The sequence below is a fragment of the Hevea brasiliensis genome, chromosome 14, assembly GCF_030052815.1.
Source record: "Hevea brasiliensis isolate MT/VB/25A 57/8 chromosome 14, ASM3005281v1, whole genome shotgun sequence".
Lineage (NCBI taxonomy): Eukaryota > Viridiplantae > Streptophyta > Magnoliopsida > Malpighiales > Euphorbiaceae > Hevea > Hevea brasiliensis.
Window position 1 is genome coordinate 89,481,394 of NC_079506.1, and position 71,819 is coordinate 89,553,212.

Below are 71,819 nucleotides of genomic sequence, written 5' to 3' on the forward strand. Positions count from 1 at the left end.
TTCTCTATCCATGGTACCCATGTAAGGAACACCTAAAGAACCTTCTGCTATGTTCTTCTTTGCTCTTCCACTGTTATCTCCTGTATAGCTAATCTCAATCTGTCGGGCTCGATCAACTACCACATAAAAAGACTGATTAGACATCATGGCCAGGTTTGCATGCCTCCTGTCCAGCCCCTTTAGGAACCTCTTTACCTTCATATTTTCTATAGCCACTGCTGTAGAGGCATACCTACTCAGTTCTAGAAATTCTGTAGCATATTCATCTATAGATCTGCCATTCTGCCTTAAGGCCTCAAAGGCCCACTGATTTTGATCTCTGAAACTTTCTGGCACAAACATGTTGATAAACAATTCCATAAACTGAGTCTAAGACAAACCTTCAATCCGAGATAATATGTAGTCATTCATCGATTGCCTAGGCACAGGCCCCATGACATGCTGCAGACACTCTATAGACTCATATTCACACACAATTATACAAAGTAGAAACTAGAAGCAAAGATGACAATGCAAGGACTAATATGGACCATATTCTCCGCATGTGACTCATATTAGACTCTTCCCAATACTTTAGACATATATTCCCTATGAATCTGGAGCCTAAGCTCTGATACCACATTTGTCACGATCTAACCTATGGGCCAGACTGACACTAGGACCTCGGCCAACCTAAAGCCCTGAGGCCCGTACTAAGCTTAACTATTCCTCAACCCAACTCTAAGGCCCATTTGGGCCCAATTTCAAGAATTCAATAGGACAGAGTCCGGCCATAAAATGGACTATTCAACGGGGAGTTTTTGACTCGCCCGACCTGTAAACACAATACATAATAAATTGGGGAGCTCAGCTCACCCTCCTCATAATCAAAATGTCATAACTCAAATGGGAGCTCAGCTCCCTCATCCAATCCCATCATGCATATAGTTAATAATTTTACAAGTCCAATATAACTTTTATAATACAGGCCCAAAATAAAAATAAGTACTTCTAACACATGCGAAGTCTAAAATTTAACTCAATTGTACAAAATACATTAAATAATATTAATGGACCTGCGAAGAAGAAGAGCAGGTTAGCTATAACAAATAATCCTCCTGTAGCCTGAAAAAATAGATGAACAGGAGTGAGCGTTCGACTCAGAGAGTAAAATACCAATTTTAATCATAATCTCTATAGCTATCTAAAGCTAATGCACCCTGTGGAGTGATATGCAGCATCCTCATAATTTTCATACAATTCATATCATAATAGCAAAAAGGCAATTTGGAGCACTCACACACCCAACACTGTCAAACAATACATATATGGGAGCCGATCCCCTATACAGCCCTCTTAATCCAACCTCTGCTTGCGAGTGTCTCTCAAGCCGTGTCTATCCCGAAGGACCAGTTCCCAGCGAGTGTCTCTCAAGCCGTGTCTACCCGTCCTGTCCATATCCAATACCATACCACAATCACATCACGCACACACACTGCTCGAAATTACCACAAACAATATCTATGGCACTTCAACAATTATGAATGTAATATAAAATGTACTTAGTGTTTAACTACATAGATACATATTTATAAGTGATGCATGGGCATGCTTAAACATATAATAATATCAAAATTACAATTAAAATTAATATTTTACTCACAGACTTAAACCAAGGTCACTGTGACGCTTAGGAGGAGGAAGGCTGTCCCGGCTCACCTAACAAATTTCATTGCAATTATTTAGTATATTTGACTCAATACAAGTCTGAAAAGAACCAAAGACACCCTAAGTCGTGCCGAAAATTCGGCAGAGTCTCCCCTATACCTAGGACCTACCAACTTTCAAAAGGCTTCAAAATATACTTCTATATCTGCAAATCACACAATCACATCACAAGGCCCCTCTTGGGCCCACTCAAACAGTCAACAACCATAATTTAAAAAATTACCATTTAGTCCCTATAATTAACTCTTTTGCAAAAACTACCCAAATGAGCTCTAAAAATTCTAAAACTTTGCTCCGCGGTCCTTAGCAATATTAATAAGCTAATGCAAAATGAATTATAATTTTCTAAACTACCACGAATATTCTATGGATTTTTAATCCAATTCAAGCACTAGATAATTAAGAAAAAATAAGGTTTGGGTTTACCTATACCGATTTTGACCTTGGGAACGCGCTCGGGACGTCTGACAATGGTGGGGTAGCCAAAATCTCGACCCAATTCTAAAACTTTTTCGGCAGCATGTCTGCCTAGGCCGAAATTTACAAACTCAGGCAACCGTTGAATTTCCGCGAATTGAAGGTACCTACACAAAGCTCACAACACGGGGGGTTAGTACATAATTTTTACGGAATTTTCTAAGCTCATTTAGTGCTCGAAAAAATAGTATGAAGTTTCGCGAGACCCATCAAAAAACGGTGTCAAAAAATTTTGAAATTTGTATTGCCGCAAAACTCTCGACGAGTGGAGCACTTCGGTACTGTCGATTTTCTCATGTGGTTCACGGTTTGCGAGAAATTTAGCCCAAAAGTCGAAATGGGTTAAAACTTCTCGGACAAAAATTAGGCAAACCGTTCAATGGATTTTTGGTGTTCTTGGTGTCTATGAAAAGCTCTCGAGGTGTCGATGGGTTTTAACACAAAACCCGATTTGGATCGTGGCGGATCGACCGAATCGACCGGGAAGATTTAAACGATGCGCGACGCTGGGGACTTCGCGACTTTTTCGATTGCTCGAGCACCGTGGCGGGGAGGTGGCCTAGAGGTGCGCCGGCGTGTGGGGGAGGCTGGGGGGGTAGCTGGCCGGCGATGGGTGGAGGAAAGAGAGAGAAAACGAAGAGATAAAGAGGACTATCAGGAACGCGCAGAAGAGAAGAAGAAAATGGAAGTGGGCCAGTTCGATTCGATCAGTTTGATCAGGTCCGGTTCGATTCGGTCGGTCCGATTGATGATACAAAAATTTAAATTTTTTACTCTACTTTGGGACCTAAAATAAGGCCCAAAAATTTCGAAAAAATTCTAGAAAACTCAAAAAAATTCGTAGAGTCCAAATATATTTTTAGTTTTGCCACGTGGTCTTTAAATTAATTTTTAAAAAATCATCAAAATTTTATATTTTTAGAAAATTGAACCCAATTTCTAAAATCTAAAAAATTTTAAATAATTTCTTAAAATTTAAATAAAATAAAATATTAATATTTACCTACAAAATAATAAATTTAAAAATTATGGGTGTTACATGTTTCTTCCTTTGAAAAAGGTAGGAAATTAAAATGAAAAACTCCTCCTTGGCAACCTGCAAGCCCACTTGCTTGCAGATCCAGCCCTTCAAAAACACAATTGAGATAGAATATATAAAAGAGGGAGCAAAAAATAACAACTTGCCTAAGTTTGTAATAAAAGTTGAGTTTTTAATTAACTCAAGTTGCTCCATCACCTTTTGATTCCTCTATCACCCAAAAAATAATCACTGTTTTAATGTGGCTTAATACTTCATTTCACTTTGTATTTATTAAAGGTGTTTAATTTTATTATTTTTAACTTTTTATCAGAATTAGTTTAAAATTTTCAATTTAAATTTAATTTAGTCCAAAAAATAAAGAAATTACACCTCTTAATTCTTTGAGCTAAATAAGAGATAAAAAATTTAGTCAAAAATAAAGAAATTGAATTTATTATTTTTTTAAATAAAGAAATCTAGAAAATTAACTCAGAAATTTTAACTTTTTAAACTAAATATTGAGCTTAAATTAAAATTTCTAAATTAACTCAGATGAAAAAATTAAAAATAAACTAAATAGAACATCTTAATAAATACATAAGTGAAATTAAACACTTAGCCATTTTAATATTAAAAATGCTAATGCAGAAAAATTCCCACCTACCTATGAGGTTTTGAATTATTCTGATTTCTTTCTTATTAATTAATTTTTTACTTATTTTAATATTAATATATCTTTCCAAGACAAACCTCCATGTATATTAAAATTTCAATGCCGACTACTATACGACAGCTATATAAGATAACTGAATTATCTAATTATCCACCTAAAGGATCGACCAAGAATTGAAAAAGAACCTTACTCGAGTGTGTATATATATATATATATATATATATATATATATATATATATATATATATATATATATATATATATATATATCTTAATCACCAAGAATTTAAAAAAACCTTACTCTTACTAACTCTATGTTTATTTTAATTGCCACTAGCTGGTTTAGTTGATCATACCATTTACATATGATAATTGATCACCACTATTTTATTATTCTTTTGTATCCGTTTGTCGTCAAGAATAGCATATTATCAATATTAATTAATTATGACAGTTTCAAAATCACAATCGATACTTGGGATTTGAAATCGAAACCTCACAGAGACAATTTCAGTATTATTGAATTAAAACTCATTAGTTATAATATTTTTTTTTGTAAGTGGGTACTATTAAGAAAACACTGAATATAATCATCAACTAGTGAAAAATTAGGGATGGTAAAATTATAAACAATAAGGGCAAGGGAGAGGAAGGGGAAAATACAAGAAAAAAAAAAGATGAATCTAGAATAATATGTGCATAAATGAAGCCATAAAATTAACAGCCCTCTCCCTTGAACAAAAACAACAAGAGAAAAAGAAAAAGGGAAAGAAGCACAAAGGTATAGAACATGATGCTAAATTGGTAGCAATCTCGAAGGAAAATTATCAAAGTTGACAAGACATTAAAATATACTATAAGCACCTTCAAGAGCCAATATATATTTATATGTAGATCTACGAAATTTCCAATTCGGGCATTGGCAATCCACGAACGATATGATCAAATCCAAACCCAATTCGAAAACCAAAAAAATTATGAAAAAAAAATCAAGAAGATGATGATGATGATGATGATGATTGTTGTTGGGCATTCTTGGCCATGTTCTCAGCAATCCGAGCCAAAGATTCCAAGTTGCACCTTACAATTGTATCAACAAAAACACATGTATCCTCCTTAGTATTTCCTGCGGGTATATCAACTACGTATGATTCGATAACAACCGTACCATTTGAACCATTTCCACCTGGAGAAGAGTGGAGGGTGGTGACTGACCGGTAATTGTTTAGCCGGTGGTCACCGCCAATCATGCTAAAGCTCAAGACATGGCGTTCATCATCAAGAATCTCGAGTCTCTCGGTGCTTGACTCAGCAGGAAGTCCAGACACCACATGAACCTCCCGGAGAGTGCCTACATCCCCATCGCCGTTGATGAGATGGCAGCTCTTGACAAAGTGTTTATAAGCTTGAGGGTTATCAAAACGGCGGACCACCGACCAGACGGTGGAGACAGGTGCATTGATAGTCTTGACGATGGCGGAGCAGCACTGGTTTGGTCCCATGGTACGAGAATGGTAGCAATAAACGTAGTCAGGAACGGAAGAAGAAGTATCCCAAATGAAAGGAACCCGCCAAGTGTTGACGGTGGTTTGAGACTGCTTGTGGCAAGGGAGGGCGGAGGTTGTGGCGGTGGTTCTTGGGAGTTGCAGGGAAGCTGCAGCAGGCATATTAATTAGTGGGGGGTGTTCTTTTCGGTTGGTTTCTTGAGGATTGTTTTAGGGTTATAACAAGAATCATGCATAAGAAAAGGCGAGGTATAAAAGTGTATATAGAGAGAAAGAGAAGGAAAAGAAAAGAAAGTTTTAATTTTCCTTTATGTCCACTTGGATTAAATTGATGTTTTCTTGGAGATTTAAGAGATCAGAGAGAGAATTTTGGGGTGGTGATCTTATCATATGCATCATAAAGCAAGTGGATCATCAAGTTGCAAGTTGTTTGGACTTAGTTTAGGTAGATTATCCCATTATTCCGTTAAAAACCACAAGAATGCCACTTTTTCGTTTGTCATTTTCAAAGGTTTCCCAACTTCTCAATGACATGTATATATTTTTGCTTATGGAAATTAAGGAATCAACATCTCATTGGCAGTTGTAACCCAATAAAACAAAGGGTATTTTTCAATCTATTTGCTTCTCAATTTCCTTTTCCTATGTACATTGCATACTTTATTTCCTTTTCCTAATATAGGTTTAATTTTCTTCTTTCTAACATCACAAAATTGAAAGTTCTTTTAAGTAATTTGAAGGAACAAATTTACTCTTTATTTTTTTTTCATAAGTATTTTAATTTCATAATTTTTTTTATTATGATGAGATGATATTAAGTTCATCATTTTTGTTTGATTAAAGGTAGACCATTCACGCCGGCCATCGAAATTAAGAAATTTATCAATGAGAAATATACATACTTATTGATTTAACTTTAATATTTAAACTCTAATTAACAAAATTTGGCACAAAATCTAGTTATTAACTAAATTAATCATTAAAATTATTTCATAATTCATATTAATTACAAAAATAAAAATAAACCCAACAAAATCTTTACAAACTCTATGTTAATTAGACTTTGAAATTTATGGGCATTGGCAATTAATAATTCTTCTTCAATTGTGCATTGTATATGCATATGCTGGAAAATTCTTACTAAATTTATTTATCATAGATTTAAAATATAAATATATAAAATTTATGTATTTAAAAGATAAGTCTTATCATATATTCTGTATCTTGAATTCATAATAGATCAAATTTAAGCAAAAAAAATCTATATATACTTTAGAGTGAATCAATACAACAAAATCACATTATCAAAAAGTGAAACTATTTCATGACAAGCTATTATAAAGTGTAATCACATTTTAATGGTCTAATCCATGAACCATGGCTTTTAATTTTGATGGGATTTTTTATATATTGGAATCAATGTACTTAAGATTACACTTTAAATCGAAATCTTGATAAATAGCATCCCCATTGGCAAGCAATTAAAATAAGATTCTTTTTCTTTGGCAGCCATTGTGTAAAAATAATGATGATTTTGTTAATTAAGGGTTAAATTTCTTCTCTTTTACAGTAAGAAAAGAAAAGAATTCAAAACTTATAGGTTATAATTTGCACTTTCAGTTTATGCAGCCCCCAGAAAAGACAGAGTTAATTGAGTCTATGGGCTACAAACCATGCAGCAATCTTTTCTTTTTCTTTTTTTATAATTTTTACCATATTAATATATAGAAGAATATTTAAATAAAAAATCCTTATTTTTTATACACTTTAATTAATATTTTATTTATTTTGATAATCTAATCAAAATCTCTTTTTTTTTTCTCTCTATTTTTGTAGACTTAATGCTCAATTTCATATATTTATTGGAATGTTAAATTTAATTTATTTTTAATTTTTTTTAAATTAACTCAAAAAATTTAATTTAGACTCAATTTTGCTCAAAAATTTAAAAAATAAAGAAATTGATATTCTTAATTTTGGGTAAAATGAAAAAAATCAAGAAATTCTTAATTTTTGATTTAAATTAAAAAATCAAGAAATTTAGCTAAACTGCAGTTACAATTGCTGTACTCTTAGTCAATGTTTGCTAACAATTGGAGGATGTTGAAAGTTTACTGGTCCTATATATGGTCAGATAACACCCCTCTACCAACCAATTATATATGGCTAATTCTAAGACCAACACACACCATATAATATAATATCAATATATATAACTGAAATTAATTTAGGTTATGAAATTAAATAATTAATTATAAAGTTAATTTTGAATATAATTTCCAAGGGAAAGTTCAGATGAATTGCAGGCAGGAAGAACTCAATTCTTATAGCCCACTTGACTGAAGAAATTTTATTCTTTAATGCACAACTAGCAGTTGCATTTACGTATATATAGTCATCATGGTCGTCACCCATGACAAAAATTCTTCACCTTCATGTTCATTTAATTATCTCAAAGGTTAATTTAAATTCAATGCAAGTTACCTCTTTTTAGACTTCAAAAGCTACCCAATACTAATTACTTCCTTATTTCATACCCTGAGGAAAATAAATTAACTCTTGCTTGCAATCAAGTAGCAATATTAAGATCATTTAATTATTTTGATTTATTTTCTTGTATAAAAATTATATAAATTCCATATATCAAATGGCTTTTATAAAATAAAATTTTTATATTAATTAAGTTTTAATTTTACTGATAAGAATTCTAAAATTTTTTATCCTAAATATAGGATAAAACGATGTGAAAAAGTGCACCTTTAAAATCATTTGAAAAGAAATTTTAATTTTAATATGCAAAAGCTGACCTAAAAATACTTCTGATTATAATTGATTCACAGTGTGGTAAAAGATTTTTAATTCAAACTTTAATGTAAAATGATGATTTTATTTTGCAATATCAATTTTCTAATAAAATTATAAATTTTTACATATAAATAAATAAATAATATATTTAATTTAATAAATATGAAATAATTTAAATTAATTAATAATGTTAAATCTAGTATTTATTTGGATGCTAAATATCTAAATGAAATTTAACAATCAAGTGATTTCTACATTATCATATGTTAATTTTTTTTTATTTATTTTTAATTATGACTTAAATTCAAGAATTCACGATTGTCAAAATGACTCTTAACATTTTATTGGTTCTCATATGTCAAAATTTGACAAAACTTGAAGTTGCTTTCTTTCATTATCTTCTTACAATTTTAGTCTTGGCCATGGGATTGGGAGGGTATTATAATAATTTGAAGCAACAAGTTGATGCTTTTGAATATTTGAAAGAGAAACTTTAATCACCTTTCTTTTCCCCAACTTGGGGGTAATGCCATTTAGTTTACTCCTACAACTTTTGACATGATTCCATTTCTGTTTTTAACCTTTAATTTTTGTTGTCCTTTCCTCCATTTCTGCATTCCCAACAACTTCCATCAACTTGAACTATTTTTAATAAAAGAAAAGGAAAAGAAGATTACCTTTTGCTTGAAGAGGAAGACCTATCAGTTTACTGGTCATATAATGAAACCCTCCAATTTGGCGTTAGCTTTATAGCTCCAAGCAATGAAATTTCGAGTTTAAGTATAAAAAAATAAATAAATAAAAATTAACACTTGTCAAGCACTATTACTTTTCTTAAAGTGATTCCATCTTCTACTTGCCCCTTCCTTCTCTATATATAATAAAAAATCTAGCGTCCTTTTCTATATATAATAAAAAATTTAGCGTTTAAAGACATATAACTCATCTGATAAACTCAAGTTCGAATCTCACTCTCCCAATCCCCCTAATGAAAAAGAAAGTACAAATATTGTTTTTGTGGGTGGAAAATTTGGTTCTTCCATCCCTTGAATTATTGGTAAATGGTAATATTTAGATGTGCAAAAGCTTCTCTTTTTGTCTTTTTTTTTTTTTTAGTTTCTTTTTTCAGTGGAGTTAGCTAATCTTTGATGATTCCTGTCATCTGCTAGGTCTTTACTAGCATAAGTTAAAACCCAGATTTATTTCCTAATTGAAAAGACAATTTCACTGATTTCAAAATGATGAGAATTCTAATTTTGAGGAATCACAACATTCAACTTTGGAAAAGTTCATTGTTATATTTCTTCAGTTAAAAAACAACATTCAACTTTGGAAAAGTTCTATGAAACAAGAGAAAGAGTCATTTTGTTGTGAAATTTTATAAATTAATAAGGCTTTCAAGGGACCAAATCAAACCCAAAAGAAACTCAATTTGTTGTATAATTATCACCTAAATATTAAGTCCCCCTAAGCAACCGCTTACAACTCTTCAATTTATATGAACAAATATATACTCAGTGTCTCCTCTGAAGTCAAAATTCAATCATCTCATGACTAGTGCAAATTTATCTGCAATTAGTACTTCAGCATCATAGACAATTTCCACAAAGCAACTAGCTAGACTTTTAAATATAGGTGTTTTGCCTCTGCAGGCCAAAAATCCAGCTAAATTAACCTTCTCCATACAAGAAACAACTGATAGGGAGAAAAACTATTACTTATATATATATATATATATATATATATATATATATATATATATATATGTTTGCCAACTTGCATGGTTGTTTAGTTCATGCAGAAGCTTCTGTGAAAATATATAAATAAAAATAAAAATTTTCAATCAATATATTTAATTTGAGCTTTATCCAACAAGTAGCTTATTATGTATCTAGCTAATGCTACAATGATTGAGGTCATCTTTGAAAGCCCCAATAAGTTTATACAATTTGATTATGGCATTCCTGTTTTCAAACTCTAGCCCATTGTTTTGGGTATCCAACAACATTAGTAATCTCTCTCCCAAAAGATGCATTGTTGGTGGCAAATGCCTTTTTGATAATAAACTCAACTCAACTCAACTCAACTAAGCCTTTATCCCAAAAATTTGAGCATTTTTGACAATATTCAGAAAAAAAAAAATCCTAAGAAATTATATATGCAATGAAATGGGCAACTCCTACTGATGCACACATTTTTGTGCAGCCTATAGTAGTTTCTCACCAGGACAGACTGAGCACATGAAAGCAGCGCTGCAGCATATAAAGGATTAGGGCGTGTGGCAAATTGGAATTTATCATATAAAAGCATGACTTACTGAGCATCCCTCCTTATAATTGCATACATCCCATAAATCCCTATTTCTAATTATTTAAAGCACTGAGCCTTAACATGGTGGTATTGGAATTGTTTTCAGACTGACATAAAGTAATATAAAAAAAATAAAAAATAAATTAAAAAAAAACACTTTTGAAATTCATAATATTAACCATTTTGTCTCCAAAGGCACCAAATCTGATTTTTCTTGATTTTAGTCTCAAAAGAAAATAAAATTCCATCTAGTAATCTGTATGGAAAACAAATAGAAGACTTTCTGCTTATTAAAAAGGAAAATTTCCTATTTAGTTCTTATATTATTATGAAATTAATGAATTGATCCTTGTATTTTGAGAAAGTTAGTTTATAAGTTTTAATTCCATTATACACTTTCATCCTTTTTTCTATTTTTTCCTTTTTTCTTTTTTTTTTTTCAACTTTTGCCATTAATGATAAACATCTTCGTCCTTAAGCTTTTACCATTATAAACTTTTTATCTCTAAGTTTTTACTATTATTAACATGTTTATCACTAGTTGACCACATTTTACTCCCTTATGATTAAATTAACAAAAATGGACAGAGATATCAAATAGTTAATGGAATTAATTATGAAAGTGAATCATGTATTTTTCTAAAATACGAAGACTAAATCATTAATTTTAACATAATTGAGAGACCTAATAGTAATTTAACCTACCAAAAAAATTGAAGACTTAACTCGATTCTTATTGAACACATAGAGAGTAGATAAACTCCATAATAAGATCATAGCACTTCTTTACCTATTCATTGGCCCGTTAAGCCTTGGATAACATAATGGAGGTAGGAGCTCTCCCTCATTTCCATCTCAACTCCAGTAAGATTTAAAACTTAGATCATCAATTTCCCTTGCCTATCCCACAACCCTGACCATGATAATAGCATTAACAAATATATCGTCATAAGGTGAATAATTAAATAAGTCATAAGCCCTTTACCACTAAACCATTATAATCTAAAGGAAAATTGCTACTTAGCCTAATAATTTTTTAGCAATAAAAGGATGGTGGAGGATGATTTGGAATGGGAGAGAGGAATATTTAGAGTCCATTCAAAATGGACAGAGATTGATTGATGTAATTCAATTTTCTATCCATTGTCTCAACTCAATGGTCTTTTTAAGTAAATTAGAACACAAATGCAAGTGTTACTTCAGTTGTATATGGCACACTGTATTTCAAAACCACATGGTTTGTGCACTCTAGTTGCCTTCCATTAGCCACTGACAATCAGATTTTGTTATCACTTATCATCAGAAAATAAAGCAAGATTAGAACCCCAAGGCATCACAACCTTGTTGATAAAGCAACAATGCATATGCTGATGACAATGGCAATACCAATCCATTCCTTAAAAGAATAATTCTGAACAGAATTAATTCCTCAATTATCTTGCAGGAAGTTAAACATTGACTAATATCTTGAGGCTTCAAACATAAAAGAACTATATTTTCCTCTAAAATACAGTTCTACAAGATACCAGAGAATGAATTTGGAAAACCACATATTTTACATTTCAAGCTAAAATCTCATTTGCTTCTGTACCCAATAAATGAGTATATGATATAGGCATGTTTGAGAAAGATGATTTGAACGAGTTTTTCCCCTGAAAGTAGGCAAATTATGATGAATGATAACTAAAGAGCATTGGAAAAGAAAGATAAAATAAGGAGAAATAAAGTAGTTTATTCACCTACATTTAAGTTTTTATTTTGCTGAGAAAGGAAATTTCTAGGACAACTGAAGAGAGCTTACTCCAAAGATTATGGCTTGGTTCAGCATATCCTTATGCAGTTTAGCTCCATTGCCGCAATTATTGAAATCTTCCAATGTCCAGCAAACCAAAGCTCTTTTATGTCCTGAACAACAAAAAAAAAAAAGAAGTGAAAATTAAAAATAACTAGGAAAAATGAAAAGGAAAAAGAGAATTGCAATAAAACAGCACAGTTCCTTACACTTTACATTATTATAGCAAAGCTAGCCTCTGTTCATCCTGTCGAAGCCTTCTCATTCTTCATTATCATATGGAATGACTTAACACGGTCCTCCTCCACCATCTCTCTTAGGACATCATCTTCAATCTTTTCTGCTTGCCAGCGAGAAGGATCCTCCACAAATGCTTCACTGAATATCATACTAGACACCCATTCTTTCCATGTTGTTCTCCTATACTTGTCTTCTTCAAGAGTGCCGGTTGCCAGGAGCTGATACACATAGACCACCTTTTGTTGACCTGGCCGGAAGGCCCTTGCAATAGCCTGCTTTGTCTTCGAAGGATTCCACTCTGAGTCCAATAGAATTACCCGTGACGCCGCTGTCAAGCTAATGCCTTCAGCACAAGCTGTAATTGATGCAAGAAGCACTCTTGAAGCACCACCAGGTTCCTCAAACTTATCCATCACTCTTCCTCTTTCAAAAAGCTCTAGATCCCCTGTCAGGACCATAATTTCTCTACCCTTCTGCCACCTAAAGACATTCTCAAACAATTCAACAAATAAATTAATAGGTGCAATGTTGTGGCAAAAGATCAGAACCTTCTCCTTCTTGACTATACGATACACAAGATTCAAGACAAACATCACTTTGGATGCCTTTTTGAAATCAAACTTCATCCTCTCCAGCTGCACCAATTCTGCCCAAGTAAAAAATCTGTTAACACAATTAGAAGTTTTGACCAGCCAAGGATGTATTGATGCAAGTGTTATCAAAAGCTCTAATTCCAGTGGATATCCAGGGTATGTAGCCATAATTTTGTGGAGCTTCACCAAAATCTCATTTTGTATATCTGTTGAATTCATCAATATGGTGTATATCTGTAAACCAGGAAGTCCATCAGAAGGTCCACCTTCATACACGTCGATAAACCCACTTGTGATGTTCCTCAGCATATTTATGCCCTGCATTCTTTCTTCACTCACATTTGAATCAATCTTCCTTGCGATGTTATCTAAGAAGAATTTTCTTGCTCGGGCTTCTAACAAATGGCGTGCTTTCTCCTCTCCTTTCTTTTTTCTCTTGAACTTTGGGTCTAACTCCTTCAAAACTTCTCTTATGAACTTTGGTCTTGCCAGGCAAAGGGTATTGAAATATTCACAGAAATTATTCTGAAACAAAGTACCTGAAAGCAGTATCCTAAGATCAGTTTGGACTTTCATCAAAACCTTCCTTAACCTTGATTTGGTACTCCTGGGGTTGTGCCCTTCATCTAGTACTAAGAGTCCTGGACTTTCACGCAACACTTTAGCCATATATTTTCTGTGAGCAAACTTTGAGTCTTCTCGCATTAATGTCAGAAATGAGGTATAACCCATGACAAGAACACTTGGTTGTGCATGCCACTTTTGAATTTTCTCCAAGCAATCTAAAACATGCATAACATCTTGACTGGGTTTTGGACCTCCTCGAAATGTCACTATATTCTGCCTAAAGAGAGTATATGTTCTGCGACCATGAATTAGATGAACTGGTATAGGAATTTGCCACTTAATAAATTCTTTATACCAAGTATAGAGTGTTGTTTTTGGAGCAAGGACCAAAGGCCGTTTTCCTGGAAACAGCTTCAAGTAACTAGATAGGAATGCAATAATGAGAAAAGTTTTTCCAGCTCCAGGTGTATGAGAAACAACACATCCACCTATCTTCTTGGATCGTTTTTCAATTTGTGCTGGAATTAAAGACCCGGCAATATTTTTCCACAAGAACTCAAAAGCTTTTTTCTGGTGCAAGTGCAATTTCATCCTAAGCTCAGGTATTAAGGCCCACACATTATCATTCTCTTCTGATAAAGAAATTTCTTCTTTGGAAATGCAATTACTGAAAAGATTTAAGCCCTCTTCTTCACATGGATTCAGCTGTGAATCTTCTTCATTGGATGGCTTATTTTCAGCAGTCCAGCCTACATGTTCAACCTAAGGAGGAAACAAAAAAGATGCCTATCAGATAGCTATTTGAAGCTTAGATACAGCATAGTAAAATGTTTGAAGTTGAATGCAGAAAATCTGGAATCTATCTTGAAAAAGGTCTCCACTACCAGCTATGGTCAAAGACCAGCCAATATGAATAGCCAAGGCTCCAAAGCAAATTTTGTGGAAGTTACAGCAACACATTCTGCTGGATTTCTTAGTAAAATAACAACCATTGAAAATAAGAGTTATGTTTCCCCCATGCATAGTCAGTAAAAAAAAAGAAAGATAAATGAAATTATCAGGTCTTCGATTCAGGGCCCAAGAAGGAAAGATAGTAAAAGTACTTCTATTGATGGTTTAACTTACAAATGGTGCAGAAAAGTGTCTTATTTCAGTGCTCACGAAGCCACATGTACGGCAATAAATCCCAATTTCTTCATCCAGTCTGAATTCATGCTGGCAATATTCAGTTGATTTTTGCTTGGTCTCAGTGGGAACTCGAACCTGAGAATCCTTACACCAAGCTGAATTAGAGATAAAGAAGAAAAGTACCATACATATGGATGTACCTACATAAATATATGCACAAATGTAGAGTTAGGTAGGGTGAGGGACAGGGAATCAGCAAATGAGAGAGAGGCAACACATGAATATGTATCTGAGATATAAAATAATGAAATAATGATAAAATTTAATAAAATTATACCTCATTCTCTTCAAGAAGATAAGCTGATGCCAAAGATAGTTCCATTTCTCTCCACAACATTTCAGTTTCAGATTCTTCTTCCTCCTCTTCAGTTGCTGATGGTTCTATTCTCTCACTTTGGACTGTGCGACTTCTTGCTTTAAATTCTTCCCACTGGTCGATGACATGTGTTTCCTCCTTTGACATGATTGTTGAATCAATATTCTTCATGTATGATTTGATTAGTTTACTGTATGCACCTGCACTTAAGGTTGTCCTCTTATACGTCAGTGGCTCACCAGAATCACCCCTCCTAGAATGAATAGGACGGTGCCTCCCATACTGAACTTTGTATATAGGTGGTCTTCCTTTCCGTCTTCTTTCAAACACCATATCTTCTATTTCAAAAGAATTCTTCCTTCTCATGGAAGAGGAACCTTTTGTGCTGTAATAACTGACTGAGATCTCGTTGGTTTCTCGCAAATAATTTTCAGGACTCTTGGCAGGGGAATCAAGTTGTTCAAAGGGTACTGGATCACTCTCACTGGGCACAGGAACAATAGCAAGTTCAATTTGATGTTCTCTTTGCTTAACCATACTGGATTTAGCCTCTCTTGATTTATTCTTGAATCGGGAAATAGGAGTGTTCTCCAAAGGTTCTACTCCAGAAAAAACTCCCATTTCTCCCCCAGTTTTCTCTGCAGAAGAACTTGCATTTGGACCAAACAGAAATGATAGTGGCAAGAACATTTCATCTTCCTTCAATTTTTCTGGCTTGTATGGCATGGTTCGAACCCAGCCAACATCTTCCTCAGGAGAAATATCACAGCCAAGGAAACGGTCAGGTTTGACATTTCGACGCTTGGATCGCCGCAAGTTCATAACATTATAAGTTGGTGATGGTTCATCTGAATCAGCTCCATCCATGTCAGGAGCAGGAGAAGGCTCATTGGCATCATCAGGAGCGAATTGGAGCACAACCGGTGTTAAAATATCATTATCTACTTTGAAATTTACAGAATTCAAATAATTATTAGATTTTATTGAGTCACAATCACCATCACAACCCAAAATTTCATAGACAATTTTATTTTGAACTGCTCTCACATCAAATGCAATTTGCTTCAAAACAGATGCCACAACTAGCCAACTAATGTCAGAGGAAAACTTCCCTATAAACAATTTAGTTCTTTGCACACAAGAGCAATCTTCAGAGGAATCCCAACGGTAGTACCGACCTTCACAAGGATTTTTCTGAAGCTTTTGAAGGATGCAAATTTGGTCTATTCCTACTACTTCAATATCTTTGCTGAGTGTTCCTTTCTCTGATCCAAGAGGACCTTGGTTAACATAGCGTTTAACAAAAAACTGACATTCACATTGAGATTCATGAGGCTTCCTTTCGATAGAATTTATTTTAGCATCAGCCCACACCTGTCAATAAAGGGAATCTGGAAATCAACTCAAAATGTAGCAGCTGCAACTTTTGAAGATAAGCGAAAGTTGCAAAATTAAATGTGCAGAACTTTCACATAGCAACATTAGTAACGTTTTTTTGCTAGGTATAGAATCAATGTTCTTATGTTCATTAGGCAATGGCACTTCTGTTGAAGCATGTTTAAGTCGGAAAGTACTGCATTGTGGTTAAATCATTTGATGAGTAAGGTAAAGAGATAAATAGTTATCAGTCATCCATTCAACAATGACAAAGTTTTCAGTTATGGAGCACTAGGACAAGGTAATTTATGATACCAAAATGTTTTTACCTCTAAATTTTCCTCATTTTGAGGAGATGGAAGCACACAAACATCAACACCAGGCCTCAAAAAGCAGGTGCAATCAGACATCATTGCTTGCCTTGACTTTACACGAATGTTTGAGACAGGACCCTTATCTTCAATCACATGATAATTATCGGCAAAGTGAATGGTCATGGCCCCATCTCTAATCTCTATGAGCTCCACATTCTGCCATTTGCCACAGTACAAGGCCTCAAAAGCTGTGAGATAGAATATCAATGAGATTGAATTAGACCTATTTTAATGACAGAATAATCATATAGCATTGATCATAAAAATGTTTCAGGCATTCCAGAACCTTATCAAAATGAGACTATTCACCTTTTCAACAAACTAAAATCAGAATATGCCTTATAATCAAAAGCACCAGAAATGGTTTCTGCGCAGTTTCCTAATGGTAACACAATACTAAATCATTTTAAAATTCAAGATTGTGTAGATTAATGCTTCATTATCAATCAGCAATACATGATGATTAATGCTCAATGAATTTTTGACCTCACCAAACATCATTGAACTGTAGAATCACCAAACACAACTTTTTTTTTTCTATAAGACTTCAAAGTGCCAAGTAGTTTTCAGCATATAAACTCCAACATTGAACTGAAAGTGAATTTTATCAGCACTTATAAATTTTGCAGTCTTTAAGTTAAGACTAGCAAAATGCCAAACACACCTAAAACTTTTCTTTCAACTTGCACATTCAGAACTACAAATGCATATGCAAACATTTGATCTCACTTCAAAGAAAATTATATAAAGATAAAAAGAAAAACCATAAAAGGAAGTAAGGAGGAGACTATGCTTACGGTGTTTATTAATCGGATGGTTGGATTCATGTAAGTGCTTTCTCTTCATTGTTGACTAGCTAGCAGGCTCAGAAATAACGGACATATAAGGTCACTCACCGCTTCACTGACTGCACAATTAGACATTTTCAATTTTGAGTCATGCAATCCAAAAATAAAGTTCTGTTCTTTTTTCATATAGATCCTGCTAATTGCGGGACAAGAATAACAAAAGAAAGTGGATTTTCTTTATTTTTTTTTTTCATGATATTCAGGAATGTATAATCCCAGAAAATATGCTAACAGTGACCTTCCACATTAACAATATTCCAAACCATGATTATATACATAAAACAATGTAGCTTAATGTTATGGTATGGATTCACTTTTACACCTCTGATTTTCTTTTTTTTCCACCAACCAGAGAATGGAAGAAAAATAAAAAGGAGATGTGATTCATTATCAATAACGATGAGGTCCTCCTGTATAGATCCTTAAAACAGGAAAAGAAAATGACTTTTAGTGCTAACCATAGGCCATGATATGTAGTTAACTTTCAAAATCATCCTATCTTTCTGTTTGGCAGCTATTCACTAGAAACTGTAGTCCATAGCTATGATGTTTACTTTTTTTTTTACCCAGATGAGAAATGAAATTATTAGTAAAAGAGTGAGAGTCCTCATCGCATCATGAATTGCTGTTAAGGCACTAAATTTTCACATGCAAATCCAACCACCATTAGATTATTTTCTTTAAAAAAAAGGGGGAAAAAACTCACTTCAAATGGCAAAAAGATCTTCCCTTCCATAGACCCACCAGAAAGCCAACACTAATCAAACCATAAAAGCAAAATAAAAATATATCAAAACTGAATCTAAGAAAGGAAACCGCAAGAAACTGTCTTGTAAATGCCCAAGAAATGCATGGCATAAAAGGGAAAACTAACCAAAATAAATAAAAAGGAAAAAAAAAGTGTCAAAGCAAATTTACCTGAAAAAAATTTCTGTGGATTTTATAAAAAGCAGAATTCAGGTGATCCTGATGAAAAAAGAGCCAAATTCCGGCTAGATTACCATCGAGAGCTAGGGTCACTGAGTACTGAAATGTAGCAGAGAACATGGAGAAATGAGCACGCACTCAAAAAGAGAGAAAGAGAGAGATTAAGAAAGAGACAGCATAGCGGAGAATTCTATAAGCGGTCTGAGAATCTCGGGGTTCGTGCTGTTGCATGAGTTAAGAGTAAATTCATGGCTACTGTTGTTTAGTTTGGCTTATTGGTCATCGCAGTTTGACAGTTTAATAAGCAGTCCCACAGTCAAGGGCAACAAGTGTAAATAAGTTGGGATGGAAAGGGTAGATTAGGCATGAGATTTTATGGTTAATGGCTGTGATTATGTTTCTGGTTCATGCTGCCACAGAAATGCAAAATTTGAATTTATAATTCAAATATTAAAAAAATATATTTAAAATTTTAAATTAAATTTAATATATTTTAATTATAAAATCTTTAAAAATATTTTTTTTTAAAAAAAATATCAAACAGACTCTCCTTGATATTTACACCCTATTTAAATAAATTATTAAAAATAATAATAAAAAAATTATTTTTTTTATTTTTCATCACTTATTTTCTTTACTTGTATTTAAATAAATAAAAAATAAAAAATAAAAAATAAATTATTTTGATTCTTTAACTTTTTATTTTTTCTTAATTAAAAAAAATAAAATAAATTTTCCTCTCTCCTCATTTTCCTTCTTTTATCTAAACAAAAGAAATACCTTTTTAATTTTATTTTTCTCTTATTATTTTTCTTCTTCTCCCTTTTTTATCTATCCAAATAAGATGTTAAATGAGTTAATCAAGTTTTCAAAGATGTATTCTCTATTTAAAATTATGATTAAGAGATTAAAAGGTTGTTTTTTACAAAAATTGTATTTTAAATGCTGCTGACATAATAATTCAAATATTTTATAATTAAAATATATTAAATTTAATTTTTAATTATTTTTAATATTAAGCAATAAATTGTATCTTTTTATAAATAAAAAAAATTACATTTTATTTATACTACAATTTAATTTTTTATTTTTTTTCTTGTCAATCATTCTATTTTAAAAGCCACACACATTTATTTTACATTGAGTAAAAATAATTTTATGAAAAATATATTTATTATATTTTTAGGAGGAGAACTTAAATTAAAATTTTAAAGAAATTATTAAAAAAATACTATAAATTTGAAATTTTAATTTTTTAAATATCCTAAAATGGATATATTATTTTTTTAAAAAAAATTATTATTTTGACTCTTTGTGTTTTGAGCCAATAAAAAAATTAAAAAGTAAACACACATTTTTGTAGCTGTTAGGGAAATGGAGAAGTGTGCAGTCAGAGCAGTTATGAGCCCCATGTATGTGTTGTCATGAAACTGCTGCCTAAAAATCTATGATTTTGTCATTCTTCAAAATCTAAAGAGGTTAACTTGCTAAGATTTGCTGCATTATCTCTTTTATTTGAAATATATTTGGTAGTTTTAAGTATCACTTTTCAAATTCCTGTTAATAATTATTTTAAAAATATATAAATAAAAATATCTTCTGTAGACTGTAATACTACAGTAGAAAATATTTTGATTTATTAAAAAAATAGTATTTTTGTTGTATAAAAATTAATTATTAAAAAATATTTTTTATTAAAAATATAAAAAAATCTCCCAATATAAATATATTTATTTATGACTTACCTACCCCCAATATTTATAAATTTGATTACATTCTTACTTTATACAATCAAATTTATTTTAATTTTACACTTCAAAATTTATTTTATTTTGGTCAGAAACTAATTTGTTAAGAAGAAAATAAAATGAAATGAATATGACACATTGCCTAATTAATGCATTGGTTAATAATATAATTATTTAATTAGGGTTAAATATTTACAATGTATTGTTGTCATCTTATGTAACATCTCTTCACAAGATTAATTGTACAAATAATCTATTAATTTTATCTCAATTTTATTGAAATTATCTCTAAGACTATTTTTTAACTGTTTTGATTAGAGTCAAAATACAATCTTTCGATGGCATAAGTGTTTAAAGATTGATTGATGAAATATAATATTTTTTAATTTTTAAAATAATATTTAATATTTTAATTATGATAAAAAATAATATTATTATTTTTATATTTAATAATTAACCCAATAATTATTTTATTAAGCACTTTAATTTAAATTATTAAATAAATAATTAATTATTAATAATTAATATCTAATCATTAATAAAATAATTAATAATTATTAAAATAGTTAATTTTTTCTGGGACAACTAATATTAACAAACATCAATCACAATAAAATAAGATGCATAAAGTAAAATTTTTGGGTATTGAGAGGAGAAATTTACATTAATTAGAAATGAATCTTAATTCCTACTTATAAAGTAATTTCACCTTAAACTAATTAATTAATTAAGAGAGAGACCACATGATTAACGCACTTTCTACCACCATTACCAATGATCATGTCTTTGAGTTATTTTCTGCAAATTTAAATTTAATGACTGACTGATTTTTAAATTAATTTTAATTCAATGATGAAAAAGTTTATTTGCACTGAGAGGCCCATTGGACCTGAGAAATGCCACTGCCCATATCACCAAGTCACAAACCATTTAACCTATGATGTGGTTACCCAAATGATCAAAGCCATTGCCCAATGAGAAGGAGAGCCATACAAGGCACAATCAAGGTGCAAATATGCCCCATCCTTTCATAACCCCATGCATCTTTTCGGTTTGCAGATTTGCTGGCAGAGACCTCAGGATGGGAATTGCAGAAACAAAAACAATCCCCACTAGGGAGAGTTTACTACTCAAAATTACTAACAAGTTTACATACACAATTATGCAGAACCCACTAGAACAATTAAAATAACAAAGGAGACCACATATGATTTGAACATGAACATTTAAAAGTCGATTGACATACGATTATCGAGTACTCTTCATATACAAGAAATAATTTGTCTAACAAAACTAAATTCTTCAATATCACAAAAGCTTTGCCCAAGGCATGATAACAACCAGCCCCAACTCTACCTTGAAGTTGGTTCGCGAAAACAAAGACGTTTCAAGGCCAATTTCTCTGATAAAAAAAAACTCCAGAGAATCAGCCATTTGTGGGTCAGGTTTAAAAGAACAAATTCAGTAATGTAGAAAACATGTTAATATAGCAGCAAACCACACCCTAATGCTCCTTGTCATCTGACCTCCTGAATCAACAAGGGTAGTCTCAGACCAAAACAGTACTATTATTTTGTTTGTTATTTCCAAGTGATAATACAGTGTCATCGTCAGGCTGCAAAATGCCCTCTTACTCATGTCTCCTCATCAAAACCTATCTGGCAATCCCAAACTGAAGTATCCTTGATCATCCAATGGAACATTGTTGTCTTCCTGCCTGCCTGGATTCAAGAAATCGAAGTTGTAATCGCCACCTGAAGGCACCTGCTGTATATGCTGATGATCCCCAATGAACCTAGCATCAGGGCTCTGCAACTGGAATGACAAATCAAGCGGCAGCTCATGCAGTAGATGATCATTGTCAGTGAACAACAGTTGATCACTATCAAAATCCAGATTGAGCGGGTTGTTGTCTATGGTCCCCAGTAGTTCATCAACACTAAACATCTCATCAATTTTGAAATTTTGCAAGTAATCCATCCCATCACATCCATTACCCCAGCCATAATCCTTCACACTCAGAGACTCATCTTTTGGGTCTTGTTGGATATCACAGACACCTTTCTGTTTTTGCTCACAAATATTATTCTGTTGAATTTCGTCTTTCTCTGGGATTTTAATCTCCGGCATCCTACCCCTTTCACTCTCTGTAACATCTTCCCGCTCCTCCTTCGCTTCTTGTTTCAGTTTACTCCATGTTGAGACGGATTCCAGCTCCTCCTTTGCTTCTTTTTTCAGTTTAATACATGATGAGACAGATTTAATTACTTCAGGAGGCTGAAGTTTTATTTTTGATTCACCTTCACCATCCCCAATTTTTACAATATGCTCTTTGGTGTCTTCATCTGCACAAACTTCCGAATGATTGGACGTAGTAGTGGAGTCTGAACCTGCAGGAGTTGCTACAGAAGAATAGCCAGATGAGGTTGCAGCCAAGCAGAAATCCTTTGATGAGCTTGTTGAATTTGATAATTCAGGAAAATTCAGCCGGGCAAGAGTACCATACATGGCCCGTGCAGCGTTATCATATGCAAGAGCAGCTTCAGAGGCAGTTGGAAAAGTTCCAAGCCAAAGCCTAGGCCCTCTATTTGGTACCCTAATCTCCGCAACCCATTTACCCCATTTCCTTTGTCTAACACCTCTATAAATACACTGCGAGTTCTCAGGCCCTCCTTTGCCCTTCATACATCCCTTCCTTGAGCCTTTAGCTGGAATTTTACGCACCGGTTTATCATCTCCATTAGTACAAGAATCAAGATATTTATTGTACTCCTTCCATTTTTGAAGAGTCTCAGCAACAGAGCTATTGCCCTCCCGCCTCTTCCTCTTCCTTGTAGAAGCCAAGGGCTTAGAAATTACATTAGAACCTTGATCAAATGTAACCATCTTCCCCAATTTTATACGGTAACTCGTCACAACCACCACCTTCTTTCAATCAACAAACAGAACTAGACAAATATTTATAAACTCCCCAATGAAAGCCAAATATGAGACTTTCAGAATCTGCAAAAACAAGAAAGCAATACTCAGCACCAAAAGCCAGCCACCAGCCACAAGAAAGAAACAGAAATCAAATTCAGAATCTCAATTACGAGTTCACCAGTAATTATCTTGAATCCTAATTGTATCAGGCAAAGACCTTACTTTCTCACCAAGCTTTCCCTTTTTCTTTTTTCCTTTTTTTTTTTTTTCTATGTTCTTCCCATTTTTATTCCATTCGTAATCAGGAGTTTTTTTATACTTGGGTTGCAAGGATTAAAACTCAAAATAAAACAAAATCGAGAAATCCCTGGAACGTAAAATAAAACGCCAAGATCGTGCAATATCTCCCATACCAAATATATCGCACCAAAACCAAAACTTTTCTTCGCCACCAAGAAACCTGAATTCAAGAAACTAAACAGTCATTGTAACCCAGAAATTATTTTACTCTTTAACAAAACACAGAAGAAAACCAAAACAGACCCAAATTTGAATCCCAAAGGTAATTGTATTAGACAAAATATAATAACCCAGAATTATTTTTCGATTCCCCAAAATCTTACAAACTGTTAGCTTCAACTCAACCCAAATTCCAAGAAAGAAAAAGCCCAAAAAGCCAAACCAGTGCTAATATTTCACTAAATCCCAAGAACTCAAAAACAATCAAAAATTAACCAAAACCCATATCCCCGATTCAAGATATGAAAAACCCAATAATTAAAACCAAAAAAAGAAATAAAAAGAAAAAAAAAAAAGAAAAAGAAATCAAAACAACGAACCAACCTGTCAATATCCTCTGCAAACGCAAGTTTCACTTGTGTATAGGTTGATTTCTCCTCCTTATTATGCTATTTTGGTTGCAAGAAAGGCGTTTTCTTTATTGTATTTTTGGTAAGATTGCTATAACAGGGCAACACAACAGAGCATAGAAGTAGCTTCACTAGTCCAGAAACCTTTAGGAACGGAAGAAATAGAGAAATTTATAGCCTTCTCTAGATATTTCTGAAAGATTTTTAAAATATTAATTGATGTCATGACGTGGCGATTTCTTAGCCGTGTAATCGTCACTCGTGGCGTGTCCATGTCTAGATTAAATGACACGTGTCCCCTAACCTTCCCGAGCCACGAGAACCACTCGTTTACCTTTTCCACTTTTTCTTCTCGCCGAAGCAAAATTCTACTTTACTCCCAGTTTCGTGTCAAAAGTCATTTATGCCCCTATATAAAATATAATTCTTTGTGCTTATCTTCTAAGCTCTTACGTTGGTTTTTAGGGATTATCATCCAAAATTCTTACGTCCAAGCTTGGAGGAACTTCGGCCCAATGGCTACAATACAAATTCAAGCCCAACCAGGAAGGGCACGTGGTGACATAATCATTTGACACATGCACACATGTTGAAATGTCACCACGTGCCCACAGCATCAATCGATGTCTCCGTGTTTGGTTTAGCTTATCCAAATCTAAAGCCGTGCATGTGCGAAATGTGTCAGCTGTTCTATAGCAACTGTTACTGTCGTGTCTGTGCTTGACATGTTACTTCAATGATGTCACCCATGACCTCCCTCCCTCTCTTCAAAAAATCATTATTTTGTATATTTTTTAGCTTATGGCTGTAATATTCATTATTATGTAACTGTATAAAAGTAGAAGTTTTTAATAAAAATAATTTTTAAATTAATTATTAATTATAAAAATAATAATATAATTTTATTAAAATATTTTATTAATTTTTGAAAATTATAAAAAATATTTTTTTATAAATTATTTTTTTTAATATTTAAATATTAATATTAATATTATTTCTTCAAATTATTGGTGAAAAGAATCTAAGAATATTTAATAATATTTTTAAATTTATTAAAATTCAATAAATCTTTAAATTAAATTAAAATTCTATATAATTTTCCTCTTTCTTTACCTTGTTTGAATCTGTCATAATAACTGTTATTAGGTAATGTCTAAATAAATTTCATAGGCATCTCAACAACTTTTTAAAGAATTTAAGGGCACATCTATATTTATAAATTATCTATCAATTATTAATTATATAAATTAAATTTAAAATAATAAATTAAATAGCAAATTCAATTGTCACTCGATGAGATTAATTTTCATAGTTTGCTTTCTTTTAATTATTCATTTATATTTTTATTTATTTAAAAAAATAGCAAAATATTTTTTAGAAACAGTCAATTTATGTCTTGTACAGGTATGCATAGAAATTGAATTTCTTGTCGTTTGATATTTGACTATTAGTAGTTTTTATTTATTCTCGAATTTATACACCTAATTAATTATTAATTAATATTTTAGTTAAAATCATTGTGGGTAAATGAAGTTGGTCAAAACCATAGGATCTATTTTGAACCCAAAAACCTAATGAAAACTAAAAAAATTTTAAGTAATATTCAACAAGAGTTCTCCTAACCTCCTTTCCTAACCGCAGGCAAAGAAGGGCAAGAACTATTTTAGCCTTATATTGGTTTCAACCTCCTACTTAGAAAGCTGTTATCATGAGAGTCAAAATGGAATTTTCATGATAAAAATTTCATTTCACAACTCATTCTTTGTTAGAAATTATTGACTACTAATGAACAATCAATAATCCATCAATACAACAGCTCAATACAGTTCTTTATATCGAGGATGGTTCAACATGACACACATAAATTTTCAATATATAAATATCTCCATTGTTCTTGTACCTCGTTCATATCACCTTTCTCCTTCTAGCTTCTTTGTATCTTCTTCCTGTTCTAGAGATATACTATTATCTTCTTCCTCACCAACCAACAGAATTTGTCGATTCCCTGAAAAATACGTTAGTCGGCCCAATATGTACCCTCAGTATGGCAAACCAATCATTGTCGTTGATGGTAACTTTACAACGATTTACCCTACAGTTTGCTTCACACCAGAAAATAAAAAATTGACCCATAGCATATTTTACAAACAAAATCCATTAGACTTTGTGTTTCCTGTGTTGATGCTTCAAATCATCTCGGCATTCTTTTTGTCTCGGTTGATATACTTTGTTCTCAGGCCTTTGAGACAACCCAAAATGGTGTGCAACATCTTGGTAATTAAGCATTTCCCCATATCCTAAACTATCCTTTTTCTTGTCTTTATATGCAATTAATGTTATTAAAACTTCTAATTTATTAATCTTCTCTCATAGGCTGGCATTATCTTGGGACCATCTGTTCTGGGTCGCAATGAGGCATTCTTGGAGACATTTTTTCCAGAAAATGAGATGTTGATTTTTAATATAATTTCAAGGTTGGGAACAGCATACTTAATCTTCCTTATTTCTGTGAAAACCAACACCGATATGTTGCTAAAGTCGACGAGGAAAATTTGGACCCTTGGTGTATCTAGCTACCTTGCCCCTCTACTAGTCAGCGTAATCTTCAGTTTACTGATGAGACAACAATTTAATAATTGTGTCAATGAATCAAAAATGCTTTTTGTGAGTGCTTCATTATCAGTTACTTATTTCCCAGTTGTTGCGCAGTTCATAGAAGAATTAGACCTTCTAACCACTGAGTTTGGCCTACTTACCTTGTCCTCTTCCATGCTTATTCAAATGATGAGCATTTCCACATTCATCATTGGAGTCACTGCAACGAGGGAAACTTACATAATGTCATTTGCATATTTTCTTGGAGTATGTGGAACCGTGGTTGTCGCCGTCTTTATTATAAGGCCAGTAGTACAGGAAATTATCAATAGAACGCCTGAGGGGAAATCAATACATGAATTTTTTGTCATAGCAATTCTTATTGGGACATTAATCATGGCATTTGTTACCGATTACTTATGGATGGACTTTCTTTTAGGAGCTTTCCTTATGGGGTTGATCATACCAGACGGACCACCTCTAGGTTCCATATTAGTGGAAAAATCTGAACTCATGATCAATGAATTTTTTCTGCCTATATTCTTCGTTCATATTGGATATCAAACAGATGTGCATTCATTAAAGAACATACATTCTATAACTGCAATCGCGCTCCTTGTTTTTGTGATTTTTATGTCCAAGATGATGGGGACTTTGTTGGCCTCGATATATCTCAATATAAGATTTCAAGATGCCATTTTTTTGGCCCTTATTTTGAACTTTAAGGGTGTGATGGACTGGGTCAGTTTCCAGAGATTTCTAGTATTGAATGTAAGTATATGTTTTAGAATTTGAATCTGAACGTCCTTTTTTATTAATTAATTATATAAGTTTAATATACATGCTCTAATCAACTTGTTTTACCATGCAGATTTTGGGCAAGCAGTGCTTTACTGTCTTAGTGCTATTCAACCTTGTTTTCATCGCTGCCTTTTACCCTGTTGTAGATATCTTTTATAATCCTCGTTCTAGACTTGCTGGACCATATTCTAAAACAAAATGCACAAGAGCACTCCAATCAACCCCTCAGGAAGCGGAATTACGTGCTATTACATGCATTTATGAAGAAGATAATGTCCCTGGCATGCTTGCTTTACTGGAAGCAGTCAACCAGAAAGCAGCTATTAGTCCTTTATGTGCATATGTGATCCATGTGATTGAGCTTGTTGGTCGAACTACTCCAATATTAATGCCTTACAAGGGTGATGACAAGGATTTAGGACATAATAGTTCGTCGTCGTCGTCCTCTAGGATTATGCATGCTTTTATAAATTACTCCAACAACACGCTCGGTCATGTGACAATACAACCATTCAGTATGGTTGCTCCATTCAAGACCATGCACAACTTTGTCTGCAACCTTGCCGAGGATAGACATGTTCCTTTCATCATTGTTCCTTTCCATGAAAACCAAATACCTACAGATTTCGTTGTACAACAAACCCTAATCCAAGATTTTAATGTTCAGCTTCAAGAACATGCTCCTTGCACTGTTGGAATCTTATTAGACAGAGGATTGCGTTGTCAAATCAAGTTACTAGATAGCTTCACTTGCAAAGTTGCTGTGTTCTTTGTGGGTGGTGTTGATGATCGCGAGGCCTTGGCACTTGCAATAAGGATGTCAGCAAATCCTAATGTGAACATCACCCTGTTGAGAATTAAGTACTCCACAAATGATCACAAGGGCATAAAAATTACTGAAAGCCAGTTGGATGATCTTTTAGTTAATGAATTTGTAGAGAAAAATGTTAACAACAGTCGCGTTGTCATTCGTGAGGAGGTAGTAAATAACAGCTTACAAATGCTAAATGTGATTCATTCTTTAAGGAACAAGCATGACTTTGTTATGGTGGGAAAGAAATCAGGTGCAACTCAATTTGAGCAAGAAATGATGGAATGGGTTAAATATCCAGAGTTGGGTGCTATTGGTGATCTTCTTGCTTCAACTGATTTTTATGACAAAAAGATGTCGGTGTTAGTCCTGCAACATTGTAAGAGTGTTAGATGATGAATTTGGGACTCCTCAATTCGCAATTTTTTTTGTTTATTTATTTATTTATTTTGCAGCCATTGAAATTATGATAGAACCTTGAATGGACAGTAGATTTAAAATTGTAAATTCATATCTAAATTGAATTTCATTCATTCATTCATTCTTTCTTTCTTTCTTTCTTTCTTCCTTTTTAACTCTTAATTTCAACTCTATTTGAGCAAGAAATGATGGAATGGGTTGAATAATTACATTATTACAATTAGTCTTCCCGCCATATATAAATGGAGTGCGAGGGTATCAAACTTGAAATCCTACAATCTTCATTTATTAAATATCAGCAATGGGAATGCAAATATTACGCCTATTAAACTTCCTAACAAGCTAAATAAATAAATTAAAATTCATAAGTTGATAGGAACTTACCAAAAAATAGTCCAAGATGAAAACATATGAACAAATCAAGTTTTGAAAGACATAATTTGAACCAACTTAATCTGATGAGACTGTTACCTACATTGGTTTATTGCATTCAACATAACCCACGAATGATCACCTTTCATGAAGAGAACTATCAGATTCAATGACAGAGCTAGGAGGGTTTGGTGGTGTCATGGCCAGCCTATTACTCACATATTTTTATAAATAAAAAATATTATAGGTAGATATATATAAAGTGTTGTTCATCTGAAAATAAATCGTGGCTTCTGTCATTGATCAAATCCAAACATTAGCCAAAACCACATTTTTCTAGAGCAATGCAAATGTGTTCTATGCTGAAACATGAGTATCCTAAAGAAGCAACAGCAAAGCAATATGGTAGAGTAATAAAGAGAGATTATTAGATGGGTAGAGAGAGGGACCAAAATGGTTCTTTTGGCCGGATCATAGGCATAAATTAGATGGATTTGACCAATATTTGCCTTTTATTTGGATTTTGGGTTTATTTGGCAGTTAAAAACCTTTTGACTATTGACTTTTGACTTTGACTATGTACATCTATCAATAATTTATGATAATGTTTGTTGGAAGCAGGTTGACTAATTCGTTGAGATCCAAATTGAAAGATTACAATTAATTTAATTCATGTAATTTATCATTTTTCTTATTTAGATTTAATTTATTATGATTATTATAAAAAATAATTAATTTTATCATCAATTATTATAATTAACTAAAATCAATTACTGTTAATAATCTATTTTATAATCTATTTATTATTTTATTTTTTTTTAGTAAAATAATTAATTTTTAAAAAATTTAATAATTATTTTATAATTAATTATTAAAATTGATTGGTAATAACAATTGATTTTAAAATCGGTTGCTATTAGCAACCGATTAAGAAATTGATTACTAAATTTTGTTACTAATAGTAACCTATTTTAAAATTAATTATCACAGCAATCGATTTAGAGAATCGATTACTAAATTAAAAGATTATTTTAATTGGCTTTAAAATTAGTAACTGACTTATAATTAATTACAAAAATTAACAATAAATTTACAATTTGTCATTATTTGTAATCAATTTCTTATCGGTTGCTAATAGCAATCGAATTTTACAATCAATTGTAAATTGGTTGCTAAATTTTTTCCCTAAGAAATTTTTGCTTTTTTTTTTTTTCCTTTTTTTGATTTACAACCAATTTGCGAATCGATTGCTAACAATAATCGATTTTTATAACTGATTTTGTAACTGATTTTTCCTTCAAAAAAACTCCTGTTCATTTTTTTATTTTCTTTTTTTTATTTACAATCAATTTGTAAATCGGTTGCTAACAGCAACCGATTTTGCAATCGGTTTTTCTTCTCTAAAAATTTTTGCTTAATTTTTTTATTTTTAATATTTGGAACCAATTTGCGAATCTATTGCTAACAGTAATTGATTTTTGAAACCAATTAAAATTAATTGTTATTAACAACTGATTTTGCAATCGATTTTTTCCGTCAAATAATTTCCACCCATTTTTTTTTATTTTGATTTGCAACCAATTTACAAATCGATTGTTGTTAGCAGTAGATTTTTGTAACTAATTAAAATCGATTACTATTAAAAACCGATTTTATAATCAATTATGAATCTGTTGTAAAATTTTTCCCTAAAAATTTCAGCTCAATTTTTAAAAGAAATTAAAAACCGATAATAAGTTGCTAAAATCAGTTATTAATTTGCTTATATAAACTACCATTCATTTTATTTTCCCACTACTCATTTTTTTCTCTCTTTCTTCCATTTTCTCTCATTTTTCTTCATCTTCTTTTTTATTCTTATTTTTTTTATTTATCATATTTTCTTTTCTAACATATTTACTTTATCATTTTTTCTTTTTCATCTATTTTCTTTATCATTTTTTTTCTCATCTATTTCCTTTTTCATCTTTTTCTTTCTCATATATTTTCTTCTTCTTCATCTTTTTCTTTCTCATCTATTTCTTTTTCATCATCTTTCTCTTTATCATTTACTTTCTTCATCATCTTTTTCTTTCCCATCTTTTTTATTTAATTTATTTTTCTTTTACATAAAATAAAAATTTTTGTACAAATATATTTTTTGTTAGTAAATTATTTGTAGTATTAGTTTTTAGTAATTTTTTTTTATAATATATATATATATATATACATATATATATATATGGTAATTTTAGTAATTTGTCTTGTAAATATGTTTTTGTATTTAATTTTTTGTTAATATTTTTTATAATAGTTATTATTTGTAATTTTTTATAATATTTTTATATTCATTTTTAGTACTAATTTTCATTAATAATTTATTATTTTAGTAATTTTTAAAAATTTTATTTATTTGAATTTTTATTTGAAAATTTAATTTTTTTTATAATTTTTATAAAATTAGCAACTAACTTCTCAGTTGTTAAATTAGTTGCAAATAACAACTAATTTATAAAATGGTTGTAAAATTGTAAAATTAAATGCACTAAATTTTTTGTAACTAATTATGTTTTGATCGCGATTACAATCGATTTCAGTTGCTACTAGTAATCGATAGTTTTTTACTAAAAGTTTTACTTTTAAGTTTAATTAACTTCAGTTGCTATTTACAATCGATTTGATTGTTAGTTGCTATTTGCAACCGATTTAATTGTCGGTTGCTAGCTGTAACCGAGCTTATTGTAACTAACTAAATCGGTAGCTAAATCGATTAGCAATTGATTTAATAGATTAACAATCGATTCGGTCGATTGCTAATCCTATTTTTTTAGTGGATTTAAAATATAAAGTATATAATGAGATTTACTTACTAAATATATAAGTTTTATATATTTGTATTTTAAATTTATAATGACTCAATATAGATAAAAAAAATTTTCTATAATTTACATATTTAAACAGCTGCGAACAATTGATATCACTTAGTGAATGAGAAAAATTAGATATCTCATAATAATCTGTATATATAAATGCTTAATTTTGTCAAATTGATTCTAGCGATAATCACCAAGTACTTTAAATGTATATTTTTATATACTTCTTACAAAAATTTCCAATAGCTAAAGTCCATTTATTTTGGCTGTTTCATAAAAATTATATTTAATTGAATTAACTATAATTAATACCTAAAAATCATGAAAATAGAATAAGAAATTAACTATAAATTATAATTTTATTATTGTTGTATAAGAATATAAATTAAAGTTATAATTTTTAATTTAATTAATAATTTTTTATTTAAATATTGTATGTAAATTTTTAAAATAAAAAATAATATATATATATATATATATTGAAGATTATTACATATTTTTATAATTCATAATATATGGATATATGAACACGTGAATGAATAAAAATATCTTTAAAAATATAAATAATATAAATCTTAATATTGGTAAAATAATATAAATCAAAATAAATTTTTATTATATAATTAATAATTAAATTAAAACATAAAAATAAAAAATAATTATTTTAATTTAATTTGTATATATTTTGATTTAATCATTAATTATATAATAAAGTTTTATTTTTTAATTTATATTAATTATTCTACAAATGAAGATTGAAGGATCACAAGTTTGACGACCTCGCACTCAATTGTAATAATGTGATTATTTAATATTTATTTTAGCTAGTATGGCATAGGGATAATAGCCATTCACAATTTTGGATTTAGGCATTTTACGTATATCATATAGGTTATATAGAAATAGGAACTTTATATAAAATTATTATAATTTTAAAAGATATTTTATTTTTGTCACTAATTCGTGTATGTGTATATTCTATTTCTGACAATATATATATATATATATATATATATATATATATATATATATATATATATATATATATATATATATATATATATATATATATATATATATATATCATGAAGTCAAAACATAAGAATGAGATTTAGAGTCTTGTATATTTATTTTTTTTTTAAATTTATAATATATCGAGTTTAGACAAAAATTATATTTATTTAAAGACAAGGGTAATTTATAATATGAAAATTTTAAAGCTTAAATATAGAAGCGGATGTTCATACTTTCAACTATGGATATGACTCATCCTATCATTTCTTTGTTTAAATAGGATTGAAATTAATTACTCAAATAAAAAAAAAGAAAAAAAATTAAATTTATGTGTGAATTTACATAATCTACTGTCAATTCAAGGTTCTATCATAATTTCAACGGTTGCAAAAGCAAAAATAAAAAAATAAAAAAATAAATTTGAGAATTGAGAGTCTCAAATTAATCATCTAACGCTCTTTTCTTACAATGTTGCAATGCTAACACCGACATCTTTTTGTCACAAAAATCAGGTGAAGCAAGAAGATCACCAATAGCGCCCAACTCTGGATATTTAACCCATTCCATCATTTCCTGCTCAAATTGAGTAGCACCCGATTTCTTTCCCACCATAACAAAGTCATGCTTGTTCTTCAAAGAATGAATCACCTTCAGCATTTGTAAGCTATTGTTTACTACCTCCTCACGAATGACAACTCGATTATTGTTAACATTTTTCTCCAAAAATTCGTTAACCAAAAGATCATCCAACTGGCTCTCAATAATTTTTATGCCCTTGTGATCATTTGTGGAGTACTTAATTCTCAACATGGTGATGTTCACATTAGGATTTGCTGACATCCTTGTTGCAAGTGCTAAGGCCTCGCGATCATCAACACCGCCAACGAAGAACACAGCAACTTTGCAAGAGAAGTTATCTAATAACTTGATTTGACAACGCAATCCTCTGTCTAATAAGATTCCAACGGTGCAAGGAGCATGTTCTTGAAGCTGAACATTAAAATCTTGGATTAGGGTTTGTTGTACAACGTAATCTGTAGGCATTTGTTTTTCATGGAAAGGAACAATAATGAAAGGAACATGTCTATCCTCGGCAAGATTGCAGACAAAGTTGTGCATGGTCCTGAATGGAGCAACCATACTGAATGGTTGTATTGTCACATGACCGAGCGTGTTGTTGGCGTAATTTATAAAAGCATGCATAATCCTAGAGGAGGAAGACGACGAACTATTATGTCCTAAATCCTTGTCATCACTCTTGTAAGGCATTAATATTGGAGCAGTTCGACCAACAAGCTCGATCACATGGATCACATATGCACATAAAGGACTAATAGCTGCTTTCGGGTTAACTGCTTCCAGTAAAGCAAGCATGCCAGGGACATTATCTTCTTCATAAATGCATGTAATAGCACGTAATTCCGCTTCTTGAGGGGTTGATTGGAGTGCTCTTGTGCATTTTGTTTTAGAATATGGTCCAGCGAGTCTAGCACGAGGGTTATAAAAGATATGTATCACAGGGTAAAAGGCAGCAATGAAAACAAGGTTGAATAGCACTAAGACAGTAAAACACTGCTTGCCCAAAATCTGCATATAAAAAACAAGTTAATTAAAGCATGCTTATGAAACTTATATAATTAATTAGTAAAAGAGGACAGTAAGATTCGAATTCTAAAAAATATACTTACATTCAACACTAGAAATCTCTGGAAACTGACCCAGTCCATCACACCCTTAAAGTTCAAAATAAGGGCCAAAAAAATAGCATCTTGAAATCTTATTTTGAGATATATCGAGGCCAACAAAGTCCCCAGCATCTTGGTCATAAAAATCACAGAAATAAGAAGCAATATTGCAGTTACTGAATCTATGTTCTTTAATGAATACACATCTGTTTGATACCCAATATGAACATAGAATATAGGCAGAAAAAATTCATTGATCATGAGTTCAGATTTCTCTACCAATATGGAACCGAGAGGTGGTCCGTCTGGTATGATCAACCCCATAAGGAAAGCTCCTAAAAGAAAGTCCATCCATAAATAATCGGTAACGAATGCCATGATTAATGTCCCAATAAGAATTGCTATGACAAAAAATTCATGTATTGATTTCCCCTCAGGCGTTCTATTGATAATTTCTTGTACCACTGGCCTTATAATAAAGACGGCAACAACCACGGTTCCACATACTCCAAGAAAATATGCAAATGACATCATGTAAGTTTCCCGCGTTGAAGTGACTCCAATGATGAATGTGGAAATGCTCATCATTTGAATAAGCATGGAAGAGGACAAGGTAAGTAGTCCAAACTCAGTAGTTAAAAGGTCTAATTCTTCAATGAACTGCGCAACAACTGGGAAATATGTAACTGATAATGAAGCACTCACAAAAAGCATTTTTGATTCATTAACGCAATTATTAAATTGTTGTCTCATCAGTAAACCGAAGATTACGCTGACTAGTAGAGGGGCAAGGTAGCTAGATACACCAAGAGTCCAGATTTTCCTCGTCGACTTTAGCAACATATCTGTGTTGGTTTTCACAGAAATAAGAAAGATTAAGTATGCTGTCCCCAACCTTGAAATTATATTAAAAATCAACATCTCATTTTCTGGAAAAAATGTCTCCAAGAATGCCTCATTGTGACCTAGAACAGATGGTCCCAAGATAATGCCAGCCTATGAGAGAAAATTAATTAATTAATAGTTTTAATAACATTAATTGCAAATAAACACAACAAAAAAGAAAGCAATTTAGGATATGGGAAATTCTTAATTACCAAGATGTTGCACACCATTTTCGGTTGTCTTAAAGGTCTGAGAACGAAGTATATCAAACGGGACAAGAAGAAAGCCGAGATGATTTGAAGCATCAACACAGGAAATGCAAAATCTAAGGGATTTTGTTTATGAAATATGCTATGGGTCAATCTTTTATCATCTTGTGTGAAGCACACTGTAGGGTAAATTGTTGTAAAGTTACCATCAACAACAATGATTGGTTTGCCATACTGAGGGTACATATTGGGCAGCTAATATATTTTTCAGAGGATAATTTTTTTCGGTTGGTGGGGAAGAAGGTACAAAGAAGCTAGAAGGAGAAAGGTGATCTGATCGAGGTATAAGAAAAATGGAGAAATTTATAAATTGAAAATTTATGAGCATGATGTTGAACCATCCTCGATATAAAGAACTGGATTGAGTTGTTGTATTGATGGATTATTGATTGTTCGTTAGTAGTCAATAATTTCTAAGAAAGAATGAGTTGTGAAATGAAATTTTTATCATAAGAATTCCATTTTGATCCTTATGATAACAGCTTTCTAAGTAGGAGGTTGAAACCAATATAAGGCTAAAATAGTTCTCGACCTTCTTTGGCTGCCGTTAGGGAAGGAGGTTAGGAGAACTTTTGTTGAATATTACTTAAAATTGCTTTAGGTTTCATTCAGTTATGGGTTCCAAATAAATCTCCTGGAGAAGTTTTTGACTTGACTTTATTTATTTATTTGTTGAGGGAATGTTTTAGCATTAAAGTTTAGAACTAGTCAATTAACTACCAGCAGAAAATATCAAATTTATATTAATTGAAAGAGTCTATAGTCAAATATCCATATATAAGAATTTAAATTTTTTTATTTAACAGTTATTTTGTTAAAAAAAAAAAGTTAAAGCTCCAATTCTATATATAGGATGTGTCTTTTTTTTTTTCTCCAATAAAGACGCAATGATCGTTATAATTGATAGACCATACAATAAAAGATAACCTTCTCTCTTCTCATCGTAAAGATAGATAATCTTAAAAAAGATAGATAAGAAGATTCGAACTTGAAATTTTCACTCTCCATACCTTGAAAGTGTAAAAACACCAATTAAACTACTTTTGATTAGCATATAAGATTGCATTTAAATCCATTATGAACTTATTGAGATGCCTATGAAATTGATTTAGACATCTCCTATATTTTAAATATTTTAATTCTTCAAGTATCCACGAATGTATTATATTTTAAATTTTTTGAATTTTTTAAGTTAATTAGTCTAATTTTTCTTTTTTAGTTATATTGCTCTTGCATATTTTTTTTCTTTCTTCATTTATTATTTTAAATGTGTTAATAAAGAAGAAATTACACTTCAAGAAGAGAGTATTTTTTTTTAAATTAATTTTGATTAAAATTTAAATTTTAAATCTCACAATCTTATAAATGATTTAGCATCACCGAGTAATAAACTCATTGATAAAAAAGAATGTATTATTAAAAGTAATTAAAACAAAGAACTATGTGGCCATTTTATCAAATAAGATGATGACTAATTAATGTTGCAAAAGGCATCATATCTGTTCTAAACCCTTCTCTAATTTTTCAAAATAAAGTAAAAGTATGAGGATAATAACTATTCACTCTGTACACTTTTATATGTATTTTAAAATTTTTACACAATAATTAAGAAAGTAATTAAATTATCTAAATTATAATAAAACAATCTTTAATTTAACTAAATTATTCTTTTATCTCACCTAATTAAGAGAGAAAGAGAGAAGTGATAAGATAAATTTTAGAAAATTGTAAAAAAAAAAAGTTATTATATTCAATATAAATAAGGGTAAAATTAAAAAGAAAAGCTAATTAATGCCCTTTAATCTTTTCAAAATGATAGATAATTTTGAATAAAATAATTTTTAAAAATTAACAAATAAAAATAGAAAAAAAAGAGTATGTTTCTAAACGAATAGAAAGTCAACACAGAAGTAATGAATACTATGGAGGGGGAAAATATATAGAAACCTTTTTATTGATGGATTCCTTTTTTTTTTTTAACCAATCTTAGCATAAAGGCAGATCAAATGGAGGAGCTAGGCTCCATAATCTGTACAATCCTTATAGGTTTACAAATATTTATTCAGCTACTTAAATGAATATTTGTACGTACTACTTAGATTTTAGTAATAAATTTTATCTTAATAATATTAGAATTGTCTTTAAAATTATGAAATTTGACTAATGACCTATTGAAGTTGTCTTTAAACTTGTGAGTTCTTAATTTCAAGTTCTAAAAGTAACTGTATAGAAAAAATTATTAAATTTTTGAATTGAAATAAAGTCAAATGAAAATAAATAAATAAATATTTATAGAAAAAGGCAATTTAGGTTATGGTCTTAATTAAAGAAAATCTAAAAAATTATCAAGTTTCTCTATTTATTTATTTTAAGATTTTTCATTTTTATGATGAAAAAGGGAGAAAATTACCTCTCACTGTATAACCCATTATGCCCATAGTGCCTCTAAAACAATCTAAACATAATAAATTCTCTAAGGAAAAAAATTATCTCTGGTAAATGAGGGATGAAAAAAGAAATTTCCTTGCCAAAGAAACAAATCACCACATTGTCAAAAGATAAAATTGTCATTATCTTTTCCTGGGAATTGAATAATCTGTCATTTGAAAACATGATAGCTGTTCTTGCTTCCTTTTATAGCTTTCATTTCTTCAGTCAGTAGGCTTTTAACTTAAAATGCATCTCACACAACCATAAACCTAACAACATTCGTTTTCTATTCAAATTTGAAACTTCACAATCGTTTTTATTTTGGAGAACTGAGTTCGGACTTCGGTCCGAACTCGAAAACCTCTCAATCAGTTTTAAACTCACGATCCTCTCAATCCTGATCTCTTTGATTAATTATTTCCTAGGATACTTAGATTGGGTAGGATGTCAAGTTCTTTTACTGGTCAGCCAATTTATGCCAAACATAGTGTTATAACAAGCACAAATCACACAATCCTACAGTATTAAAAAGAGAAGAAGAATAACACAGGATTTAACGTAGTTCAATCGTAAGGTCTACGTCCACGGACAAGACAATAGAAAAAAGGTTCCACTATAATGAAAATAGTAAGATACAATCAATCAGAACTCTCAAATCCCTAACCCCAATGTGTTTTCCGAATATCTCACAACTTTACCATAAAGGATAGAATATTACAATATTCTGGTCCATACCGCCGATGTGTTGACCCCACACTCCCAAGGAGATCAGTGGTGGGCTTTCATAGGCCGTTACCCTCCACTACTACCACAGATCTCACTTTTTATCCCAATTGGGTCGCAAAGTGAAAACTTTCGAATCGAGTCACAATTCGGGTCCATGAAAAAAATATATCTAAAATTCAAGCCACAAAAAATAACACATGGGACAATTCATGAGACAGTTTGCTTCTCATATAAAGAAGAAATTCAAGGCCATAGTATTTTTAATAAGGATAATCATCCTGTCAAGTTCATCTTTCCGGTCTTTATGGCTCAAATCATCTTGGCTTTCATTTTATCCCGGCTTATTCACTTTGTTCTTAAGCCTTTAAAACAACCAGAGTTTGTCTGCAATGTTTTGGTAAGGTTATTATTATTATTATTATTTACTATTAAATTCTAAGTTTAATTGCCATATCTGTTGCTTTCAAATTCAAAGCCAAATACACAAATGTGTTGTATGCAAATGCATATTTTCTCTCTTTTCTTCTTATTTTCCAACAAAGTGAATGGTTGAATTCCTAATTAATAAAATGTATTAGGAAATAAATACTTGATAATTAAATCATATAATAACTCAAAGTTATACATGTTAATTTTCTTGTTTATGTTATCAGCTTAATTTTTCAAGAATAATTTGTATAGTTTGTAAAGGTTAAATCTTTTCTCTAGAAAAGAAAAAGAATAGATGATTATTGGTGGAGTTGAGAGTTTAATGCTTAGACAATTTCCGATCTTAAATTCACTCGATTCATGCAACATAGGCATATATAACTCGAGACTCATACAGGTCACAATGGGAAGTTTTTTTTGCCCTTGTAGATACCATAGTGATGGAAGAAAAGGTGAAACAAGTTGTACCGCTGAAGATAATCAATCATGGTGGTCAAAGCTATCGCTGGTAAGAAGAGAGAATATCTTTGACTATCTAAGGCTCATACAGGTCTTGGTCCTAGGTTGTTTAAGAAATTGGGAATGGCAATATTGCTGGTTGTGCTTTTTTATGTTCAGTCTCTCTAGAATCAATTTGATCTACTCTCTATGAAGCCTTCGTCAGTTTTTTGTATTCTCAACATGGAGCAGAGCATTTCAGAGTCATTGCAGATGAACTTCTGTTTGGTGCTTCCAGAGCACGGAATCATTTTGTGTTTCTTAGCTTTATTTTGAGCTTGGATTGCCCTGTTTTTGGTGATACTTTCTATTGTAACCTTTGGTTGTTCAGTTTTTCTTTGTTTCCTCCCTATTAGGCTTTTACTGGTTTTTCTGATAAAATTCTTTTGCTTATCAAAAAAAAAAAAAAAACCCACGAGGCTGTCTATAATCATTGGTTATAATGAAATTGTTGTATGACAATTATATTTTAAAATTGTTCTAATTTAAAGGGGAATCTGATAAACTCACTTTATATAGGTATTTTAGGATAGTTTTGTATCCATTTTACCCTTTTAATTTAGTAATTTCATATTTTTAATCTTTATTTTAGTTAATTTATTAATTTTAGTTGCATTACATTTGATTTTTGGATTTTTTGATGTTTTAATAGGTTTTAATATGATTTAAAGGCAGAAAGGTACACATGAGAGAAATTCAAGATGATTTGAAAGTTTAAAGTGGTAAGAAAAAGTGAATAAAATATGCCTAAAGAAACATGCTAGCCGAGATTTTTAAGGACCCGAAAATGTCCCGTGTTAAAGGGCATGCATGAGAATGGGATTAAGAGAAATTTTATAGATAATCTTGAAAATCTTTAATCGATAATCAAGATATTAAACTTAATCACCTAGTATTATAGATAAACTAGTGGATTAAAAGAAATTTTAAGTTAGTTAAAGTGCTTAAAGGGTTTTAGGTAATTAAATATCGCATGAGAATGAGATTTAGCTTCCTTTAAAGTACTCTTTAATTTGCTTGAAAAAGCAATTAAAGAATATCAGAATCAATTTTCTTTAAACTTGTACTTTCCTTAAACTTGGTTTTACCAATCCAAATCTCAATAAAATTTATTTCATAAATCTCAACTCTGAAATCATTTTTGCCATCAATTAATTTCGTTTTTACTTACTTGCTGATAATTTAGTGATTTAGTATACTGTTTAAAGATTAAATTACTTGTCTTATTACTTATTTCTTTATATTTCAATTTAAATTATTGTATCCCATCCTTTAATTTTGATAGGTTTTATTATTGTTAGCCCAAATAATTGTAACTTTTACAGTTTAGTACTCAAGCATCAAATCTCTGTGGGATAATATCTTTTTTTACTACTTGAATGAACCACATACTTGCATATTTATCGAACCAGAAACACATTTCTTTAATTAACATAGATTGATCACTTTCCTAAACAGGTTGGGATAATCTTAGGGCCCTCAGTCTTGGGGCGCAATAAGACATTCATGGAAACATTTTATCCAGTGAAAGAGATGCAAGTGTTCAACACATTGGTAAAGTTTGGGTTATTAGGACGTATATATAACTCTGAGGCACACATAATTACAATAATAAAAAAAAAAAAAAGGAAACACAATATTTATGTAATTTAACCATAAAATCTATGATAAAAGCAAATGTAGGGTCGTCTTCTGTTATTGTTAAACGGATGGCAACTAAATGAAGGAACAGAGCTAAGCAAGCCCAAAATGGAAATATGGAGACTGATGATTTTAGTCTCTGTCGAGGGAAGCATGTCAAGCAGTGAGATAGAGATCTGATTTGGAAATTGAAAGATGAACAAGTAACATATTTTGGTTAATTGACTTTCAAGAATCTTGGTATATAAAGGGGAAATTAAAAAGCATATGTGTAGGCAATTTAATGGAAAATGAAAGGCTAATTGAAGAGTAATAGGTTCTTTGTCAAAGTATTCTTGCTCTTTCAATTTGTTTATCATCCACTTTTCTTTTTCTTTTTCTTTTCTTTTTTTTTTATTATTATATATTGCGCATGGTTCTTGCTTTTTCTTGGGTTTCCATTTTCTTTGATAGTTATGAATGGTTTCAAACTTATGCAACTTTAATACCATCATTAATTTCAATGTCATGCAAGAGTGTGGATCTAAAAGATTTCATACTCTTATCTCCCCTTTGCCTCATATCAAAGTAAAATCAGTGTTGATTATCCCTTTCTGTTGATGCATTTATTGGAATTTCACAATTGCAAGCCACTCCTGTAATTTTTAAGGTTTTTGCGTAAAAATTAAAAAAATAATTAGATAATCTCATTTTTATAAAAAAAAATACTAATAATTAATTAAAATATCCTTATATTTAATTAAGATAGAGAAAATGATAGAAAGAGAAATAAATTAGGAACAAAATAGACAAATGTCCGAAAAAAATAATTAATATTTTTTTTTAATTTTTTAAAAAGGTGAATAAAGTGGAATTAAAAAAATTGTAAACATTATTTGAAATGGGACGAAGATAATATAAAATTAATAAAACCATTAGTTAAACCCTACACTTCAACCATCTGAATTTAAAATTCACACGATTATAATATATATATATATATACAATTTTAAGTGGTTCGGCTTAAATTCTTCATCAATAGACAATACATGAACAAAAAGTTTAATTATAATAGAAGAACAAGTTATAATTTTTCAAAACTTTTTAAATTTGTAATTACAGTAAGTTTTTTTTTTTTTATATATTTCACATTCTACTGAAATAAATAAATTTTACAAAATTTATACTGAGCCTTTCCTATCACCATAGATCTCATAAAATATTTAATTTAAATCACTTCAAAGACTTTTTGAAATCGAAAGATAATTCAAGCTAATAAAATCAAATTTGGAAACAGGGCACATCATAACATGGATTTTATTAATAACAGAAGACTTTTCATTTCAGATTTATATAAGGGTAACATCAAATGTGCACTCTCCATACCCACTAGTGGTTGTGCATAAGTTCCCTTTTTGAATGGATCATAAAAATAATGTTGTTTGCATTGTTTCAGCATATAAATTTGTACCAACCCTATCATAAAAGACCCAGTAAATCCTTCTTTAATGCTGAATTAAATCTCTTCAATATCACCCTAGAGGAAAAGTTTTGAATTAAGGATTTCCCTTTTGAAGAAGTAGTTGGCTTGGCTTGGCTTGGCTTGGCATATATACAAGTGTATGAATTTTTGTTGAAAAAAGTATACAATGAAATCGATATATTTGCAACCATTATATTGTAACCGTTGTATATAACATATGCAATGCTAACTCTATATAGCTAGACTAGTTAAATGCAAAATTAATGAGTCCTCATTGAATAAAATGAAAATAAATTAAATTAAAATTAAAAATAAAAATCCAAATTATAAAAATTTTATTTCAAAAATAATGGCCTTTATTTTGGAAGTTTATGGAGAATTAACTGTTTTATTATGTATCATTACTAAATTAAAAAAATAAAAAAAAAACCCAATAATAAAATCCCAGATGTATGAAATTAGCTAGTTCAAGAGTATGAACATATATGCATATATATTAGCAATCTCAAGAAATCCAATACCATCATTTCTTAGATTTTGCAATGTTGCATAAAGCTCAGGAAGTGGATCCATTTGGTAAACCAAGAAGGTTCAGAAGGCTTAAAGAGAAATCAAATGCATGCATGATTGATTCTGATAGAGAAAATTATGGTTTATTTGAGATGAAATCCATACAATGAAAAGGAGATTACTTGCAGTTAATAATGAATGCATGGAGCATAGCCTAAGGCATGGAGTGGTGGGCAGGCAGAATATAAACATTTCAAAAACATCAGGACATTTTGGAGGTTTTTTTTTTTTTTTTTTTTTTTTCGTTGGAAGAATGAGGATTTAAACCTGGATTTGCCATATGAGCGATGTGCCTTTAGTCAACAAACTAAGTCAGTGTAGGCAGGTATTTTCTTCTATTCATCATTACTCTATTGCATTTTTGTTTTTGGTTTATTGGGTTTTTACTGAGTTTAAAATTGAAATATCACAATCCTAAAAACGACTATAATACTATTTGACCAAAGCTGATGGGTACAATATAGATGACTTGAGCTGTGCAAGGTCTGTTTCTTCAAGATATAAATAAAAAAATTGATATCAGTCCCAACCCAAAAAGCAAATAATTGAGATTTGAGAATCCATAAATTTCATATCAAAGTCTCATAATGTGGGATTCAAGTTTCATAGATTGCAATTAGGATTTTATTAATTTGTGTTTTACATAATCCTAAAATCCTGATCTGATGAGATTCTGATCAAGTCAGGTTTCTGAAACAGATAGAACATTGGAAACAAATGGAGAATCTTCTTTCACCATTAGCTGTATGAAAAGAGAATTAAATCCTGAGAGTCCAAGAAATATATAGCAAGTTTATATATTTAAATCAATCGGTGCACAGTGTTATATCTGCAGCACCATATTTTTCAAACCCACTTTTATATATATATGAAAAATAACCTGGAAACAGAGCAAGAAACTATCCCCAAATGCAGGGAAAACAATACTGAACTCACATACTTAAATTACAATCCTTATTTGCAGGGCTAATTTATTTCATTTAATAATAATAATAATAACAGTAATGGATAGCATTTTTATGATTGATATTAACATGGAGGCAGATCTTCTGGAGGAGGCTCTATAGACTGCAATTTTCCAACTCCATTCTCTACCAAGAAAGCCATGGCTAGCCCCCAGGAGGTGTGAACATCCAAGTGACAGTGCAATAGCCAGACACCTATTATTATTAAAAAAAAAAAAAAGATAATTCAAATTTTTTTCAGAGAATAAAAGTTTTGTATGATTTTGAGCAGTGTATTTTTTTTTTTTTTACCTGGATTATCAGCTACGAATCTGATGACTGCCCATCCATTCACAGGTACTGCAACTGTGTTTCTAAGAGGTGGATCAACAAGGTTAAATTTAGATGTATCGTTCTGGGGGTTAAAATTTCCAAACCCTTGTGCAATGATATAGAAATCATATCCATGAAGGTGAATTGGGTGATTTTCTGAAGTGAAAATACTTGTGCCTTGTATCACCAGCTGAACCCTCGAACCATACTTCAATTTGTACACCTTAGTTCCTTTAACTGGTTGCCAGAGAGAGCGGCTCACATTACCAGTGTAATCAAATTTTACAGGTGGGCTAGCAGGGAAATCAGTGGTGAAAACTCCTGGAACTCCTAATTGATAAGCTTGCAACAAAGAGAAATTGGATGGGACTTGAAAGGATACATTGTTCATGCTTGCTGTGAAGCGAGTTCCATTGGGCCCTTGACACTGGCTAGACTTATTAAAATTGGGTGGACAACTGTTGAGTCCTAAACCAACAGCGAAGAATAAATTTTCATCAATGTCAGTTGGAACTGAGACTTTATTACGACTCCTGAAGCTATTACTGAAAGCAGTAACAGTTGCTGTGTCATTATATGCAGGTAATGGAGGCATAATGGGTCTGCTCGATGAACAATTTTTGGCAGCACAGGGTGCAGACCTGTATTCAAGAATGGCAATAGTTGTAGTATTGTCAAATGGTACATTTTGTGCACTTTGGTATGCACGTGCAGCCATGTAGTACCGAGCAGATGGTTGGTTGCCGGAGATCAAAACATCAATGGTTTGGCCGGGTCCTAGCATTAGGACTGTGGTGGTGAAGGGTTTTAAGTAGGAGGCATCAGCACCAACAACTGTAAGCTTGTGGTTGGCTACAGTGAAGAAAAGAGGCTGGTGCATCGCAGCATTGATGATTCGGAGAAGGTTGGTGTTGCCAGAGTCTATAGGGACAATTACAGTATCTGCACGATAAAACAGATTTTGTAGATTAATGTAAATAAAGCGAAAGGATTGGACATACCATTGAGAGCTTTGATTTAATAGTATGATATTTTAAATTTATATCCCAATGAAAATGAAATAAAAAAAATTTGAAATGATTGGTTTATCAGAAATTAAGCACACCTTGGCTGGAGCAGTTGTAAAGATCACCAGGTTGACCATTAATGGTATAAGCATCAGAAACATTTGGTGCTCCTCCTGTTCTAGCTGCCTCCCTCATAACATCAATGGGATTTGCATTCCACCATTCACCTGATCATTATCATCAACATATGTAATCACCATTAGTCATGATGTATATCATTTTGCTCTAGCTCCTAGCTAGCTTAGAATTATATATATGTATATATATATATATATACATATACCGAGAATAATTGGGTTTTCACGATTTGGCTTAGTGAATGGGTATGAAGATCCTTCTTTTGGATGGATGATTAGAGCTCCATAAACAGTAGCTCGAAGCCAAGAGCTATGAGCATGCCACCAAAGTGTCCCCTCTTGTCCCTGAATAGTAAACCTGTAGGTGTATTTCCCTCCGGGCCTAATTGGGCACTGTGTAACAAATTCTGGCCCATCTGCCCATCCAGTCCTCATTTGCCTTATACCATGCCTAAAATGGAAGAAAAAATTATCAAATAATAAAAAGAATAATTTAAAACCAAGAACATGGTATTTGTTTTCAACATACATGCATGCATGACCCAGGTAAACAAAGCTGGTGTATGTAGAGAAAAGGGTGCTTAAAAACAATTAACGGTACTTGAACTTGAGCTCTAATCGGAGTCAGATCAAATTTTAAAAAACGATAAAGAGAAAAAGTTGTATGCATATAGAAATAGATTTCTAAGTTTCTTGCATGCATAGAATTACCAATGGATGGTGACATTGTATTGAGCTTTATTGACAACAGAGACAACTAGAGTGTCTCCATTATTAACTTCAAGTGTTGGTCCAGGGAACATCCCATTTACAGTGATGGCATTGTGGGTCTTGCACAGCCTCTTCACTGGTGTTGCTTGAATCTACACCAATATTTAAATGCTTAGTATGTGTATCTATCTAATGGTATATAGGGAAGAAGAAGAAGAAGAAGAAGAAGAAGAAGAAGAAGAAGAAGAGAAATTGAGGTTAATGAATTATGAAGGAGGAGACATACAACAAAATCATGGTAATGAGTCTTGTCCGCATTGGCTAAGGACAACGCAGAAGCAATGAGTAGGAAAAGGCCTAAGAGTAAAGAACTTGAACGATGATTGGCAAAAATAATGTGGCTAAAAGCCTCCATCTATAGAGCTTTTTTCTTTGGCTTCAGTGATGGTATAGCTAGTGTTGAAGTTGGCAGAATGGGAGCTGAGGTGTAGTTCTATTTATAGGAATATTAGACAGAGAATTAAGGGTTTGATCCAGGGGAGATTATTAGGTTTTGATTAAGCCAAGTGTTCAAATTACAGGTGCAAACTCAGTTCAACACCAAAAGGGTTGTTAGCTTGTTGCACCCAGTAGGCCAGCTAGAAGAAATATAACTTGTTTGAACACTTGTTTCACAAGTCTTTTAATTGATGAAATTCAACAAAGCATCATAATTACAGTGTTTTATTAGGAAATAATCAAATGGGTTCTAGCCCTTCAAATTTTTAAATGGTTAATTATCTCCTAAAAGATTGACATTTCGGGATTTGGCCAGCATTTTATTGTACATTTAGACATCTAACTACTCGTTCTCCTTTGAATAACTCGACTAAAAAAATTGCTTTAGAATAATAGCAGAGACTAACCAATTTACAAACTAAAAAAGGATTAAATAGTATATTTGTTAAAATAAAGAGTAAATAATAAATTTTAAGTTAAAATATAGAGATTAATATAACAATTTTACCTAATATATAAATACTCTTAAGCATTAATATATAAATTTTTACCCATGTGCTAAAATTAAATGTAATCCTATTAATAAACAGATTCATATTGGAAAAGATGTGCACTTAATCATTTTCAGTCTATAAGAGGAAACAAGTATGATGAGGCTATTGTTCTTATTTTTGCATATGATTAGATTAAAAACTTTTGAATTTTACCTCATTTTCAGGGCATGCCCAAAAAATTGGCAATTATTTAACCTTAGAAGCCTTTTATTAGTTCTAAAATCTTGAGGACAAATGATTATGCACCGACACATTCAGATCAGAAGCATATAAGTCAACAAGATCATTAGTTAGCTTGGAGAAAGTTTGAATATGGTATAAATATATAATTAATTATGCATGTTGGTGGAGAAGTTGTTAATTACTTAAGGTTGATTGTGGAGCAAAACCAAGAATTGAGATCAAATTTCCTTAGTAAAAATTGTGTGTAAAAAGTCCACCTTAGTTGGTGGTAAATTAATTATGATAATATTAGAGATAAATTTTAAGAGTTGTTCTAAATTTTAAGGGTTGTAAAAAATAATAATATTTAAAATTAAAAATGTAATATAAAACTCTCTGAATTTTGAAATATTGCATAATAAAATCTTTCTAATCCTCGATTTATAAGTAGTATATTGATGTGGATAATTCAGAGTAGCGGTTACGTGGACAATTACTGTTATTTTTTGGGACAAAGTCCTTCTAATTAGTTATTATACATCTAGTAGTTTATTATTTCATATGACTGAGATTCTTTCATAGTTGACATGCAAAGAAATAATAGTTAGTCTTACTATTATCACGTGGAGGAAAGTGAATTGTTTATATTACCACCACTTTAAATTGCATAAACCGACTATTGGGTGCCAAAAGAATTTTACTATGTAAAATTTTAAAGTTCAAGAGTTTTATATTACATTTTTAAATTTAAGGAAAAATTACAAAAATTTATCCTAATATTAGTATCATAGTGTATACTAGAGATTTATTAGGTCTAACCACAAAATTTCTTTCCTTTTTTATTCTATTTTAATAGGACTAACCACAAACTTCTCAACATTTTCATTGGAGAGATACTAAAAAAGGAAGTAGGGGTTTATGATGTTGAAATTAGGACACTTGTCAACCTAAACATCTAACTATTTAATAGTATATGAGGAATTTTAATCTATGCCTCTAGAATTTTCATGCTATTTAATTATATGACACATGAAGTATTGAATTCATAAAATTTACAATACTTCACAAATTTGAAATTTTATATGAATTTGTAAAGTTTTACTAAAAAAATTTAATTTCTTTAATAACCTTTAATTAATATTTAATGAAGTATTTTTATCAACAGTAACTCTAATAATAAAACTAAACAAATTCTATATAGAAAATAAAATTATTTAAACATATTTTATTTTAATAATAATAATTTAACTAATTAATCTAATAATAATCACAAAAGAGAGGAGAAAATGCCCTAAGCTGTTTTAATGTTAATTAATAAGAAAAAAAAATGAGAATCTTACGATTAATATAGTCCTTTTATTGGATTGCATGTAGAACAAATATTTTTGTCAATTACCATATTGTCTTAGTAGCTAAGGAAAATTTCTAGTCAAGAACATTAATCTCTCTTTATTAATTAGGTACGCTAGCCTTTCAAGTTTAATTAGGGCATGACTTTCTGTCTTAAAATTAAATTTGAATCTTCTGTAATTTCAAAATTTTTTCCTTTAAGGGAATGTATTAGTCTCAAAATAGGTATGTATTATTGGGTTATTTTTTTATTATTTAATTCTGATTGACTTATGACAATCTTTGAGAAGAAAAAGGTACCCAATAGTTCGTTATACAAACACAAAATAAAAAAAAAATAAAAAAAAAATTTGATTGAAGAGCAGAAAGGTTCCTTGTCAAAGTTTTCTGGTGCTGTGTCTTTGTAAAAGCTATTTTCTTTTCCATTTCGTTTGCTTATACGATTCCTCTCATTACCAAAAGAATTAAGCCCAAAATCTTTCTCATATATTTCTATTTTCATGAACTTAGCTTGTGGATAGGTGTATCTCTTAATTATAATAAAGACTTAAGTTGAAGTCTCTTGTCCCATCTTTTATTAAAATAAATTCCCTTTAAAAGGACTGTTCTTTTCAATAATGAAAAGTTTCCTTAGAGTTTAATTTACAGAAGATAAGCTTTAATGGCAGAGTTGGTAAGAAGTTAATGCATTGTGCATTGTGCTGAACCACATTTGGGAAAGAAGAGGATTTAAGATTTTGCCAATGTCATTAGGAAGTCACCTTTGGAAATAAGAGGACTTATTCAATGCACAGAGAATAAGTACAACTAATTCTTCTAATATTGATGACAAGAAAAGAGGAACTTTCATATGTAATTGACCTGTGAATTAATTAAGAATTTTCTGTTCACTCAGCCAAGATTAGGGGAAAAAATCATTGGATCTACCTACTAAAATGCACTTCTTTTGGTTTCAGTTTCGTGTCTAGGCCTGTATATTTCTTTGCCACTACCTGCAATAGTTTCTTGATGGTTTATGATGGTTGTCGAATCCATCAAATTAAATTAACTAAAATTACCAGTTATGAAATATTTTCTGTAGTAAGTGGTAAATCCAGGCCGAACGCTAGAGACTGAATTATTAAATTTTGTGCATTTGTGTAATGAAAAAAGAAACAAAGGTTGAGGAGGTAATTCGTAATCCAAAGAAGAAATAAAAAAAAATCTAAAATTAAGATCTAAAATTAAATAAAAAACTCTCAAATTAAACAAACTTTAATCCAAGGTAATTTGCATTCCAATGCATTGATTCAATCATAGACAAAAGAAATACAATTATCTCTTATTGAATATTTAACATAGATTTACCAAACAGCGAGGTAAAATCCCTAACTTCCCTATACTCATCAATTCGAGCCCAGTACTCTTGTTGACTCTAATTATTAACTGAATTAGTATTAAGCAATCCTAATCAAATTAATAACTGCTTTAAGAATAGGAAGTAGTTAAACTGAATAACAATTTATGAAGCATAAATCATTTAATTCAGCCTATTATTTCTTTAGGTTATTATCGAAAACTGAGATCATAATTAATAAAACCTAATTGCTACTCATGTTCAATCTTACACAAAATTTACGGATTATGAAGATGAACTAGCAATTGATCACATCAAACAATTAACTAATAGGCATTTTTAGCAAATCATTCAATAGATCAAAGACAATGAAATTAGAAAATAATAGATATTCAAAAGACATAAATTAAATTAAGAATCTGATCTCACAAATCATGCAAAAGAACTTGAATCCCTTGAACTGAATTAAAAACTTAGCCACTCATGTTCATGGCTTACAGAAAATTAAAGAAAAAAATTGAAGAAATTTAGAGCGTCTATGGAGAACAAAGGTTTGATCCCCTTGTGTCGGCTGCTGCCTCTTCTATTTATAATAAATGGCCTAGGGTTAGGTTTTTAGAGTCCCTGAGGTGTTAGGAGTCTCTCTCTTTGTAAAAAACTGTAACTGGAGCAAAATCAGGAAACTGATTGTCGACGGATACACGGCCCGTGTATCACTACACGGCCCAGGGCCGTGTAACTTACTGGAGCTGAATGGGTATGTCTTGCATTCGCACAGAAGCTTACACGGGTCAAGTTACATGGCCCGTGTACTTTGTTTCTTCCTCGGTTCTCTGGATTTCTTCTGGCAGAATGTTACACGGGTCCGTGATTGTGCTTACACGACCCGTGTACTTTTTATCAACAACGCTTCTCAATCCTTTAATCTTTTCAAGCTTTCTTCCACACTTCTATGCTCTGGAACTTACCAAAACCCTGAAAAATACAGCAAGAGTCAAATTAATGCAAATGCTAAAAATTTCTCCATTTAACACAATTATTTCAATAACTCTCTAAACATATGCCTAATAAATAATTATACTTTAATCAACTGAATTAGGCATAAGGCTACCCTAGAAACACTAAATATGATGGAAGTAAAATTAATAAATTATGCACTTATCAAATTCCCCCACACTTATTCCATGCTTGTCCTCAAGCATGACTTAAACTCTCAATCAACTCCACTTAGAAGTTCCTTAACTTTATCCTATCACAACATTCTTTAATAAAAGATTAAAAGTTTAAAAGAAGAGGCAAGTAAGGTAATAATCATCACAATAAATTCCATCAACACTATACCAATTTATCAACAATTTTCAAACACAAAACAAAAGGCTTGAAATCAATTAAGCTCACACAATTAAAGTTTTATAAAATTTTAAAATCAATACATACCAAAACACAAGGTTAATTTATCAAGGCACAACAATTATAACTCTTTGTAATTCTTAGGGGAGATAGAAATGCCCTTTTTTTGTTTTTTTTTTTATTTGAAATTGATACTTCTCTCTTGTCACGGTTACTTTTTTTTTTCAACCGTCACCTTCAGAAAAGTACCTTGCTCATATCCTAGCTAGCTTTTGGCCTGAGAATCGACATGGGGTTCATGAAGACCCCTGGTTAGTTTGCTTAACTAAAATAACGAAGCAATTTTCAAGTTCATCCTTTTATTTTCCCTAATTTATACATCTATATATTATAAAGTACCTTGATAGATTAAAAAAAGTTCTGAAATATGCATGACACTAGTTTAAAACACACATAACTAATCATTTCACTATTAAATCAAGCCTAAATGATTTATGCAAGAAAAAAAAAGTTGCTCTATGATATGGAGAAGAGGGAAAATCCATCATTAAAGTTATTATTACCTTGCCTAAAATCTCAAAAATTCAACCTAAAGTAGAAAAGTCATTTCAAGGACAAAGCACTTCTCTCCGAGAGTTAATATAGAATCATGAATCAAGCTTATGAGAACGATTTATTTTTTTATTTTTTTTTCAATAAAAAAAATTACAGCAACAAATTTCTCCTCTCCCACACTTAAAACTTACATTGTCCCCAATGTAAAGCCCAAATGCAAAGGAAAAGGAAAAAAAATGCTAGAAAATAAAATAAGATAAGGGAAAGAAAACAAATCTGATTGTGACTAACAAGCAACCCATGGATTGCCTCCCAATAAGCACTTTTGTTTATCGTCGTTAGCTCGACATGGCAAAACTCCTTAATCCACATAAATTGGGTTACTCAATTTGAGCTCCTCCACTGTATGCTCCTGAAACCCCTCATAAAATGGCTTGAGTCTATGACCGTTGACCTTGAACACCTTGTTAGTTCCTAAACTTTGAATTTCAACTACACCATAAGGAAACACATTAGTAGCAACAAAGGGTCCAATCCAATGAGAACACAACTTACCAGGCATCAGCTTTAATCTGGAATTATACAATAAAACTTTTTGTCCAACCACAAACTGCTTCCTTAGAATTAGTTTGTCATGGAATGCCTTGGTCTTTTCTTTATAGATCTTAGAGTTCTCATAAGCCTCAAGTCAAATTTCCTCTAATTCCTGTAATTGTAATTTTCTTTCCACACCAGCAGTATCCAAATCCAAATTACAATTTCTAACAGCCCAATAAGCTTTATGTTCTAACTCAACAGGAAGGTGACACAACTTACCAACTACCAATCTGTAGGGGGACATACCTATTGGTGTCTTATAAGCAGTCCTGTAAGCCTACAAAGTGTCATCAAGTCTAAGGCTCCAATCTTTTCTATTTGGCTTCACTATTTTTTCCAAAATATACTTGATCTCTCTGTTAGACACCTCTGCTTGCCCACTTGTTTGAGGATGATAAGCTGTAGATACTCTATGGAAAAAACCATATTTCCTCAATAATGCCTCCACAGTTCTATTAAAAAATGTGTGCCCTGGTCACTGATCAAAACTCTAGGAACTCCAAACCTGCTAAAAATGTTTGACTTGATAAAACCTACAACAGCTTTAGAATCATCAGTCCTGGTGGCTTTGGCTTCCACCCATTTCGAAACATAATCAACAGCAAGTAATATATAAACAAAGCCAAAAGAAGAAGGAAATGGACTCATAAAATCAATACCCCCCACCTCAAAAATCTCACAAACAAGTATTGGATTCTGAATCATCTCATTCCTACGGGTTAAACTTCCTGTTCTTTGACATTGTTTACAATTTTTGCAAATCAAATATGAATCATGAAATATAGTAGGCCAGTAAAAACCACAGTCTAATATTTTTCTACCTGTTCTCTTGCGTCCAAAATGACCTCCACATGCATAGGCATGACAAAAAGCAAGAATAGACATGACAAAAAGCAAGAATAGATTGCATCTCATTATCAGGAACACATCTCCTAATAATTTGATCTGAACAAAATTTCCACAAATACGGGTCATCCCACACATAATACTTAGTCTCACTTTTCAATTTCTCTTTCTTAGCTCTACTCAAATCAAAAGGCATAACCTTAGTAATCAAATAGTTCACCAAATCAGCATACTAAGGGATCATACCTTGCAATTTAAATAACTGCTCATCAGGAAAAAATTCCTGTAAAGGAATTTGCTCTTCTTGTGTCACTAACCTGCTCAAATGATCTGCTACCAGGTTCTCAGCTCCTTTCTTATCCTTGATTTGAAGATCAAATTCTTGTAGCAGAAGGATCCATCTAATCAACCTTGGTTTTGCTTCCTTCTTTGCCAAGAGATACTTCAACGCTGCATGATCAGAGAAGATAATTATTTTAGAACCAAGCAAATACGACCGAAATTTATCTAAAGCAAAAACTATAGCCAAAAACTCTTTTTCGATCGTAGAATAATTGCGCTGAGCTGAATTGAGTGTTCTGGATGCATAATAAATAACATGAAAGAGATTCCCAACACGCTGCCCTAAAACTGCTCCCACTGCATAATTACTCACATCACACATAATTTCAAACGGTATTGTCCAATCAGGAGCCTGGATAATAGGGGGTGATGTCAATGCAAATTTCAATTTGTCAAAAGCCTCCTTGCACTCTTCACTGAACTCAAAAGAAACATCTTTTTGTAAGAGTCTAGACAAAGGCAATGCAATCTTAGAGAAATTCTTAATGAACCTGCGATAGAAACCTGCATGACCAAGAAAAGAGCATACTTCCTTCATAGTTGTGGGTTAGGGTAAATTCACAATTAAATCAATTTTAGATTTATCCACCTCAATACCTGTAACACCCCTAATTTTTAAATTTATTATTTTTGGGTAAATATTGATATTTTAATTTTTTTAAAATTTTAGGAAATTATTTGAAATTTTTTGGATTTTCGAAATCGGGTTTGATTTCTCGAAAATATAAAACTTTAATGATTTTTAAAAATTAATTTAAAGACCACGTGGCAAAACTAAAAATATATTTGGAGTCTATAAATTTTTCTGAGTTTTCTAGAATTTTTTCGGAATTTTTGAGCCTCGTTTTCGGTCCCAAGGCAGAGTAAAAAATCCAAAATTTTGTATCCTGAATCGAACTAGCTGAATCGAACCTGACCAGATTCGAGCACGTTTTTCTTCTTTTTCTCCTCTTCCCGCACGCGTTCTCCTCCCTCTCTTCTCTCCCATTTTCTCTCTCCTCTCTCCTCCCCTCGCCGGCCAGCCGCCGCCCAGCCCTCCCCACCTCGCCGGCGTACCTCCCTAGCCACCCCAACTCGCCGGCCGCCGCCTAGAATGCCTGGAAACGTCACGCGAAGCGACTCGACGCGCAGCGCGCCGCTTCATCTTCCCGGCCAAAATCCGACCGATCCGGCCACCATTTGAGCCGGGTCTTGTGTCTAAACCTATCTACACCTCGAGAGCTTTCCATAGACACCAAGAACACCAAAATCCATCGAGCGGTTTGTCCAATTTTTGTCCGGAAAATTTTAGCTCATTTTGACTTTTGGGCTAGATTTCTCGCAAACCGTAAACCCCACGAAAAAACCGAGAGTACCAGAGCGCTCCACTCGTCGAGAGCTTCGCGGGAATATAAATTTCAAAATTTTTCGACACCGTTTTTCGGTGGGTCGCACGGAACTTCGTAGTGTTTTTCTGAGCATTAAATGATTCGTAAAATTTATGTACTAACCCCCATGTTGTGGGCTTCGTGTAGGTATCTTCAATTCACGAAAATTCAACAATTGTCCGGGTGTGTGAATTTCCGGCCAGACAGACCGGCTACCAAAAAAGTCTCCTAATTGGATTGAGGTTTTGGCTACCCCACCATTGTCAGATGCCCCGAGCGCGTCCCCGAAGTGGGAATTGGCATAGGTAAACCCGAACCTTACTTTTTTCGTAATTTTCTAGTACTTAAATGGGATTAAAAATCCATAAAATATTTGTGGTAGCTCAGAAAATTATGATTCTTTTTGCAATAGTCTAGTAATATTGCTAAGGACCGGGGGCAAAGTTTTAGAATTTTTAGAGCTTATTTGGGTAGTTTTTGCAAAAATGATCAATTATAAGGACTAAACTGTAAATTTACATATTGTGATTGAGGACTGTTTGGATGGGCCCAGGAGGGGCTGTATGATGTGATTGAGTTGTGAGTGTATGATTTGTGAATATAGAAGTGCGTTTTGAGCCCTTTTGCAGGTTGGGTAGGTCCTAGGTATAGGGGAGACTCTGCCGGATTTTCGGCACGACTTAGGACGTATTTGATCTTTTCTTAGTTTGTATTGAGTCAAATTTATTAAATGATTGTAATAAAATTGTCAGGTAAGCCGGGACAGCCTTCTTCCTCTGCCCAACCGCCACAGTGATCGCTGTCAAGTCTATGAGTAAAATATTAATTTTAATTGTAATTTCGATATTATTATATGTTCAAGCATGCCCATGCATCACTTATATGCATATATCTATGTAGTTAAACTCTAGGCACATTTTATGTTGCATTCATAACTGTTAAAGTGCCATGGATGTTGTTGTGATAATTTGGAGCAGTGTGCGTGCGTTGGCGTGCGTGTGATGTGGTGTTGGCTATGGATAGGACGGGTAGTCACGGCTTGAGATCTTCGCTGGGACCCGGTCCTTCGGGGTAGTCACGGCTTGAGTTCTTCGCTGGGGCCCCGATTTGGTTTATTAAGCGAAAGTCCGGCGTGAGTTCTTCGCTGGCACAGGTTTGATTTAAGAGAGCTGTTTAGGGGATCAGCTCCCATATATTATGATTGATATTACTGGGTGTGTAAGTGCTCCAAATTACCTTTTTGCTATTATGATGTGAAAATATTGCAGATATTGTATTTCACTCTACAGGGTGCATTAGTTTTAGATAGTTATAGAGATTATGGTTAAAATTGATATTTTACTCTCTGAGTCGAACGCTCACTCCTGTTCAATATTTTTTCAGGCCACAGGAGAATATTTTTGAGGTTAACCTGCTTTTCTCCCTCGCAGGTCGTTTATAATGTTTGTATAAACCTATTAACTCTTAGAATTTCCGCATGTGTTAGAAATATTTATTTAATTTGGGTCTGTAATATAAATTGTTATTTTGGACTTGTAAACTTATTATTTTATGCATGTGTGTTGGGCTGGATGAGGGAGCTGAGCTCCCATTTATTTTTATATTGATATGAGTATGTGGAGGGTGAGCTGAGCTCCCCAATTGATTATATATTATGTTTACAGGTCGGGTGAGTCAAAAACTCCCCGTTGAAAGGTCTATTTTATGGCCGAACTTTGTCCGGTTGAATTCTTGAAATTGGGCCCAAATGGGCCTTAGAGTTGGGTTAAGGAATAGTTAGGCTTACTACAGGTCTCGGGGGCTTTAGGCTGGCCCAGGTCCTAGTGCCGGTCCGGCCCATAGGTTGGGTCGTGACAAATGTGGTATCAGAGCTTAGGCTCCAGATTCATAGGGAATAATGATCTAAAGTGTTGGGAAGAGTCTACTAGGAGTCACATGCGGAAAATAGGGTCCACATTCGTCTTGCATTGTCATCTTTGCTTCTAGTTTCTGCTTCATATAATTATGTATAAATATGAGTCTATAGAGCTGTGTAAAATGTTGTTTTGAATTTTGTGAGCTAATGTTGCTGAATTTCAGGAAAAATGCGTAGAAGGTGAGAGAGCCATCGCACTGTAACCGGATGTGCCTGATGAGGTATTGCACGAGGATGAGGTGCTTGCCAGGAGGCGGGTAGGAGGCCTAGAGTCGCTCAAGTAGAAGAGCACCGCCACCGCTCAGATCGATCTTTTATGGCACAGGGTCCTATGGACCCAATGGCAGCTACTCCAGCTGGTTTGCAGAGAACCATCGATATGATGGCACAGTATATGGTCCACCCTCCCCAGCAGCAGCAGTCTACCGCACCAAGAGGGGAACCTTACAAACAGATAATCAATTTTAAGAAGTTAGTGCCTGGTACTTATGATGTGTCAGACGATGCATATCGGTTTTTGGATTCCTGCAGACAGGCAGGAATAGAGTTGTAGTTGACTGATAGAAGACTTATAGAGTGTATGCAGCATGTCATAGGGCCTATGCCTAGACAATGGATGAATGACTACATATTACCTCAGATGGAGGGTTTGTCGTGGACTCAGTTTGTGGAACTGTTCATCAACCGGTTTGTACCAGAAAGTTTCAGAGATCAAAAGCAGTGGGCCTTTGAGGCCTTAAGGAAGAATGGCAGGTCTGTAGATGAATATGCTCTGCAATTTCTAATCGAAAGGTGTATGCCCTACAAAGAATAGCTACAGAAACTATGAAGGTGAAGAGGTTCCTAAAGGGGCTTGACAGGAGGTATGCAAACCTGGCCATGATGTCGAATCAGTCTTTTGATGTGGTGGTTGATCCAGCCAGACAGATTGAGATTAGCTATGCTGTGGATGACAACGGAAGGGCAAAGAAAAATAGAGCAGAGGGTTCTTTAGGTGTTCCCCACATGGGTGCTCCAGATAGTGGTGGCCAAAGTAATTACAGAGGAAGAAGTAGGAACAAGAAGAGTGGTTTTAGACGCAAACCTCGAGGGTTCAGGGCAGGGTACGAATCCAGCAGTGGTCATAGTTCAGGGTACAGCAGTTCTGAGTTTGGTTCAGGATCCTCCTTTGCACCTTGTGTACAGTGCGGAAGAGGACATTCAAGACCTTGTATGATGGGTTCAGGAGTATGCTTCATGTGTGGCCAACCAGGTCACTTTGCTAGGGAATGCCCCGTGTTCAGCGAGCCATAGATGGGGTCACAGGGTTCTGTTACAAATGATCCTCGTCAGTTGTATCCTGGTGCTTCTAGCATGGCAGGTAGTCAGTTCAGTGGCCAACAAGGCCGAGAATAAGGAGGACATGGATTTGGAGGCAGATCAGGAGGTAGAAGTCAGTATCAGGGTTCTGCCACTCAGGGTAGGGGTTAAGATCGGGTTTTCACCCTGACCCACCAGGATGCTCAGGCTTCCAATGCAGTTGTGGTAGGTATTCTTCTGATCTATTCCTATGAGGCTCGTGTTTTGATAGATCCAGGTGTTATGCACTCATTTGTCTCCCCTGTGTTTACCATGAGATTGGGTAGAAACCCTACAACTTTAGAATGCCCTTTGTCTGTAGCTACCCCACTTAGTGATAACATAGATGTAGACATGGTTTTTTCAGGTAGCCCAGTAATAGTGGATGAAAAGATCCTCCAAGCAGACTTGGTTCCTCTACCAGTAATGGATTTCGATGTAATCTTGGGAATGGATTGGTTGGCAACTCATTATGCCACTTTAGACTGCAGGAACAAAAAGGTGTATTTCCACATACCTGGTGTGGAAGAGTTTAGCTTTGATGGTGACAGGAGCGTGGCTCCATATAATTTGGTGTCAGCAATTAATGCTAGAAAAATATTGAGGCGTGGATGTCAAGGGTATTTGGCATTGGTGAGAGATACATCTGTAGAAGGTGTCAACATGGAAAATGTTCCTGTTGTCAGAGAATTCATGGATGTCTTCCCTGAGGAGCTTCTAGGGTTGCCACCAGGAAGGGAAATAGAGTTCTGCATTGATGTTGTTCCGGGTACAAACCCCATATCAATGCCGCCTTACAGCATGGCGTCAGCAGAATTGAAAGAGTTAAAGGAGCAACTACAGGAGCTTTTGGACAAGGGTTTCATACGTCCGAGCGTTTCACCCTGGGGTGCTCCTGTTCTATTTGTGAGAAAGAAAGATGGGTCATTGAGGTTTTCTATTGACTACAGACAGCTGAACAAGGTGACTGTGAAGAATCAGTATCCACTTCCTCGAATCGACGATCTGTTTGATCAGCTCCAAGGAGCTAGATTCTTTTCCAAGATAGACCTGCGATCAGGCTACCATCAGTTGAGAATCAGGAATGAGGATGTGTCCAAAACAGCATTCAGGACAAGATATGGTCATTATGAGTTCTTGGTGATGTCTTTTGGACTCACTAATGCACCAGCAGCCTTCATGGACCTGATGAACAGGGTGTTCAGGCCATTCCTGGACCGTTTTGTCATCGTATTCATAGATGACATTTTGGTATACTCTCGGACCGAGGAAGAACATGTGTGGCACTTGAGGATGGTGTTGCAGACTTTGAGGGAGCACCAGCTATATGCCAAATTTTCAAAATGTGAATTTTGGCTAGAAAGCATCTTATTCTTGGGACACATGGTTTCTAGTGAAGGCATTCAAGTAGATCCCAAGAAAATTGAAACTGTAACTGATTGGCTTAGGCCTACAACAGTCACTGAGGTGCGAAGTTTTCTGGGTCTAGCTGGTTACTATAGGCGTTTTGTGCAAGATTTTTCCAGGATAGCGGCTCTCCTAACTAAGTTGACTCGGAAGAATGTTCCATTCATTTGGACAGATGACTGTGAGGAGAGTTTCCAGAAACTTAAGGAGTGTCTAACCACCGCCCCTGTGTTGACACTACCTATGAGTGGTGAAGGATACACCATGTACTGTGACGCCTCCAGGGTTGGCTTAGGGTGTGTTTTGATGCAGAATGGAAAAGTAGTGGCTTATGCTTCAAGGCAGCTGAAGAGGTATGAGCAGAACTATCCCACCCATGATTTGGAAATGGCGGCTGTAGTCTTTGCACTAAAGATCTGGAGACACTACCTGTATGGTGAAGTGTGCGATATATACACCGACCACAAGAGTTTGAAGTACATCTTCCAACAGAGGGATTTAAACTTGAGACAGAGGAGATGGATGGAGCTTCTGAAGGACTATGATTGCACCATCCAATACCACCCTGGGAAGGCCAATGTAGTGGCAGATGCTTTGAGCAGAAAATCTTCTGGTAGCTTAGCGCACATATCAGCGGAGAAGAGACAGTTGATTCAGGAAGTACATGAGTTGATGGATCAAGGTCTAATCCTAGATCTTTCAGACGAGGGGGTATTGTTGGCTCATTTTTCAGTGAGACCAGACCTGCGAGATAGAGTTAGAGTTTCCCAGCACAGAGACCAACAATTGATGAAGATCATAGAAAGAGTACAGCAGGGTAAAGGTGGAGAGTTTGGATTTGCCAATGATGGCACCCTTATGCAAGGTTTTAAGATATGTGTGCCCGATGTGGACAATCTCAGAAATGAAATCATGCAAGAGGCACACTATAAACTATGCAATGTCCATCCAGGCTCCACCAAGATGTACCATGATGTGAAAGATAGCTATTGGTGGTAATGGCATGAAGAGAGACATAGCAGACTTCGTGTCCAAGTGCTTGACTTGTCAGAAGGTAAAGTTTGAACACTAGAGACCGTCAGGGAAGCTGCAAGAGCTCCCTATCTCAGAATGGAAGTGGGAAATGATTACTATGGATTTTGTGACTGGGTTGCCTCGTACCACATGAGGATATGATTCGATATGGGTAATTGTAGACCGCCTAACTAAATCAGCTCACTTCTTGCCTGTAAAGACTACATATTCTGTGGCACAGTACGCCCGACTCTACATTCGAGAAATAGTCAGATTGCATGGAGTTCCTGCTTCCATAATATCTGACAGAGGGCCCCAGTTCACTTCTCAGTTTTGGAGGAAGTTGCAGGAGGCACTTGGCACACAGTTGAACTTTAGTACTACTTTCCACCCTCAGACAGACGGACAGTCCAAAAGGACAATCCAAACACTGGAAGACATGCTTCGCATGAGTGTTTTGGATTTTGGAGGTCAATGGGATGATCAGCTAGCTTTAGTGGAGTTTGCCTACAACAACAGTTACCATTCCAGCATAGGGATGGCACCCTATGAGGCACTATATGGAAGAAAGTATAGGTCTCCTCTGTGTTGGACGAAAATGAGAGAAGCGAAGGTGCATGATGTAGACCTAGTGCAGTACACTTCAGAGATAGTTCCTTTAATCAGGGAACGATTGAAAATAGCTTTCAGTAGGCAGAAGAGTTATGCAGACCCCAGACGGAGGAATGTGGAGTTTGCAGTAGGCGACTATGTATTCCTGAAGGTTTCTCCGATGAAGAGAGTCATGAGATTTGGAAAGAAGGGCAAGTTGACACCTCGGTATACTGGACCTTTTGAGGTTACGGATAGAGTTGGAGCAGTTGCCTACCGGTTGGAGTTACCACCCAACCTTTCTCATGTTCATCCTGTACTTCACATCTCCATGCTCAAGAAATATATTCCTGATCCTTCTCATGTGCTACAGCCGGATGTAATAGAACTGAAAGAAAACTTGACATTTGAGGAGCAACCTGTAGCCATAGTGGACTACCAAGTGAGGCAGCTAAGATCAAAACAGATCCCTATGGTTAAGGTTTTATGGAGGAGCCAGTCAGTGGAAGAGTGCACCTGAGAGTCAGAACGGGACATGCGTAGCAAGTACCCTTATCTGTTCAATGTGTAATCCTGTACTTTATTCTGCCTTGTGTAAAATTCGAGGACGAATTTTCTGTAAGGGAGGAAGAATGTAACACCCCTAATTTTTAAATTTATTATTTTTGGGTAAATATTGATATTTTAATTTTATTTAAATTTTAGAAAATTATTTAAAATTTTTCGGATTTTCGAAATCGGGTTTGATTTCCCGAAAATATAAAACTTTGATGATTTTGAAAAATTAATTTAAAGACCACGTGGCAAAACTAAAAATGTATTTGTAGTCTACAAATTTTTCTGAGTTTTCTAGAATTTTTTCGAAATTTTTGGGCCTCGTTTTTGGTCCCAAGACAGAGTAAAAATCTAAAATTTTGTATCATGAATCGAACCGGACCGGATCGGACCAGCCAAATCGGGCCGGCTCCTTTTTCTTCTTCTTCTCCTCTTCCCGCGCGCGTTCTCCTCCCTCTCTTTCTCTCCCATTTTCTCTCTCCTCTCTTCTCCCCTCACCGGCCAGCCACAGCCCAGCCCTCCCCACCTCGCCGGCGCGCCTCCCCAGCCACCCTAGCTCGTCAGCTGCCTCCTGGAACGCCGGGAGACGTCGCGCGCCGCTTCGTCTTCCTAGCCGAAATCCGGCTGATCTGGCCACCATTTGGGCCTGGTCTTGTGTCTAAACCCATCTACACCTCGAGAGCTTTTCATAGACACCAAGAACACCAAAATCCATCGAGCGGTTTGTCCAATTTTTGTCCGGAAAGTTTTAGCCCATTTTGACTTTTGGGCTAGATTTCTCGCAAACCGTAAACCCCACGAGAAAACCGAGAGTACCAGAGCGCTCCACTCGTCGAGAGCTTCGCGGGAATATAAATTTCAAAATTTTCCGACACCATTTTTCGGTGGGTCCTACGGAACTTCGCAGTGTTTTTCCGAGCATTAAATGAGCTTAGAAAATTTCGTAAAATTTATGTACTAACCCCCGTGTTGTGGGCTTCGTGTAGGTATCTTCAATTCGCGGAAATTCAACAGTTGTCCAAGTTTGTGAATTTCTGATCAGACAGACCGGCTACTAAAAAAGTCTCCGAATTGGATCAAGGTTTTGGCTACCCCACCATTGTCAGATGCCCCGAGCGCGTTTCTGAAGTCGAAATTGGCATAGGTAAACCCGAACCTTACTTTTTCGTAATTTTCTAGTACTTAAATGGGATTAAAAATCCATAAAATATTCGTGGTAGCTCAGAAAATTATGATTCTTTTTGCAATAGCCTAGTAATATTGCTAAGGACCGCGGGGCAAAGTTTTAGAATTTTTAGAGCTTATTTGGGCAGTTTTTGCAAAATGATCAATTATAAGGACTAAACTGTAAATTTACATATTGTGATTGAGGACTGTTTGGATGGGCCCAGGAGGGGCTGTGTGATGTGATTGAGTTGTGAGTGTATGATTTGTGAATATAGAAGTGCGTTTTGAGCCCTTTTGCAGGTTGGGTAGGTCCTAGGTATAGGGGAGACTCTACCAGATTTTCGACACGACTTAGGATGTATTTGGTCTTTTCTTAGTTTGTATTGAGTCAAATTTATTAAATGATAGTAATAAAATTGTCAGGTGAGTCGGGACAGCTTTCTTCCTCCGCCCAGCCGCCACAGTGATCGCTGTCAAGTCTGTGAGTAAAATATCAATTTTAATTGGAATTTCGATATTATTTTATGTTCAAGCATGCCCATGCATCACTTATATGCATATATCTATGTAGTTAAACTCTAGGCACGTTTTATGTTGCATTCACAACTGTTAAAGTGCCATGGATGTTGTTGTGGTAATTTGAAGCAGTGTGCGTGCGTTGGCATACGTGTGATGTGGTGTTGGCTATGGATAGGACGGGTAGTCACGACTTGAGATCTTCGCTGGGACTCAGCCCTTTGGGGTAGTCACGGCTTGAGTTCTTCGCTGGGGCCCCGATTTGGTTTATTAAGCGAAAGTCCGGCTTGAGTTCTTCGCTGGCACAGATTGGATTTAAGAGAGCTGTATAGGGGATCAGCTCCCATATATTATGATTGATATTACTGGGTGTGTGAGTGCTCCAAATTACCTTTTTGCTGTTATGATGTGAAAATATTATTGATGTTGTATTTCACTCTACAGGGTGCATTAGTTTTAGATAGTTATAGAGATTATGGTTAAAATTGATATTTTACTCTCTGAGTCGAACGCTCACTCCTGTTCAATATTTTTCCAGGCCACAGGAGGATATTTTTGAGGCTAATCTGCTTTTCTCCCTCGCAGGTCATTTATAATGTTTGTATAAACCTGTTAACTCTTAGAATTTCTGCATGTGTTAGAAATATTTATTTAATTTGGGTCTGTAATATAAATTGTTATTTTAGACCTGTAAACTTATTATTTTATGCATGTGTGTTGGGCTGGATGAGGGAGCTGAGCTCCCATTTATTTTTATATTGATATGAGTATGTGGAGGGTGAGCTGAGCTCCCCAATTGATTATATATTATGTTTACAGGTCGGGTGAGTCAAAAACTCCCCGTTGAAAGGTCTATTTTATGGCCGGACTCTGTCTGGTTGAATTTTTGAAATTGGGCCCAAATGGGCCTTAGAGTTGGGTTAAGGAATAGTTAGGCTTACTACAGGCCTCGGGGGCTTTAGGCTGGCCCAGGTCCTAGTGCCGGTCCGGCCCATAGGTTGGGTCGTGACAATACCCCTATTAGAGACAACATGACCCAAAACAATCCCCTATTCCACCATAAAATGACACTTCTCATAATTTAAAACAAGATTTTTCTCAATACATCTCTCAAGAACATAAGTCAAATGATGTAAACATGCATCAAATGAATCACCATACACAGTAAAATCATCCATGAACACCTTAATGCAATTATCAATGTAATTTGAAAATATGCTCATCATGCATCTCTGAAATGTGGCAGGTGCATTACAAAGCTCGAAGGGCATCCTTCTAAAAGCAAAAGTTCCAAAAGGGCAAGTGAAAGTAGTCTTCTCTTGATCCTCTAGTGTAATCACTGTGACACCCCTTACCCGTCTACAGTGTAGCCGAGCAAGATATGCCACACAGTGTACCGGAATACCCTATTTTAATTCAATCATTTTTATTCTTCCTAATTTTTTTTTCATAGTTATGGAGTATAATTTGTGAAATATAATTCATTTTTGTCATTTATTGAAATCATAAATTTATTGAGGTTTCGCAAATTTTATAGAAAATCCAGTAGAGTACCGGCTAAAAATGGAGAAAACAGTTCTTCGGAACCTGTGAAAAACACTTCCAATATTTTCAATCAAACCCAAACTTCATTTCATCAACAAAATCTCAATATTTTTTTTCAACAATATTTCCATTCCTCAATCATTCATCTCATATGATAATAATGTAAAAGTCATAAATAAATATTCACTTTGTCATTCATAAACACAATTTCCACTATTTATATTAATACCAAAATACATTACATAAGTTTCAATTACATATGAGAAAATAAAAGTTAATTACAAAATACCTAAAATGAAACCTAGTGTCCTACCAATGTACTGACGTCGGTGAGGTGACACGGACACTATGCAGAGCTGCAGAAGGTCTCACCTAGTCTGTGGTCTACTGGGCTCTCGGTCGGTCTCTCCAGAACCTACGTGTGGCAAAAGCAATGCGCTAAGCAATAATGCTTAATGGTGTCAATAATCAAATAAAAAGAAATAACAGAAAATAAATATGCAGTGAATGTATTGATGTCTCATTGCAAATAAATTTTCGATGAGTATTTGTAGTCTTACTTATTTTGTACGTGTTATATTCATTATTTTATTAAATTTATCTACTTTCATTTTTGGTTGCCCAAGTAACCTATACTGGACGACTGGACTGGATAAACAGGTAAATTGGCACTGGGTATCAAGTACCTCGAGCCGTCACACCATCGGTCACATATGTGTCTCCCGGTGTAATGAGCGACTAATAAGCTGTAATAACATTAGGCACAAGGCCAAGTATCAACATAATGTCAGAATGGCTAAAAGCCATGAAATCACAGAATGGCATAATGCCATGTGCAGTACTGCTAACTGAACCCTATTGGCATGCCAACCTATCCAAACCAATCACATTAGGCCTACTAGGGCATTTTGCACTTTTAAGTTTCACAATTTTTGAATTTCAAGTTTGAATGTTACTATTCATTTCATTAGTCAACTAAAATGTTGACTTTTTCATAGACAATAGGTACATTGGTTTTAATACTCCCAACATATCACATTTTGCATTCAAAATTTATTGGTATTGGTTGCCAATACCATTTCTAAGATTAATGTTAATTGGACAAAATTTTTAGTTTTCATGCTTTATATTTACTGTTCCATTAGTCATTTTTACAATAGGAATTTTGCAAAATGATCAACATGAAAGTTGTTCCTTATTTTGTCTAGTTTAATTTTCTTTTTTGAATAACTCCATTTGGAGTTTTGTAGCTCAAGTTATGGTCCAAAAGCCACAACTGGGCGGATTGAAATTTTTCTGGACTGACCATATTTACAGTGCAGTGAACAGTGACTGCAACTCACTTGTTGGATAGGTTCTGGTCATAATTTGGGTTACGTTTCTTCATAAAAGTTTTTGTTCTATATCTCAGCTTATTGCTGGTAAAATTTCAGGTCAATTGGACTATTCTACACTGAGTTATGGCCAAATGACCAAACACTGTTTATTTAGTCATTCTGCAGAAACTGACTGCAGGTCACCCGGATTGGGGCAAGCTTTTGGTCTACTTGGTTTGGTCTCATGGGCATGGTTTCTTCACCAAAGTTGTGCCATTATGTGTCTAGTTTCATGTCCAATTGGCCTTGCACCAATTGAACCTCTACAATTCAAGTTATGGCTGCCCAAACCTGCTGGAATCATGTCCAATTCTGCAGTCACCTAGGGCAGCCACACTAAACCCAAATCCCATCACTAAACACACTTCATTTCTTGTTTACCCATAACCAAATGGTCACTAATTGACCATTAAAACTCACTTTCATTATTACATAATCAAAGTCTCAATTTCATGCTCAAACCCTAACTCTAATTTCTAATTCATGGCATACACACCCCAAACTCATACCAAATCACTTTATCCATCATCTATACTCATCAATAACATAATTAAGCCACTTAATTTTATCAAAAACCAACAATCCTTAAAATTTCTCATGGCTGTCAAATTTGGAGATTTCATTTACTCAAGTTTTTCTTTTAATTTCACACAATTTCTACTTGATTTAGTATGCTTACAAAATTAAAGAAAGAAAAGAAATTGGTTAGTGCACTAACCTTTTTGAGCTTCACTTAACCTTGATTAAACCTCCCTAATCTCTTCTTCTTTGGCTACTAATAGCTTTTTCTAGGTGAAAGATCAAATTTTTGTGAAGGGACTTGGCAATTTTGGTGAACAAATGGAGAGGAAATTCAAGCTTTTAAGCTTGAAAATGGTGGAACCTCTTCTCTCTCTCTCTCTCTCAACATTTTTGGCTGCCCAAAGGTTGAAGATGCATATTGGTTTTTCAATTTTTTGGTCTCTTTTATCTCTTTTAATGAGTTTAACAAATTGTGATTGGTGGAGGAAATTTAAATGACATCATATGATATCATAATTAGCATTTTCTTTCATTTTCTTTTCTTCTCTTCTCTACTCATTTTTAATTTAATTTTTATCAATATTTATTTATATTTTAGATCATAATAATTATTTGCTTAACTGGACAAGTCGGCCAAAAATCATCTCTGAAGACGAAATGACCAAAATGCCCTCCGTTTGGCTTAACGGACCAAAATTGTCTGTATCGATTGAAAAAATTTTCTAAGTATTTTCTTGGAATTCTAATGCCATAAGAACCTCAATGGCCCTTCTCTGGAGTCCCAAAAATTATTTTATAATTTTTGCCCCGGGTTTAGGGCTCCTAGTTGCGAGAACCGCAACTTCTCACTAGGTTACCCATCGCTAGGGCTCCAACTCGTTTAACTTGGTTGTATTTTATTTCTAAAATTTTTCCTAAATTTTTCTTATTAATATTTGAGTTAATTATGGTTCCTTACTTTAGTTTAAATATTTTTCCAAAGGTTCTAGCTGTCCGGACCGACACCGGTCATCGAAACAGTAGAATGTGCGGAATTGCTACAGGGAGGGTGTTACAATCACAATTTGATTATATCCAGAAAAGCCATCAAGAAAGCAAAAATAAGACTTACTTGCTAACCGCTCAAGCATCTGATCAATGAATGGCAGTGGGAAGTGGTCCCTCCTTATTGTTGAATTTAGCTTGCGGTAGTCTATACACATTCGCCATCCACTCTGAATCCTTGTTAGAACCAGTTCATTATCTTGATTTGCTACCACTGTGACTCCTAATTTTTTTGGCACTACTTGGACTGGACTCACCCATTTACTGTCTAAAATTGGGTAAATAACTCCTGCATCCAGTAGCTTCAAAATCTTCTTCTTCACAACCTCCATCATTTGTGGGTTCAACCTCCTTTGAGCTTCTCTACTTGGTTTAGCATCATCTTCTAGTAAAATTGTAACAGGCCAACCCTTCTCCAGTTAGTATTGTCCGCTTTGGCCCATGGGCCTCACGGATTTGTCCCTTGGGAGGTTTCATTCCCAAAAGCGCGCTGACCAGGTGAGGAAGGCTCCCACATATATGGCCCAAATCTTTTCTTCCCGTTTCTGATGTGGGACACGAAGTTTCCACCCCAGTGCGTAGCTGGTTGAACAAGCACATCCCAACCCCATCCCTGGGTCGTGACAAGCCCACCAGCTTCCGCCTGGTGCGTCCTCGCACCACACACCGTACTAGAGGGAGTCCAGCTCTGATACCAAATTGTAACACGTGAAACGATAATAAAATAGGGAAAACTCCGTTAGTTTCTCCATCGAAAAATAATCGATATTAAATATAACGAGAACAAAATTTTTAAAGAAATAAAGTAAGGTAAGTTAGGGTGCTCCAGCACCGAATGTAGCATGCTTTGCTCGGCTACACTGTAGTCGGGTGAGGGGTGTTACAAAAATCCTATGCATGCACACTGATGGACTTATACCTTTGATGTCAACTATTGTCCATCCAATTGCTTCCTTGTGTACCCTCAGAACCCTAGCTAATCTTTCTTCTTGAATCTTTGTCAAATTGCTTGAGATGATAACTGGAAGTGTCTCATTGTCTCCCAAGTTAACATACTTTAAATGCTCAGGTAAAGGCTTGAGTTCAAGAACTGGTGCCTGCACCATAGATGGTAATAATTTTGTGTGAGATACAGGTACGTCAATCTTTGATACTCCATACCTTTTTGGAATAGGAGGTAATGACTGCAATGCCATTATTGCATCTTGAACCTCTACACTTAATGGCTTATTGGTACTGATTTCTTGAATTCCTTGACTAATCGCCACTTCTAACTCATCCTCCATGCTTAACTAAAAAACATCCTGCACAAATGTATCAACAATATTAATAGAAAAAATAGAATGGTCATCAGCAGGATAGTTCATGGCATCAAAGATATTAAATTTGACAGTCTCTCCATCAAACTCCATAGTTAAGGTACCATCATCCACATCAATTTTTGTCTTGGCAGTTTTTAGGAAAGGTCTTTCAAACAAAATCAAAGCTGACTTTGATGTGGGAACACTATCCTCCATATCTAGAATGTAAAAATCTGCAGGAAAAATTAATTCTCCAACCTACACCAACACATCCTTAACTACTCCCAATGGGTAAGCATTAGAATGATCAGCTAACTAAATAATGACACTGGTTTCTTTCAAAGGACCCAAATTTAAAGTTTGAAAAACTAAATTTGACATAACATTAATAGATGCTCCTAAATCTACCATTGCACGTTCAAATTTAGAATCACCTATTCTGTAGGGAATAGAAAACAAACCTGGATCCTTACAATTGGGGGTAATTTTTGCTAAATTAATATCGATATATTTTTCCTTACACTGATCTTCTCATTATTCCTCAACTTGCGCTTTGCAGTGCATAATTCCCATACCTGAGAACTTGTTTGATCGCATCAAGTAAAGGTATATTCACCTCGACCTTCCTGAAGGTCTCCAAAATTTTTTTCTCTTGTTCTTCTTTCTTAGTCTTAGCCAACTTACATGGGAATGGAGGAAGAACATAATTATTAACCTTATTTAGTTTAGGTTCAGTATTTACCTCAACTTCAGGAACTTCAAACTCTTTTTCTCCTTGCTTCTTCTTTTTCATTGGCTCAAGTGGAGTTTGGTTATCAACTTCTTTCCCACTTCGCAACACTATAGCACTGGTATTTTCTCTGGGGTTCATGACTGTTTGTGATGGAAGCTTTTCAGAACCTTAAGCTTCCAGCTTACTCACAGATGAGGCTAACTGACCAATCTGCCTCTCTATATTTTGAATGCTATTTTTGGTCTCCTGTTGAAAATTTTGTGTATTGTTAGCCAAAGCCTTAACAATTTCATCAAGTGACATACCTTGATTTTAGGGAGGCGGAGGCGGAGGTGGAGGTAGAGGTGGTTGATTCACTTATGGTCTTTGCTGCTGGTATTGGTTTTACACCGGTTGATTCCCATAACTCAGATTGGGATGATCTCGCCATCCTGGATTATAAGTATTCAAAAAGGGATCATACCTACGTTGTGGCTGTCCATAATGTCCTACTGCATTAGCATGTTGCATTGATTCATCCTCTTGTAACGCAGGACACATGTCAGTAGCATGACCCGAACCCGAACAAATTCTACATACCTTAACAGTTTGCATGTTCCCTACAACCAATTGCCTCACCAAAGAAGTTAAATTAGAAATTTGTTTCTCAAGGTTAGATGTACTTACCTCATTAACCTTCATAGGTGCGTGATCCATTCTCATTTCAAACTGCTGAGAATTTGCTGCCATGTTAGCAATCAGCCTCTTTGCCTCTTCTGGTGTCTTATCAACCAAAGCTCCTCCACTAGCAGCATCTATCATATTGCGATCCATTGGTAAAAGTCCCTCATAGAAGTACTGAATCAAAAGCTGCTCACTTATTTGATGATGGGGATAGCTTGCACACAGCTTCTTAAATCTCCCCAATACTCATACAAGCTCTCTCCATTGTACTGTCGGATGCCACAAATTTCTTTTCTTATGTTGGCAGCATGAGAAACAGGAAAA

General features: G+C 33.6%; 6 protein-coding genes and 1 non-coding gene across 13 annotated transcripts; 2 read left to right on the forward strand and 5 right to left on the reverse strand.

Annotated features, from left to right (window-relative positions):
* Positions 1 to 4,544: 4,544 nt before the first annotated feature.
* Positions 4,545 to 5,957, reverse strand: LOC110633511 (abscisic acid receptor PYL4). Its single transcript, XM_021782142.2, has one exon. It carries the CDS (start codon positions 5,543 to 5,545, stop codon positions 4,868 to 4,870), a length of 678 nt encoding a protein of 225 aa, XP_021637834.2. The 5' UTR covers positions 5,546 to 5,957; the 3' UTR covers positions 4,545 to 4,867.
* Positions 5,958 to 11,863: 5,906 nt separating this feature from the next.
* On the reverse strand, positions 11,864 to 18,991 carry LOC110633529 (SNF2 domain-containing protein CLASSY 1). Of its 6 annotated transcripts, none has more exons than XR_002490853.2 (9): positions 18,712 to 18,991; positions 18,500 to 18,550; positions 17,743 to 17,852; positions 16,901 to 17,133; positions 15,156 to 16,568; positions 14,816 to 14,953; positions 12,507 to 14,452; positions 12,300 to 12,403; positions 11,864 to 12,150 (listed from the first exon to the last, which is right to left on the reverse strand). XR_002490853.2 is itself a non-coding variant. In XM_021782166.2 (8 exons), exons 3-7 carry the CDS (start codon positions 17,789 to 17,791, stop codon positions 12,533 to 12,535), a joined length of 3,753 nt encoding a protein of 1,250 aa, XP_021637858.2. In that variant the 5' UTR covers positions 17,792 to 17,852; positions 18,500 to 18,550; positions 18,712 to 18,991; the 3' UTR covers positions 11,864 to 12,403; positions 12,507 to 12,532. The 6 variants fall into 6 exon arrangements, 3 of the variants coding, with proteins under 3 accessions (XP_021637858.2, XP_021637856.2, XP_021637857.2); XR_002490852.2 differs by having other exon boundaries at positions 12,500 to 14,452; positions 18,712 to 18,990; XR_002490851.2 differs by having other exon boundaries at positions 12,242 to 12,403; positions 12,500 to 14,452; positions 18,712 to 18,990.
* A 2,685-nt stretch (positions 18,992 to 21,676) lies between these two features.
* On the reverse strand, positions 21,677 to 24,512 carry LOC110633526 (dehydration-responsive element-binding protein 2A). Of its 2 annotated transcripts, XM_058133772.1 has the most exons (3): positions 24,234 to 24,418; positions 23,804 to 23,850; positions 21,677 to 23,471 (listed from the first exon to the last, which is right to left on the reverse strand). In XM_058133772.1, the coding sequence occupies exon 3, from the start codon at positions 23,352 to 23,354 to the stop codon at positions 22,116 to 22,118; it is 1,239 nt and encodes a 412-aa protein (XP_057989755.1). In that variant the 5' UTR covers positions 23,355 to 23,471; positions 23,804 to 23,850; positions 24,234 to 24,418; the 3' UTR covers positions 21,677 to 22,115. The 2 variants fall into 2 exon arrangements, with proteins under 2 accessions (XP_057989755.1, XP_021637851.2); XM_021782159.2 differs by lacking the exon at positions 23,804 to 23,850 and having other exon boundaries at positions 24,234 to 24,512.
* Positions 24,513 to 26,290: 1,778 nt separating this feature from the next.
* On the forward strand, positions 26,291 to 28,862 carry LOC110633519 (cation/H(+) antiporter 15-like). Its single transcript, XM_021782149.1, has 3 exons — positions 26,291 to 26,533; positions 26,633 to 27,625; positions 27,726 to 28,862. Exons 1-3 carry the CDS (start codon positions 26,291 to 26,293, stop codon positions 28,860 to 28,862), a joined length of 2,373 nt encoding a protein of 790 aa, XP_021637841.1.
* A 4,620-nt stretch (positions 28,863 to 33,482) lies between these two features.
* LOC110633517 (cation/H(+) antiporter 15-like) lies at positions 33,483 to 35,924 on the reverse strand. Its single transcript, XM_021782148.2, has 3 exons — positions 35,907 to 35,924; positions 34,813 to 35,805; positions 33,483 to 34,711 (listed from the first exon to the last, which is right to left on the reverse strand). The coding sequence occupies exons 1-3, from the start codon at positions 35,922 to 35,924 to the stop codon at positions 33,566 to 33,568; spliced, it is 2,157 nt and encodes a 718-aa protein (XP_021637840.2). The 3' UTR covers positions 33,483 to 33,565.
* Positions 35,925 to 44,646: 8,722 nt separating this feature from the next.
* On the reverse strand, positions 44,647 to 47,457 carry LOC110633516 (laccase-12-like). The gene is made up of 6 exons (XM_021782147.2): positions 47,138 to 47,457; positions 46,852 to 47,003; positions 46,347 to 46,591; positions 46,102 to 46,230; positions 44,976 to 45,938; positions 44,647 to 44,879 (listed from the first exon to the last, which is right to left on the reverse strand). The coding sequence occupies exons 1-6, from the start codon at positions 47,264 to 47,266 to the stop codon at positions 44,749 to 44,751; spliced, it is 1,749 nt and encodes a 582-aa protein (XP_021637839.2). The 5' UTR covers positions 47,267 to 47,457; the 3' UTR covers positions 44,647 to 44,748.
* Positions 47,458 to 71,691: 24,234 nt separating this feature from the next.
* LOC131173700 (small nucleolar RNA R71) lies at positions 71,692 to 71,797 on the forward strand. Its single transcript, XR_009144013.1, has one exon. It is a non-coding gene; the product is annotated as a small nucleolar RNA R71 (small nucleolar RNA).
* The last annotated feature ends 22 nt before the right edge of the window (positions 71,798 to 71,819 follow it).

Bases quoted from the DNA above. Each gene is read 5' to 3' on its own strand.
- LOC110633519 (XM_021782149.1), top strand. From the start codon at position 26,291: ATGTACCCTCAGTATGGCAAACCAATCATTGTCGTTGATGGTAACTTT. The intron at 26,534-26,632 runs GTAATTAAGCAT...CTTCTCTCATAG, and splicing joins AAATGGTGTGCAACATCTTG to GCTGGCATTATCTTGGGACC. The intron at 27,626-27,725 runs GTAAGTATATGT...TTTACCATGCAG, and splicing joins AGAGATTTCTAGTATTGAAT to ATTTTGGGCAAGCAGTGCTT.
- LOC110633517 (XM_021782148.2), bottom strand. The intron at 34,712-34,812 runs GTAAGTATATTT...TTTTATATGCAG, and splicing joins AGAGATTTCTAGTGTTGAAT to ATTTTGGGCAAGCAGTGTTT.
- LOC110633526 (XM_021782159.2), bottom strand. From the start codon at position 23,354: ATGGTTACATTTGATCAAGGTTCTAATGTAATTTCTAAGCCCTTGGCT.
- LOC110633516 (XM_021782147.2), bottom strand. From the start codon at position 47,266: ATGGAGGCTTTTAGCCACATTATTTTTGCCAATCATCGTTCAAGTTCT. The intron at 46,592-46,851 runs GTAATTCTATGC...CTTCCATTTTAG, and splicing joins TACAATGTCACCATCCATTG to GCATGGTATAAGGCAAATGA. The intron at 46,231-46,346 runs GTATATGTATAT...GATAATGATCAG, and splicing joins TGAAAACCCAATTATTCTCG to GTGAATGGTGGAATGCAAAT.
- LOC110633529 (XM_021782165.2), bottom strand. From the start codon at position 17,791: ATGAAGAGAAAGCACTTACATGAATCCAACCATCCGATTAATAAACAC. The intron at 17,134-17,742 runs GTAAGCATAGTC...TCTATCTCACAG, and splicing joins CCATCCGATTAATAAACACC to CTTTTGAGGCCTTGTACTGT. The intron at 14,453-14,815 runs GTAAGTTAAACC...TTTCCTCCTTAG, and splicing joins GACACTTTTCTGCACCATTT to GTTGAACATGTAGGCTGGAC.
- LOC110633511 (XM_021782142.2), bottom strand. From the start codon at position 5,545: ATGCCTGCTGCAGCTTCCCTGCAACTCCCAAGAACCACCGCCACAACC.